The sequence below is a fragment of the Haemaphysalis longicornis genome, unplaced genomic scaffold, assembly GCF_048455015.1.
Source record: "Haemaphysalis longicornis isolate Haplotype H1 unplaced genomic scaffold, Haemaphysalis longicornis Haplotype H1 scaffold_4, whole genome shotgun sequence".
In the NCBI taxonomy this organism is placed as follows: domain Eukaryota; kingdom Metazoa; phylum Arthropoda; class Arachnida; order Ixodida; family Ixodidae; genus Haemaphysalis; species Haemaphysalis longicornis.
The window spans coordinates 93,592,223-93,660,765 of NW_027526361.1; the positions used below are offsets into that span (position 1 = coordinate 93,592,223).

Below are 68,543 nucleotides of genomic sequence, written 5' to 3' on the forward strand. Positions count from 1 at the left end.
AAAAAAAGATTGTAGAGAAGGGTGCAGTACAACAAAACAGCGTACAATTACAGTGCTGACTGGAAAAAAAAAGCAACTGCCACATACAACCAATGCGTATCTATTAAACAATATAAGATGATGCCGAAGCAACTGAATATGGAGTTTAAACATTAAAAATGTACAAGTAAAACTGCGGGAATGCCTTCATTCTCATACACGAATGCCCATACACAAAGCTATACAATGACGATTTGAATGTTCACACAGAGGACTGAGTGCACCAAAAAGGCAATTGTGGCAATGTTTCGTTTAAGCCTGATGTCGTGGATTTGAATTTTTTAATAAGGAAGAATTCTCTGACTTCTCTACCAGGGTGTGAACGGAAACCGGATTCAAGAATTGTCCCTTTCATTTTATGAAATTACTGGTCAGCTACGTTTATATGTCTCGATAATGGCAGATATGGAAGGGCCTTAGTTTGTTACTCATGATTGTTAAAGCGTAGTCTGAAAGACTTGGTGGTCTGGCCAATATTCTGAGGTCGGCATTCTGTGAATTCGAGCCGATGAATAGCATTTTCGGTGTCACAAGTGAAATGTCCTGTGATATTAAGCTTAAAATTGGAAGCTGTACTAGTGGCTGCCATGGGTTCAAGTACCATGGGTTCAACAGCACGCCACCTTCGCAAGAGAGAGAGAGAGAGAGAGAGAGAGAGAGAGAGAGAGAGAGAGAGAGAGAGAGAGAGAGAGAGAGAGAGAGAGAGAGAGAGAGAGAGAGAGAGAGAGAGAGGAGCTGTTTGGCGCACTTTGTAGCTCGGGCTATGATCATCATGTCTCTCCGGCTCCCTCTCAGAGCACGTAGGACTTTACTTGGAAGAGGGGCTCATCTGGACAGGCCCACAGCTGATGTGCCGTGGCCTTGTCTCCACATAGTGGGCAGAATGGAGAGGGAAATACTGAGATATGCAATTGATGGAGAGCCCCGTTGGGAAGGGGTTACGTTTTCGTGAGCCTCCACAGTCGTTCTGCGTGTAAGTCAGTGAGGGCCACGTGTCCCACGTGGAGGGGCGGCAAAGCGCCGCTCGTGTTCCGGCCCCACAGATGCACGCCCTGCTGCATCTATCCGCGACTCCGAAGAAAACCCTAAGTCCCCATTTGAACATATTCTCGATGTCCCCGCCCTTGTGTGTCGTCTCTGCGCACGGATAATTGGCTCCACCAAGGCCGCTCTTATACGGCTACCGAAGCATCTGCCTGAGAGACCAACCAGCCGCGGTGACCCCGTGGTTAAGGCGTAGTGCTGATGAGACCAAGGATGCGGGTTCGGTTCCCGGCCACGACGGTGGTTTTTCAGATGGAGGCGAAAAGCAAAAACGTCCGTGTGTGGAGATTTAGGCGCACTTGAAAGGTTCCCAGTTGGTCAAAGTTGACCCGGAGCCCTCCACTACGGTGCGCCTTAAAGGGACCCAGAAAAGCCTTTTGTAAAAGTTACAAAAGGCCTGTATTGTCGCGTACACTCTAAGCTGGGAACCCTTAATAGAGATGCACATTTGCGAACTTTTGTAAAGTATAATTTACAAGGTACAAAATGTTGCTCACAAGGTGTGGCTCTTATCGGTTCCCTTGTGATCGCTTCCATGTCATAGAGGTAACATGCGCGGCCCCAATACCCTTACCGCATTCTAATAATGGTGAACAATCACGTGATCAGTTATGTCATCGGATTTTCGAGCACGCACTTTCCGAATACGCGCCACTTGCAGCGAAAGGGGGCTACACGTGGGCGGAAAAGGACGCGCCTACATGCGTGCGTGTCCCGCTGCGAAAACCGGTTTGGCTGCCGGAAGACCCCGTATTGGCTGCTGCTAGCGTCACTAAATAATCTAAGCTTAAAGGCCAACCGCACTCAAATTTTCGACAACGTAAACTAATGTCACCTTATAGTACATATAAAAAAAACTCCCACCACCCCTCGCGGGAACCCCTGTGTAGATGCGACGCATAGGGGGTTCACGTTGCAGCGTTGGACAGCCGAGGAACGGCGCTGGAACGACGGAGCGGAGCGGCGCAGGCACCGCGTTTTATAGCGCGCATAAAGCGGTAACCACATGCACGCGCCTGCGCGCTAGATTCCACGCGCTCACGCGCCTATGCGCTACCACGTGACGGCCGGAGACGGCGCGCCTGGCGAAGCGCGTCGCGTTCGGCAAGATCTGGCTGTGCCAGATATTTTTCCGCGCGCCGGAAGTTGCGACATCGGCAGCAGCCAACCAAACGCCGCTGTCTCGCAACTTCCGCCATCCGGTCCTTCTGTCTGTCATCCGCAATGGCCGCCTACGGGACCGCGTCCGCTATGCCCACGGCAATTGACAGCGAAAGACTGATTTCTTGCGTGGCCAGCCGAACGTCTTTGTGGCTGGCCACGCATAAAGACCACAAGAACCGGCAGCTCAAAGCCGCCTTGTGGATGGAAATCTGCGCTGCAATGTTTGCGGGAAAAGTCAGCAAAGGTACGTACGGCGTGTCTCCGTCGGCATGGCAGTTGAAAGCAGCAGCTGATCATTTCATTTTGTCTACGCAGAGTGCATCACAGCATTGCAAAAGCGGTGGAAGTTTCTGCGGGACAAGTTTCGCCGCTGCTACGTCGCAGCCCAGAAAAAAAAAAAAAGTGGCATGGGCACCGACTGCGCCGACGAATCCGCCGACTCCGCCGACGACTCCGCCGAAAGAGACGCCGAAAGAGACGCCGACGACGAAGAGACGCCGGCTCCCTGGCGGTACTACAAGCTGCTCCTCTTCCTGCGCGACACCATGAAAACCCGCGAGTAAGTTTATTGACGCTTTTAGTGTCATTACAAACTAGCGAAAAAAAAAGCTACCGTGGTTTTCGCGTCGTAGCTTGCGAATGTGAGCCTTGCGGCAGTGTTGGTGGAAGTTGATAATACGCTACAGAATTTTACACGATATGCGACCAGTCAAGGCAAGGACGCAGACGGAGTGCTTGTTACTGATAAGTATTTGCCCTGCACTCATTCACTTTGCGTACACTTTTGTCCGTGCCCCGCGCTCCCGCACTAGAATAGAGTCGCGATTGAAAGCTGAAAATCGCTTGGAACAGTATCAAAGCCTCAGCTGCAATGTGCAACTTGCAAGTGCTCCAAAAGTAGAAACCTATGGTAATTAAAACTTGCCTGATTATACGGGTAGAGTCAACAGAGGTGAGAATTTTGTTGCCTTCACTGATTGGTGGGGTCACTCATTGGAGAACCTATATGAAGAAAGGACACAAACTTGCAGTGATGAAGGTTTTAATCAAGCAAACAGCAGTTTTTTTCTACATGCAGCAGTGACCCCCTTGCAATTCTGAACCATGTAGGAAATATATACATGACATATCAGCCAGAAGTGAGTGGTGCCAAAGGTGATGACCTCATAACTCAACAGCGCGAGAAATACCTTGTTTCTTTAAACGTTCGTCCTTTATTGTGCAAAGAAAACGTGAGATACTTTACCATTCATGAATACCTGAGAACCTACTCTGCACCCCAGGTCCAGACAGCATTACTAACAAAATATTACAAATTGTAAACCCGGACGACAGTTCTCTCATAGTCCTCACCCAGGACATGAATGTGTGCTGGGAACATGGGACGAATAAATGTACTTTCCCTCTCCCCCCTTATAATGAAAAACAAAACAATTATAACTGTGTTCGCACACACTATGCTGTAGTGTAACAAGCATGCATTTATTAACAATGGGAGTGTTGGCATGTTTGACGTTGCATTAACGATCGCCTGCGTAAACACACTAACTTGCTCAAAGCGTATGCCGGCAGCCGGAAGTTAAAAAAGGAACTCAGAATGGCATGCGAGATCCATGAGGCTTTCTGTATAACACAGTGCAGCAACGAGTGTGCTAGTACACATACACTATGGTAGTGTAAGATGCATACATTTATTAACAGTGGGAATGTTTTTGTTGCTGTCTGCTGGAATATTTTGCCGTGTTTCAGGGCAAACATTGACACTTTTTTACACACCTATACACCAATACCTACACCTTCATTTTTGCTGTGCAGGACTTCTGGCAATTTCGAGCCACAGAAGAAACAGAAAAAGCAGGATGCCCGGCAGGTGGGAAGTCAGGACACGCCAGAAAGTCTTTTCAGAGAAATGTGTCGCAGTCAATTTGACAGCATTGAATTTGATGAGACTGACGACCACGATGATTTGTATCCAGCGCCGGCGGTGTCAGTTGAGTGTACCCCGTCGCTACTGGAACCAGCGTTGTCATCACTTGAGTCAACGCAGTCAAGTGAGTCGGCACCATCAGCGCTGGGAACTGCATCACCGCTTGGGTTGGCGGCAACGTCACTGGAAAGCCAGGGGTCCAGCCTTGCCAGCATGCAGCCACCCAAAAAAAGAAAAAAGAAAGATGACGACGACAGCTTGCTCATAGAGCATCTGGGAAAACTGACAAACAGCCTAGAGGAGCAAGACGACCACCATCATTTTGCGTTGTCGCTCGTGAGGTCTATGAGGGAAGTCAAAGAGGAGCACCACCTGGACATGCGCGTGAAGATCATGGAAGTGATCAAGCAATTTAAGAGTAGCTAAGTGTGGTGCCTCTTGACCTTCTTAGAGCTGACAAAACGTGGGCATACCGAATGAGGCATGTTGACTTGCATGGTGCAATATGAGTACCGTATTTTCCGGTGTATAAGTCGCGTTTTTTTTTCTGAAATTTTCGTTGGTGCGTCTTATCCACCGGTGGGACTTATGTATCACTTGCTGCCATGCGCAGTAACTACATTTCAGAATAAATTCAAAGTAACATCAAACTGGGTTGCAAAAACAACATGCAGCTTATAAATTATTACAAAGTTACTCTGAAGGAGGTAAACGTGCTGCTAATTTTTAAAATGACAGCTTGCCGATAAGTTTCGAATTTCGGGCCGCTTCCGTTCGTGTCACTTCCATTCGCCATGACACCTTTATTGCGCGGATTTACGACAGCACGCAAGACACGCGCGACGTTTGGAGATAAAGGCCAGAGTAACCCGGTCCGCGAGTGGTGACGATGTTGGCGAAGAAGGCATCAGTGAGTTGGAGGGCGATAGCGATACGCCGGCGAATTCCCACTTGAAGTTGCTGAATTATTTGTTAGCGAGTCTGCGGAAGAAGGCTTCGATGGTTTTGTCTAAACACTCTCTAAGTACACGCCATCTGTGTGTATCAATAAACCATTTTTGAGAAGTTAGTTCTGGCTAGACTTTGGACGGTATATGCACATCTAGCCCTCCTTACCGAGGGGTGCGTTCACAGGCGGCGGCTGCAGCAACCATGTACTTTCGCCGCACTTTCTAACGATCTGATTCACTATGAGTTTACCTAATTAACAAGTGCGTCTTGTATACCGGTGCGTCTTATACACCGGTGCGACTTATATACGTTTTTTTCAGAAAAACTGTCATTTTGAGGGGGGTGCGACTTATACAAAGGTGCGACTTATAGACCGGAAAATACAGTAGGCCAATATTAGATGGGTAAGCATGATTCAGGGTGTCTTTGCTATTAAAGGAGCAGTTTACCTTCAGCAAAGTGGGTGCAGCCCCTGCTCTTGCAAGCGCTTGAGAGCCCCTTGTTTGGAGACCCCTGGCTGGTGCCACTGCCAAGGGACCTCTCCAGCGCTGCTGCAGAAGTAGGCTGAGAAGAGGGCCCTGGCATCTGCAGCATCCGCACCGAAGTTTCTGGACTGCGTCCCTTGAAGTGGGAAATAGCAGGGGTCCCCGTGCTCCCGTCCCGACGCCTGCTGAACACCTTGCCTCCACTGCCCTGCGACCACATTCCCGAAGTTGTCCTCGTGGTCCAAGAACTGTTGGCACTGTTCGTTGTGGATTGACAGGAAATTGTGGAGAACACACGCCGCCTTCACCACAAAATCCACGTTCTTGGGCAGGAGCTGGATGGTTCTAAGCAGAATGCGCCACCTCGCTGCCGTGATGCCAAAGGCATTCTCTGCGCACCTCCTGGTAGAACGAAATAACAAGTGCGAAATAGGTTTCAGAAGAAGCGACCTTTTAAAACCGATTTAAAAGTATGGTGGGCTGTACCGAGAGTTTGAACTAAGTATTGTGAGCTGTACGTTGTGCACTTTTTCTGGCTGTTCTGTTTTTACCTGTTTTCCCTCTGAATTGTTTTTGCCCAGCAGCCATGTACTGAAATTAAGAACTGCTTCATTAGAGCTGTGGCTGACTGTACGCCTTTGAATGTTGTTTCTGGTACCTTTTAAAAGCTGTCTCCTTTTCGTGTTCATTGTTTTTATTTCCCTTCATTAATGTCACGTCAAGTGTGTATTAAATTTTATTTCAAATGTCTTTTGTCTTTGTTTGAAATTAAGTACGGCAAGCATGGTGGGCTGTACCGAGAGTTTGAACTGAGTATTGTGAGCTGTACGTTGTGCACTTTTTCTGCCTCTTCTGTTTTTACGTTTTCTCTCTGAATTGTTTTTGCCCAGCAGCCATGTACTGAAATTAAGAACTGCTGCATTAGAGCTGTGGCTGACTGTACGCCTCTGAATGTTGTTTCTGGTACCTTTTAAAAGCTGTCTCCTTTTCGTGTTCATTGTTTTTATTTCCCTTCATTAATGTCACGTCAAGTGTGTATTAAATTTTATTTCAAATGTCTTTTGTCTTTGTTTGAAATTAAGTACGGCAAGCATGGTGGGCCGTACCGAGAGTTTGAACTGAGTATTGTGAGCTGTACGTTGTGCACTTTTTCTGCCTCTTCTGTTTTTACGTTTTCTCTCTGAATTGTTTTTGCCCAGCAGCCATGTACTGAAATTAAGAACTGCTGCATTAGAGCTGTGGCTGACTGTACGCCTCTGAATGTTGTTTCTGGTACCTTTTAAAAGCTGTCTCCTTTTCGTGTTCATTGTTTTTATTTCCCTTCATTAATGTCACGTCAAGTGTGTATTAAATTTTATTTCAAATGTCTTTTGTCTTTGTTTGAAATTAAGTACGGCAAGCTCAGCATACCCAAAGAAATGGCCTGATATCATACCTTGCTCGGCTGAGTCTGTAATTGAAGACTCTCCGTTCGTCTTCCAGGTGCTTAGCTGGGAAGGGGCGCATAAAATCTCGCCGCAGCTGAAACGCCTCATCCCCAACGAAGGCGTAAGGCGCAACTTTGGTCGTGCCTGGGAGCTGCCCAAGTGAGGGGATGTCCAGCTGCCCCTCGGCGAGGGCCTTCCCGAACTCTGCGTTCTTAAAAATGCCGCCGTCGCTCTGGCGGCCCTCAGCACCCACGTCCACCAACACGAACTTGCAGGTGCTGTCCACCACAGCCATCAGGACTATCGAGAAAGTGCCCTGCAACAAAAGGCATAAGACACAACATTAGCACATGCAAACAGTACGTATAGGTGGGATCTACAGTAATAAGTGATTACAGTAAAACCTCATTAATTTACACCACAAGGGGACGCCGTCTCAGTTCGAATCTATGAAAGTTCAAACTAACAAAGGTGAATTACAACTGTACACAATGATAGGGAAGCAGTAAGACACGTCAATAATTTATTTCTTGAAAAAAAAACAAAAAAAACACCAATTACTGCCTACGTGTTGCCCTATATGCCGACGGCGATCACTTTTGGCTGTCTACGCAGCTACCACACATCCTCTGGGAGACATGGGCACACTACTTCTCCCGCACCACTGCTGCCTGTTTCAGTATACGGCCATTTTTAAGGTGAAAGAAAGGTCAAAAGGTGCATAAATGGCCAGACTGACTTACCTTGTAATTGAAGTAGGCACTTCCAGATTTTGGGGGACAAGTTATGGCGACGTGTTTTCCATCAACTGCCCCCAAACAGTTTGGGAACTGCCAACGCGTGGTGAAGTCCCGAGCGATCTTGGCCCACTCAGCCTTGGTTGGTGTCTGGAATACATTGCAAAGCAACGAGCGACAAACTTGTTGGCTGAACAGCACCCATTTTTACCTCAATATGTTTGCACGATGCAGTGCGAAAAAAAAACGACTCATTCTCTTTTCTTTGCATACATCCATTGAATGCTGCAACAAATTCTATTACGGGAAGGCCTCCAATTATGCTGAACGCATGCTATCACTTGCTGCTGAGTTACACTGTTTGCTGCACCATTTTTTATTTGGACAATGCACAGCTGTGATTACTGCATTTTGAAAGCCAGAGTATGCAAATAAATTACATACTGCCACAAAAGGCAAACAGACTGGTTCGCAGACTTTTATTCGGACACCCTCACGGCACGGCCACTTGTCCCATTGAAGTACATGCATATCCACGACCGATAGTTAAGACGCCTCACAGCACACCGTTCCATTTTTCGGACTGCAGCTTCGGTGCTCTTTGAATTTTTGCCGCCGAATGCCACCAGTGGACCAAGGTACCATCAAGAACTCGAAGCTGCATTACCTATCGTGCCTCCCGAATTGCACACTGTTGTGTGTGGACAGTGACAATACCTATGTTGTGGATGTGCTGTCGGCTATCAGTATCCTGTGTGATGCTTGGAGGCCAATGACACAGGACACAATCCACAACTGCTTTCGGCGTGCGGGATTTGTGGTTGGCAGTGAGGACGAGGATAGTGACACAGTCCAGAACCCCACAGCTAGGATGCCACCTGCCGCAGCATCCGACATTTTCGATGACCTCCGTGCTAGCAGTGTGGGATGTTGGAGCGGCTACGTTTGAAGATTTCACCCACATCGATAGTGCGTCCTGTGGTGTGCTGAGTTGGATGATATCGAAATCGTATGCCAGGTACTTAAACCAGCGCAGAATGACAGCAACTCCAATGATCAAGCCTTTTAAGGAATTGTTTGCACCGCATATATATATATATGAAGTGTCGCATTCATTGAAAGGAAAAATTGCTGCAGGGCTCTGATGCTCCTTACCTTCATAAAGTGGTCCTTGAGACGAGCCCAAATGGCTCTGCAGGTCAGGTGGATGCTGGTTCGGGCAGTTTCAACACCGACACGGTAGGCCAATGCCACACTGCAAATGTCCTGCCCTGAAGCCAGGTAGCTGAAGCACAGAGAAAAAGTAATTTCTCATACAATTCACCATGCATGGCCAACACAACTGCAACAAAAGTGTTTTATAACATTCAACAATGTTTTAATTGCCTTGTTTAAGCTGAGGTATGCATCCATGGCGTTTACAATGAAATGTTTATGCTGTCGCATCAGCATCAAAAAGCAGCTTGTACCAACCTCAAGGTTATGGCAAGCCTTTCGCCTGGCTCCAGGGGCTCTCGGATGAAGTTCTGCCGCGTTAAATCCGCGGCAACAAAGCCCAGAAGCTTGTCGAACAGCTGGGGCGTCATGCGGTAAAACTTATAAAAAAATTGGTGGTCGCCCTCGCGCATTCGACGCATCTGCAGGGAGAAAGAAAGTACACTGGTGAAGTTGAACATAACCATTCCATTTACCTGTACACTGCGTAATCTCGAAAGAGCCGTGAAAAGGGTGGATAATTGAAATTGAGTAGTGCCAGAATGACTCCCTCCCCGCTCAAGGAAACTTGAAAAGCACACACTTGTCAACAGAGTTGTCAACAGTGGGATGCTTCGTTTACGCAACCAATGCGCGGACAGCGAAGGACAAGCGAGCGCTTATTATAACGCGGGCTCCCGTGCACACCCTGTGCTTAGAAAACAAACAACAATCTCTTCGTTGTGACTACCGTGCACACGCTGTGCTTAAAAAGAAAACAACAATATCCGTTGTTACTAGCCCACTTAGCTAACCATACCTACAATAACAGGGCACAGCATTAATTCACTGCGAAAGAGCAACAAGTTACTCACGGCTGTGTGGTACAGGCCTTCCTGTTTGCGCGCCAAGAAGACAGGCCGCACCCAGCAACGCCGCTCTCGTTTTCGCTGCCGTCTTCGGATGACTGTCTTAGCTACTCGCGTAGCCAGCAGCAGCAGATGGCTGCGAGTTAGCGTAGCGACCATTTCTCCAAGACAAATCAGGATAAACGGCAGCAGACGATGGAAGAGCGGCACACGAAACTAGCGAGCGAATCCGACCGCGTACATACCAGTACCACCATACCACCAGATCGGCTAGTGGGCTCGGCTCGTGGCTAGGTTCGGCTGCTGTGTGTACTTGGTGTCGCGTCGACTCAGCTGCGGCGGCTGCGTATATCGGCTGGGTAAAAAAACAGTAGCTTTTTCTACATCTCGGAATAAAAAGAAAGCTTTTATTCGTTTTAATATCAATTTTGCGAGCTGTAAGTAGTGCACATTTGTGTCCGCAGTCAGGCGATTCCGCCCAGTGTGGTCTAGAGACATTGGGCTGCGCTAGTGAAGCGCGGAACGGTGGGCGTTCGCGCGCCCTTCGTGTAGTTGCTCGCCCTCCTCCTTCACACGCGCCTCGGGACGCGTGAGCGTGCGAGCGCGTAAAATCTAGCGCGCAGGCGCGTGCATGTGGTTACCGCTTAACGGTGAGGGGACGCGCCGGCGCCAGTGCGCCTGCCGCGGCTCTGACGCAACACAATTCAACACAATCCACATTAATCCAATCCAATTCAAATCCAATCCAATCCAATCCAATCCAATCCAAGTCAAGCCAAGCCAAGCAATGTCAAGTCAAGCTAATCCGTTCGAATCCAATCCAATGCCCCTCGCGAGAGAGCGTTCGCTATCGTAGAGGAGGGGGTGAGCGGCGGAGAGCGCAGCTCACGCGGCGAGGAGAATAGGGGAGGGGCGGACGCCGGCAACAACGCCGACGCCGGATGCAGGGACAAGGCGAGTGAATGAGATGCAGTCGCATCTAAAAAACTCCCACCTCCCCTCGCGGGAACCCCTGTGTAGATGCGACGCATAGGGGGTTCACGGCACGTTTCCATTGAAGGCAGCCTAGGACAGCGGAGGAACGGCGCTGGAACGATGGAGCGGAGTGGCGCAGGCACCGCGTTTTATAGCGCGCATAACGGTGAGGGGACGCGCCGGCACCAGTGCGTCTGCCGGGGCTCTGACGCACCACAATCCAACACAATCCACTTTAATCCAATCCAATCCAAATCCAAATCCAATCCAATCCAACCGAATCCAATCCAATGCCCCTCGCTATCGGAGAGGAGAGGGGGTGAGCGGCGGAGAGCGAAGCTGGCGCGGCGAGGAGAATGGGGGAGGGGTGGACGCCGACAACAACGACGACGACGCCTACGCCGGATGCAGGGACAAGGCGGGTGAATGAGATGCCTTCGCATCTAAAAGGGTGCGAAATGCAAAATACTGCGCTTCTAACATCAACGCGCGCGGCGCAAACGGCTCGCGAGAGTGGCATTTTAGATGCAGAGCATCTGATTCACTCGCCTTGTCCCTCCGGCGTCGTCGTCGTTGTCGTCGGCGTTGTCCACCCCTCCCCCATTCTCCTCGCCGCGCCAGCTGCGCTCTCCGCCGCTCACCCCCTCTCCTCTCCGATAGCGAACACTCTCTCGCGAGGGGCATTTGGTTGGATTCGATTGGCTTGGATTGGATTGGATTAAAGTGGATTGTGTTGGATTGTGTTGCGTCATAGCCGCGGCACGTTGCGTCATAGCCGCGGCAGACGCGCTGGGGCCGGCGCATGTGCAGTACTTTCTCTTCCGCGGTTTCCTCTCCTTCGGGCGCGCTGCGCATATAACCGGTGTGCCGTTCTCCGGCGAAGCAGCATCCACGCTTGGCTCAAACACCTAGAGTCCACGCCGCTTTACAAGTACGCCAACGTCGTCATCGACTGGGACCGGCTTACGCAGTCCCCTCAACGTTATGCGCGCTATAAAACGCGGTCGCTTCGCCGCTCCGCCTATGCGTCGCATCTACACAGGGGTTCCCGCAAGGGGAGGTGGGAGTTTTTTGGAATCGGAACCGCATTGAAAAGGCGGCCGGCGGCCGTGACGTACGTGATGGAACGGAAGCGGCCGCGCCACAACCGGCGGCCGCTCAGAGCCGCCTTGAAATGCGCGTGGTAGCACCGCGTTTCGCTCTGTTATTTCCACAGAAGAACTTCCACTAACGTTTGCCCATGGTAATGGAGTTAGGTGTAATTCCGGCATCGCGTTGCTATCAAACGAGATGTAGAAGACCACCCGGCAGTAATTTTTTTCAATCATAATAACTGCCGGAGTAGCAATTTCTGGCATTGCAAGTAAAAATTCCCCCGCATTTCCCCGAGGGGGAGAATGTGAAAGTGCGAATGCACGGTTGTCGGCCCGCTTGCGGCGCTTGCGCTCGGCCCCCGCAGCCCACCGCCTCGCCGCCTTCTCTTCCATCTCTTCCATCGGGTTTGTAGTATCACGTGTACACCACGCAGTTATCAAGCCGCTATAACGCCGCTGAGTCGCCAACGCACGCCGCTGACGACGTAGTTTGAATGCGTTAAAGATATAAGGCGCGTCTAACACTCATATCACCGTCGCGTCCGTAGCTTGGTCGGTAGAGCGTCGCGCTGCGGCCGCAAAGTTCTCGGATCGAAACCTGGCGCCGGATGCTGTTTCTTCTTTGAAGAGCACTGCGGACGCCGCCGACGCCGCCGCCGCCGCCGGCGGTGGATGGTTTGGGGTCACTTATAAAGTGATTCGCACTTAAAAAATCGGACCCTAATTTACAAAGCTACTTGCTCGTACGATATCGAAAAGCTGCTTTGGTTAGCCGGCGCTTCGGCTGTCACATCGCTCTCTTTGAAAGGAACAAACCGCACCCGGGAAGAGATCAATCACTGTTTTTCGTGATTATCGGCCCAGTATTTTTCGCCTTGCTGCACATCCAGAAGCGAATGATAAAAGTGGTCCGAAACAATAAGCCAGTTTCTACAGCGAAATGATGCACGAAAATACGAAAACATATATTTACAACTAATTTCTACTTTAACCAAAGACATGTGCTGTTAAAAACATTTGAATTTCAAATAAGCTAAGTAAATACTTCCCTTAGTAATTAAAAAATCTAGTCTATTGTTTAGGAAAGGGGCTGTTTCGTTAGTTTTCGCACTTCGCGAAGACGACGGCCGATATTTGTGCGGATGTATTTGTTACTGCGAGAAAGGCTGATTTTGGTTGACTTAGCGAGTGAGGCAAAATTCGGACAAATGTTTATAGCCGCGTGTACAAGAAGTATATTTAGGTTGTCAAACTTTTGGAAAGGTCTAAAGGATGGAGGTGGCGTTGGGCCAGCCCAAACATGGCCAATATTGGACATTGAAGTGCAAGTGGTCAAGAATTTATAAAATGTATGTTTTTTTCTGTGGTAAATGCAATTGGAATGGCAAATGTAAGGCAAGTGCTAATTTCGCGCTAGTTTTTTTTTTTCTTAGCGTAAAAATATTATTTTCAAGTAAAAAGACTTTCGCTAACTCCAAGATGCTCGCAAGCGCGTGAATGGTTTGTAGGCTTGTAAACATTTTTTTTTTGCATTGAAAAAAAAAAAAAAAGTCGGATATTACTGCCTATGCCGTTAGTTTAAACATGGTATGGCGACGGCGGTACAGCGCGTTGGTGTAGCAGAGAAACCCCGGGCGAACGCATCCCTGCGCCCGTTGGAGCGCCATGCACGTCGCCGGAGAAGCGCGAACTTCACGGCACAGGTTCCCCAACCTCCGTCACAGGCCGCTCCGAACTTGTTTCGGCGACGCCACGCCAGGTGCAAACGTCGTCTGCTCGGAGGTACTTTGAACGGCGGTAGCTCGCGCTCTCTGTGATTACGAATCTAAGGATTTCGCCATGGTGATTTTAAGAGCATATATTACTTATTTGGCCAAAGAAAAATTTAAGTGCAGTTGGCCTTTATGAGTACCGCCACTTCGTGCACCGAGAAGCGTCTTAGGGCCATTTTGTTTATGGCTTGCTGCCATCTCTCCCAACGAAACCGCCGCTGGTGGTGACGGGCAGAGTGCTACCGGCCGCTCTAGCGTCCGCGCAGCAGAGAGAGAGAGAGAGAGAGAGAGAGAGAGAGAGAGAGAGAGAGAGAGAGAGAGAGAGAGAGAAGAGGCGCCCAGAAGCAAAACGGCTAAGCCCATATGTAAGCAAAAAATCACGTGGTGCCGACCGACCAATGAAAATCCTGGCTGCACATAACAATGAGAGAAAAGAGTGCCGACACTCTAAAAGCCTTTATTTAGTGACGCTAGCTGCTCCCGCGCGCGTCCTACCTGGCCTGCTAGATATTTTGCCGCGGCGCGTTAGAAATGCGATTTCTAGGACACGCATGTGTGCCGCTGAACGCTGCAGCGACGAGTGCACATTCTTACTACTTTTGGTTCACGCTACGTTCGGCCGAAGCCTCCGAAGCCTCCGTCGGCTCCAGCAGGTCCATCAAAACGCCTCACCACATGATGGCGAAAAGTAAGGACTGATTCCTATCCCACTTTTACTTTCTTAGATGAGGGCGAGTACAACGGCGGGAAAGGCAACGGCGGTATCCAGAAAGTTCTTCCCAGCGTCGGCGTCGTTACCAATATCGAGGAGAAGGCAGGTAAGACAGCCATCCTTTCTGGGCGTAGGAGCGGCAGTGGGAGGGTTGCTGCGATCTCACTTGTATTCGCACGGGTTTGTTCCAAAGTAGCAGCAGCAGGAAATGTTCCCGCCTCGAACATTCGCATGTGAGCGATTTTATGGAATGTGGGAAGTAGTACAGTGGTTGCAGTACCCGTGTCTCGAAACAAATTATTCCGGGTTTTACCGGTAGGACCAGTTCGTGATCCAGTCTGCGTGATCAGAAGCTATAATAAACTATCGCTTCAACCGAAAGACAAGACATTTATTCGCCTTTTTTATTTTTTCATGACCAGAGGCGCCTGGTATAACGTCAGATGAAGCTGAAGTTCTAATCTCCCGTTTCCACTCCATTTTTTTACGGAGTTACACAGCGCATAGTCCGCAATAAACCGAACGCATATCTGGCCACCCATGGCGCTGTTACCAGAAAAACTGTCGAAAATACCCGCGCAATCGACCAGCGCCCCCCTCGCGGTGGAGTGTTGAAGTCAACGCATGACTTTTAGGGCTGCCATAATAGCGTCCCTGGATCTTCTCCTTCACAGTGAACCTGAATGAGCAATCGCGGCGTCCGAGGGAAAAAAATCGTCAAATGAAGATGCCCGACATAAGAGTTGACCCCAAAAATTCAGCGCCCTTCCACTGTCTGTAGGCGGATGACCAGAAAAGCTGTTTGTGGGTTACTGGTAAAGGAATAAGGTCACCGGGAAACCGCAAACGATCACATAGTACTCAAACTACGCCGAATTTTTTGCCGCACACCTCCGCTAGAATCTCATCGTTAGGCGTGTTTGGTAGCCACACCGACGTGTTGCAGTTTTTGCCTTGCAGTATTTGGGGCCTCAATGGGCATCCTGCTTACGCTTGGCGTCGTGGCCCGATCGTCGAGAGAAAACACGTTGAGAGCATTACGGACACGTTCTGGTATAATTCCTCTTCAGAAGAATCCATGAGCCGACTTAGCACCCACTGCTCTCCCGGTGAGCAGCAGCTGATTACATCAGTGGCAGGAACTGGACACCACTGTCCTCCACTTCTCTTGGCTGCAGGCGAGGGGGAGGGGGGGGAGAGGGGGGAAGCACGGGGTAGGTGGGTGTTTTTTCTATGCTCTATAACGATGTATCAACTACGCCTGGATGTTTACATGGCGGCTCGTGGCGGCAACGGCGGCATCACACCAGGCCTTCGCAGCGTCGGCGGCGTTACCAAAGTCGAGGAGGAGCCAGGTAAGCCGGCCAGCAATTCTTTCTGAGCATAGGAGCGGGAGGGGGGGGGGGGGGGTTGTTACTATTCCACTTATATTCGCACTGGTTTGTTCCAAAGTAGCAGCAGCAGAAATGTTCCCGCCTCGAACATTCGCATGTGAGCGATTTTCTGGAATGTGGGAAGTAGTGCAGTGGTTGCAGTATCCGTATCTCGAAACAAATTATTCCGGGTTTTACCGGTAGGACCACTCTGTAATCTCATGTGAGGGATCAGAATCTGGAATACACTATCGTATGAACCGACAGACAAAGCATTTTGTTCGCCGTTTGTCACGACCTTTAGCGCTTCGTATAAAGCCAGATGAAGCTGAATTTCTAATAACCCATTTCCACTCCAAGTTTTTACGGAGTTACATAGCACATAGTGCGCAATAAACCCAACGCATGTCTGGCCGACCCTTGGTGTGTTACCCAAGAAAACCCGCCAAAAATACCCGCGAAATCGATCAGCGCCCACCTTACGGTCGACTGTTGAAGTCAACGCATGACATTTAGGGCTGCCTAATTACTAACATACATGTCCCTGGATCTTCTTTTTCACAGTGAGCCTTAATGACCAATCGCAGCGTCCGAGAGAGAGAGAGAGAACAACTTTTATTAGGAGCTGTGATCAGAAGATCATGCGGGAGTGGTTCCCTATTCACGGGAATCCATTGGGCGTCTTGACCGCGGCTGCCCTCTCGACGAGGATGAGCTGATCCGGGAGGGAGGGGCTAGACAGCAGTGTCTCCCACTGCTCTTGGGGGTGGGGGGAAGGGAATGTCAGGGGTGGCAATCCTGGCGTAACTTTACATTCCACAATAATGTGCCTGAGTGTCCGTGTCTGCTGGCAGGTAATTTTCATCCGGCTGAAAATTCGCTTGGGTACTCCCCATACCCATCCCCAAACTCCCCATCCAGCTTGTTTTCATTTACTGTGCGGCTTCCATGAAGTGGCTTTCGATGTAATGGTGTTTGAACTGTCTGCAAAACATTGTAACCGAGGGGGAGAAGAGCGAAAAAGTGAAGAATGATAACAATGAGAAGACGTGTTCGGGTGTTGGACATCATAAGGAGTGGTTAGGCTTTTGGCGGCAACCAATACACGGATCCTGCGCCCGGGGCAATGCCGCCGCAGCCTCCGTACGTCGTCGATGAAGGCTGTGCAGTACACCAGGGGACCGTGGCTTACGTTTCTCGGAAAATTCAACTACCGCTAAATATATTTCCAGGAAGTCATGTCGGCTGAGAGTGGCAGCAGACGTCCCAGGTCGCGCACAGCGTGTGCAGCGACCTCCTTATTGAGGTTTCCCTCCGATGATTTTTCCTGCATACACAATTAGACGGTAGGCTTGCGTATCTGTACAGCTCCTACGCTCGCACCTGGTTTTGGAGATCGGTGATTACGCGTATCTCGTCAAGGCGGAATTTTAAGTCTACTAATGTGTAGGCATTTTTACACCGCTTCTCTTTAGAATGCGTGTTTTTTTCCTTCATAGCGGAACCGGCCGCCAAATTTCTGTATGCTATTGGCTATATTTGGTGGCTTTCGTCTCACATAATGATATAGTTATTTCTTTGATTTTATTGCGAATGAAATATTCTGCTAACTTCGCAGATTATGCATTTTTATGCAAATAGAAAGCATTACAGGGTTGGGACTTTGTTACTTTATTTTTTTGTGTATGTGTTTGCTTTTGAATATCAGTTTGTATTCATTGCGTGTGGGCGATATGTAAAATGCAGTTTGGAAAAGATTGAAGAAATGTTTTTACAGTAATTAGAACTTAAAAATCTGCTCACTCTGCCCAATTATGCATATTTGTGCAAAGCGAAAAGCAGACGTTAAAGGTTTAGTACTTCTTGCTATTTTGTTTGTTTTTATTTTCTTTTTGTTGTCTTTATCACGTGAACGCGGTGTATAATAGACCATTTTTGTAGGTTCGAAGCCCCTTAGTGGCTAGGGCTCTTGGCATCTCGTGTCCTCGCCGTGATCGTCGTATCAGGTAGTCACGGCACTAAACACCGGGGAACTCGTTTCCGCCTGGCGCTAGAACGTAACACGTCCTTAGAAACACCAAGACACTGGTTTACGCGTCGCGCTGGAGCGCTTCGTAACGCGTAGTAAAAAACACCGGGACAATCGTTTATGCCTCGCTCTAGAGAGGTTTGTGTTTCAAAGACAAGCGACTTTTACTGCAAGGCTGTATACCTCTACGCCCCGACAGTTTCATCTCCATTGGCAAAAACGCGAAGGCGCCAAGAATACCCTCAAACGCTGCATGCTTCGCCCTTCGGCAGGTTTTACGTTAGGGGAGGTGACTCCGGATTTTCTTTTCATTATTTTTCCACCAATATGTTGTTTTGGATCCGTATTTTTGTTTTTAGAAGTTTCTTTGAATAGTAATAACGACCATATGCTTCTCTGAATATTAGAACGACCATATGCTCAACACGTGAGGCATTGCATGGTTGGGGCTCTGGGGTAATTGGCCAAAAACTCTTCCGAAAAAAAAAGAAAGAAAACTTGTCTCAATGTTCGGCGAAGTAGGTATGCCACTTGGTATACTGGCATGGACCAATCGTAACGTGTTTTTTCTAGACCGTATTCCGTGAATGCTCCTGTGTAACCATTTTACACCACCAAAAGCGACGCCGTCCATGTTCATTGAAATTTACGCCGTTAAGATAAGCTAAGCTAAGTTAGGCTAAGAAAACTTCCCCCGTATTTCACTGCGGCCGCTCGCTTTCCTATAGCTATTACTGCACAGCCGACGAAAGCCAGAGTAGTACGGCCGGGCAAGCTGGTCTGCGTCCTTGGCTCAAACTTTGCTCACGGGGGCACCATCACCGAATTTTGCGACTACCTTATCTACCCGGACCTCATGGCGTCACAAAGAAAGTTCATACCGCTGTACGGAAACACGTCGTGGGAAGCCTTCAAGCAGGTCAGTTGCACTGCATGCGCCTTGAGCCGCAGAGCGCCTCTTGGGCCGCGCCTAATTTCATCCTGAGTTCCCATTGGGCTTCAGCGCTGCGGGAGGAAGCTATTGTGACGCGCAGAGCGGCATTTTATGCGCAAAAATCTGAAGACGCAGTACGCTTTTTTTACCGAGACCACAGTTCGCTCCGGGCCATCAATACGTGCGTAAGGGATGCAGGTTCTTCGACCTCAAGGCTGAGTTACAAAACTGGGCAAGGTGTGACAACAAAAGAAATGGCTGAGGGCTAACACTTGTAAACATAGACATCTCGAACGAAAGCTCAAGCGCACGCTACAGACAGTCCACCGTTCATGGCGAGTGTTACGCGCACGGATGGTGGGGTTGTCTCTACCAGCTCAGAGAGATGCACGCAGGAAAGCCGTTGACGTGTTTAACAAAACGCACATTTAATGCATACACGAAAAACTCTAAACCAAAGCCCTCAACAAATAAACTACACCGAAACGATAAACACTCACACCTATAACTAACAATCCCAAAATATAATTCATATCTACACCCAGTAGTCTCAAGAACAAAGTTCTACACAATTAGTTCGAATCAACTCATTCCATCACCCTCTAAGTGGTCTCTCTAACCCCCAACTCCCTAGTTGTGTCCTACGACTGCGTCCTTTATGGACTGGCCTACCCCGCTGACGTCGGCTCTAACGTGTCGCACCCGCTGCGTGACCGCGACTCGGTGGTAGCCGTCCTCGTCTCGCTTCGGTGCCGGTGTTCGATGCGCGCGGTCACTCCTTGGACGGCGTGGGCTACGCGCGTCCCGACTGGTTCCCTTGGTGGCTACCCCCTGGTAGCCGCTGCCGCTGGAGTTCCTTGATGCCGGCGCTCGATGCGCGCGGCCGTTCCTTGGACGGCGTGGGCTCCGCGCGTCCTGAAGTTTCCTTGGTGGCTACCCCCTGGTAGCCTGCTGCCGCCGGAGGTCCCAGGAAGGCTCGGCACGAACGAAGCCTTTCGGTGCCGTCGAAATAAAGGTCGACAGAGCGTGGACGTTGGCCGCATGTGCCCGACCGCCGCCGCTGGGGCCACGAATACGCAGGTTCGGGGTGCGCCTAGAATGCTGCAGACGATGCGAAGTCGGCCCGCTCCCGCCCAAGGTTGGTAGGCATAGTCGGAGGCCTGGCCACGTCCCCCTGGCTTGTTCCTTGAAGGTCACGTGCTCCTACCGCCTCCTGGTTTCTGGCTTCCCCGGTTTGTTGCCTCCGTTCTGTTTATGCGACCGGCCCCTCTGTTCTCTCCCGTGGCGCTCTCTCATTGGCTTCTTGCCTTTCCATGTTCATATATGGTCGTCACGCCACTGGTCTCCTGAGCGGCGTTCTCTAATGAGCCGACCAGCACGCTGCCATATTTGAACATGATGCTTTGGGGTTTAGGCGCTGCGTTCTCTCATTGGTGCGCTCCTGGCACGTACTTCAAATGGCCGTTTCCTTGTCCTTTTTTCCCTTTTCGAGGGGTTTTGATGTATCCCCTCTCCGGTGGTGCCCTTGACACATGGCAGCGAGACTAAGCGTCCAAGCGCTGCCGAAGAAGCCATTCAACCCGACCTAGAGACGTAGTACCGCAGCAGCGAGGCTCCGAAGGAGCTTGGCTGCGACGCCCCACGCAGCGGAACACGTGGCGCGTCGTCACACCTGTTGTACGTGTGCCCCGGCGGCTCAAGGTTATGGCGACGTGATGAATGACCTTTCGCTCGAAAAAACAAAAAAAAACATTGGGGCACAAGGCAGAACAGTCTTTCAGTAGCACTAATTACGCTTACAGTGGAATGCAGTGTTAGAACCGGCCGGAACTCTTCTCGTCCTTTGCGGGCCATGAGTGCGGCGGCATTGACGCTGGTGCAGGTAACCCTAGTGAGCCAGGTCGACTGCGTGGCCGGTGTCAGCTTTTCCCTCAACCAGCTGGGCCAGGCTGGCAACACTGTGCACCGGATACCGAGCATGGCCCCCGAGCTCGCCAACCTGGTCCAGATGCGGATCCAGGCCATGGGCTTGCTCAACTTTATGCGCCACAAGAAAGATAACACCGCCTCCTTGCTCAATCGTGCACTCCAGGTTAGTTTGCTACCACTTTGGATCAGCGATAATATGCTGCGGCAGAGGTGTTACCAATTAGAAATAGTTCGGGAGCGGTGAATTTGATTCGGTTTAATCGGCTATCACGCGGTGATGGACAGTTTCAGCTTTCGCGCTCAGTCGAGTAAGTTCGTCGCCTGTATTTTGAACGGTTTGAAGAACCAACTCGTTTAAAAGCTGAGGTTTACTTGTGAACCTTCCACGGGCGTGGTACACCGCCTACGTCAAATAATTGTTGGAAAATAACAAATGCTTGGAGATTTCGCTTAGGCCTGGAAGCGTTACGAAAGCAGCAGCTATTGCCAGCCCAGAATAGTAGTTCGCATCTAGCTCGCTACATCGTTACGATTTTTGTCTTGTTTTATTGTGATTTGTTCTCTAAAGCCGATAAAATGCTTCATTTGCCGCAACTGAAAGAAATCTGGACGGTAGCGGCGTTGCTTCTGGGGAGTGACATAAGTTCACAAAGGCTGCTCCGACCCGTGCTCTGGACTTTGAAGAGCGTGAGAAAGTAAAAGAATTACATTGAACGAGTATCTAAGTTATCTCCTGTGCTTATACGAAATATCCGAGGTAATATTACTCCACTATTTAGCAGTAATATTTAACTCTTGTCACGAAGTACTCTACAGACCACACGTGCCTATTGATGATGTCATAAGAGCACTTCGGCCATACAAAAAGTTTTTTAGGCCCTCCTTCAGGTTGCATAAGCAGTGGATGCGACTACATACCCCCGCAGGTTCTCTCATCACTCTTACTTCTGTGGGTACAGGTTAACAGCAACACGAGCTTACCCACGCAGTCGATTACGCCCTTACGATAACGTTATCGATTATGCCCTGCTTGCAATCGCCTTCGTTGACCTTAGTTTGGCCTAGTCGTGGCGTGCTATGACTTTCTTGGTTTAACCTACGTAATCTCTACACCAGAGTGACTTCACAAAGGTTGACAAAGGATCACGTTAGCATCGAACTCAGCTGAAACGCAGATCAGTGCTCCCGATTCGAACCTCAACATTAGCATTTAGGCTTCGATTCGAACGGCGGCGGCCGCTTTCCAGATGAAGGCAAAAATCACTAACGCCCATGTGTCGAGCTTTGGACGCACGAAAGAGATTGTCAGTTAGTCTGGATTAATTCGTAGCCCTCCAACGTTCTCGCCTCATGTCCGAGGTGTGGATTCGGCGCGCTAAACCCCAGAATTACAACATCATCGGGCTCGGGGTGCCGTTAGCCTGAGGCAGCTCAACATGCGTTAATTAAGCACTAGTCTCACTGCAACATTACTTCACCTATAGCTTTACCACCAACTCGACCTGATTATTAATTGTTCTGTTTACCTAGATTTCATTCGGGACCTACCCCGAAGACACAAAGGACAGACACGTGGAATCCCACCCACTTGGAGTTAAGTGAATGGGGAAACTCTTGTTTCATATAATGGTAGAAAATTTCTTTCATTCAGTTGATGCAACAATCATTCAGCCCATTATAGTAGCGCCTCTATACGCCGTACAAACTGGTCTTGGTACGCTTCGTCACCACTGTAATTTGTTTTCACACTTTTCCCTCCACTGTTGTCTGCGTACTAGGACACAAAAGTAATAATCACCTAGAAAAAATGGCCGCGTATCTGCTCCTTTCGTTGTAAATGTCGACGAAAGTGATAGCCGCCTGGGGCCCCTGCCATGTTAAATGCCTCCCTCCTCTTTCCCGCTCCCCTGTCATGCTGTTCCTCTCGATTTCGTTCCTTCCACAAAAAACACGCTAAATATTTGCTCAAGTCAATTCAAAGTTACTGCGTCCTACTGCTCCAGGCCGGGTGCCTCGATTGCAGCACTGCCGTAAGGCGGAGACGCGCGTGATTCGAGGCACCATACAACAATGTTTACAAAACCACGTTGCCCCGCTCCACGTACATTCCAAGTGGAACGTAGAACATGTCTAGTGGAAACTTTTGTTACTCTTGCTGTTTGATTTCTCAAAATTCCGCCAGAAGCTATAGGGGCGCGGGTAACAGGACGCGACGATTTTCTGCAGTTTAAGAAGTACTTCATTTGATATCGCAAAAACCAAGCATCCATGAAGGAACACTGCAAATATCACTCATGTATTGATTTTCTGCCTCCCAGTTGCATAATGTTTTGTTGTTGTTCAACAATGTTGACAAGTAGGAAGATTGCCACAGTACGCAAACGTTTATATTGGCTGTGAGTATATAAGACCATTGCGCAGATTCTGCTTCACTTTGGCCGGGTGGCTGAATCGAGTCACAGACAGACAGATCATAATTACATACTGAGCTCCTTTTAAGTTACTCCCGATACATCAGATGAATTATTGGTTGGATTGAGTGATTGATTGGAAAATATTTTTCCATGGTCAATATAGGAAGTCTGATATCCAAGTGTGGTGACCCCGAGGTTCTCGTTTTACAGCTCAATAAACGTTTCATTGATCGGCTTCTTTCGTACTAGCTTGTTACGATCCCTCCTGAAATCTAGCCTAATTCGAGATCTTACCATACGGTGGTTACTACACCTTACCCTTCCGAGCACATCCACATCCTGCACGACACCAGGGTTATCGGATAATATATGGTCCATTTCATTTTTATGCTTCCCATTCGGGCTCCTCCACGTCTACTCACGGCTATCCCGTTTGCAGATGAAGGTTTTTATGATGCGTAGATTATTCCGTTCTTCGAACTCCACTAGTAGGTCCCCCAGGTATTTCTACAGCCCAGACCATTGTTCCCAACGGTCTTGTCCCCTTCAGCTAACAGTAAGACGTAAAGTTGAAGAAATCAGAATCGCGCTGCAGAGCCGACATGCCGACATTCAGGTCTTACCGAGGAAGCAGAGTTTACAATACAGGAAGCCAGCGTCAATCTTACGCGCACTATCACGAAGTTTGCAGTAGAAGTCGGGGGCACGATGGCTAGACAGGATACTGGTAAACTTTCCCGTAAGACGAAATATTTAAGTAGGAAGCGGAAAAGCATGACAATCTCTACCGCAGTTGACAGAATGGAACTAGCGGAGCTTTCGAAGTTAATCAATAATCGTAAGACAGCAGACATACGGAAGTATAATATGGAGAGGATCGAATATGCTGTAATGAACGGAGGCCGCCCGAAAGCAGTGAAGAAACGTCTAGGCGTTGGGAGAAATCATATCTATGCACTTAAAGACAAGCAAGGCAATTTTATCAAAAATAGGAATAAAATAGTCACAGTAGCCCAGGAGTTCTATAGAGACATGTACAGTAGCCGCGACACGCAGGATAATGCCGAAAGAGAAAGTAGTTGAGAGGACATAGACATCCCACCAGTAAAGACAGGAGTAAGGAAGGCTTTGAAAGGAATGCAAGGGGCAAAGCACCTGGTGAAGGTCATATAACAGCAGACCTATTAAACTGGCAAACCTCAATACGCAATGCCTAATGACTACAAGTGTACCAGAATCTTGGAAGAACGCGGAGCTCATCCTAATCCATAAGAAAGGTGACATGAAGGACTTGAAAAATTACAGGCCAATCAACCTACATTCGTCCACAAGGTACGCACCAAGGTAATCGCTAATAGAATTTCTGCCACCTTAAATTTTAGTCAACCTAAAGAACAAGCAGGGTTTCGTAAAGGATATTCAACAATGAAGCATATTCACACGATCAGTCATGTGATAGAGAAGTGTGGGGAGTATTCTGAACCCCTATATATAGTCTTCATAGATTATGAGAAAGCATTTGACTCGGTCGAAACCCTAGCAGTCATTCAGGCATTACGGAACGAGGTTGTAGACGAGCATTATGTGAGAATACTAGAGGATATCTACAGTGGGTCCACAGCTATCATCATACTCCATAAGGAGAGCAGTAAAATAACTATAGGGAAGTGCGTCAGACAAGGAGGCACAATTTCTCCGATGTTATTCACAGCATGTATACAAGAAGTATTGAGAACGTTGGATTTGGAACAGGTGGGAGTAAGGGTTAATGGAGAATACCTTAGTAACCCCAGATTTCCTGATGACGTTGCCTTGCTAAGTAACTCGGGGGACGAATTGCAAAGCATTCTTACCCGCACTGTACAAACAGAGTAGAGCGGTGTGCCTGAAAATTAAATTCCGCGACAGCACAGCGATTTGAGATAGGTGGCGGGGCAGTGGGAGAAGTAAGCGAATAGGCCAAGTTGTGACCCCGGCTCCCAACCATGAGGCAGAGGTAATTCGAAGGATAGGAATGGGGTGGAGTGCATTCGCCAGGTATTCTCAGATAATGAATAGCAGCCTACCATTGTCCCTGAAGAAGAAAGTGTATAACAGCTGCATCTTACCGGTACCCACCTACGGGACAGCAACTTGGAGGTTCACTAAGAGGGTTCAACTTAATTTTAGGACAACTCAGCGCGCAATGGAACGGAAAATGATAGGTGTAACATTAAGGGACAAGAAGAGAGCGGAGTAGGTCAGAGAACAAACGCGTGTTAAGGACATATTAGTAGAAATTCAGAAGAAGAAATAGTCGTGGGCAGGGCATGTAATGCGAAGGCAAGATAACCGTTGGTCATGAAGGGTAACAGAGTGATTCCTAGAGACGGCAAGTGCGGCAGGGGGCGGCAGAAAGTTCTTGGGCAGATGAGATCAAGGAGTTTGCGGGGAAATAAATTGGTCGCAGTTAGCGCAGGACCGGGATTTTTGGAGAATTATTCAATCCATCCGTTCGTCCGTCCGTCCGTCCGTTCGTCCGTCCGTCCGTCCATCCGCCTGCCTGCCTGCCTGCCTGCCTGCCTGTCTGTCTGTCTGTCTGTCTGTCTGTCTGTCTGTCTGTCTGTCTGGTTTAATCTAATCTCAAGACCTTATGTACCTTTATGTAGTGCTATAGTCCAAGACCCGTTATACTCGGCATTATTACGTGAGTTTCCAGGTCAATATAGCAAGTCTGATATTAAAGTATGATGCCCAAGTGCCTGTCATTAAAAATGGCTGCGTACCTGCTCCTTTCGTTACAAATGTCGACGGAAGACGATAGTCGACTGGCGCCCCTGCCATGTAACCACCTCCCTTCTCTTTCCCGCTCACCTCTCATGCTGTTCCTCTCCCATCTCGTTCAAGATAACACGCTAGAGGTTTGCTCAATTTAAATTTTCCTCGTTATATTGCTGCAGGCCGGGTGCCTCGATGCCAGCGCTGTCGTACCGCGGAGACGCACGTGATTCAAGGCACCCTACTATGTTTACAGAACCACGTTGCCCTGCTCTACGTGCATTCCAAGCGGAACGTGGAACCTATATAGTGGAACCTTTCGTTACTGTTGCCGTTTGATTTTTTAAAATTACGCCAGAAGCTATGGTAGCGCGGGCAACAGCAGGCGACCATTTTTTGCAGCTTAAGAAGCATTTCATTTGACATCGCAAAAACAAAGCATCTATGATTTTTTAAAAATGGAACACTGCAATATCACTGATGTACTGATGTTCTGCTTCTCATTTGTGCAAAGTTTTGTTCTTGTTCAACAATGTTGACAAACATGAGGAATGCCACCGGACCTAGACGTTTAGATTCAGCTGGGGGTATATCAGTCTATTGCGCAAATTCTGTTTTATTTTGGCCGAGGGGCTGAATTGAGTCGGACAGACAGACAGACAGACAGACAAGCAGATATACAGACAGACCAAATTTTCTCGTTTAAGTAGCCGAAGAAAGACTATCGCTTTAATACCTTTTAGAATCTCATGCCATTTAAAACTGGCCTGGGTGCGCTTCGGCACCACTGTAATTCGTTACTACGATGTTCACTCGGTCGTTTTCAGCGTACTGGGTTACGAAACTAATCTTCAGAGAGTTTTATAAAGTGAGCAGCCTAAATATCGACTTCACTACTATACACGAATGCGTTAGCAGGAGTTCATCAATAAAGGGACAATATACACACACTGCCTTTCGTATAAAAATGCTAAGGCACTAGCGCCTGCCATTAATAGCATTTTCTTATGCGGGGATAGTGGAACACTGGAAGCTCTACAGCCGGACAGGCGGGATTCCTCGTCTAGTCGGCGTAGAAATTGCGCGTTCTTATAAAGTATCGCCTTCGCCAATAGCACGTTCAGCGCCTAGTCACAAGGGGGCTCACAGTACGCTGCCGCCGCCAAAACACTTTCGGGGAACTTCGATGAGCCCTCAATTCGATGGTGTTTTGCTACCTTGAGCTGGGGAAATGTTGTAGCTGTCGGTGCCATGTCGTTCGGATTGGTGCGCGCTGTGTTGCCTTCGGCCGCCTTGTCGGAGCACCCATTGCCCGACCGGTAGCCGCAGCCGAATACTAAAACCTCGCCTGAGCGCCGCTTCCCCCTTCGCAGGCCTTGGCTGATGCTGTTAAAGGGCAGCAGCACGCAATGACCTTCCTCGGCGTGTGGCTGTACAACGAAAAGGCGGTGAGCGACTTTGTCGCGGAAGTGATGGAAATGGAGTGAGTATGCCCGCTTCCTGACGTAGCTTTGCCCTTTACTGTATCCGAGTTGTGTAATGGGCGGCAAACGTACCTCTATAGTGGGACCGATTGTTAACGGTTAGCCTACAGTAGAGAAGAGACGGTTTTCTACGGGCGTAGTTTTTTCAGCCTAAATTTCAATTCACCATACAATGCATCATAACAAAATAACGCTGATTGAATGGTTTTGGACTGTGTCTATATATATGTCTAGAAAGACCTTCAAGAGAGTCTGCAGTATTGTAAAGCAAAATAAAAATATAAACAGGGGTAAAGAGCGCCAGAATTACGGTTTGCAGACATATTCTAACGATACTTCTTCGAAAAATAATTTCGTGGGGATCAGTTCTGAGAACACGCAAATAAAACGGCAGCGATACGTTATCCTCGCTTCTCGTTTGCCTAGCCTCGACAAGGCATGCTATCTCCCCATTCAGCAGTTGTATCATCGTACTTGCAAACAAATCCATGATACATGAAATTGGGTGCGGACAGGTTTTAATAAATACTGGCAGGTATTCTCTGTGGAATGGTCTGTCGGACAAAATTGTTTGATAGGTGGGCAGTATCGCCACAAGCTTTCGCCGCGGGAATAAAACCACCCCTGCACACATGGTGAAACTTTATTTGCTTAAGTGCTGTCCCTAGATCTTAGAGATTTCATAGCTAGTTGAAGGGGTTTGTTCAATCATTCTTATTTTGATTTACTTCAAAACATTGGTTGGTACAATGGTGAAAATTTCGTCTGCACCCTTAGCAACAATGCTAGTACCGGGCAAATGCAGCTGCAGCTAGTACACTTTAAAGGAGCCATAAAGACAAAATACAAGTTGGTTTTATTCGAAATATTTCGTGTTTTATAGTGTCCCCAGCGGATGTCCGGATGCAAATGGTGTTTTATCGACTGAACAATTAATCCATTCAAGATAGAATTTTCATTTCCCCGCTAAATCGTGTGTTTTCGTGGTGTGCAATGACATCACAGGACCCGACCGCTCTGCAGACGATTGCGAACTCTCGTTTACCGTTAGTGAGCCTAGATGGCGCCATCATACCGTGGCAAGCCGTTTTCTGCCTCTGGTTTGTTTTGGGGGCGATGCACCTTAAGGCCGAGGCTGGTCCGGCGTCAGTGCTCACGGCACACCACCGTGTAAATCGAAACATCTGTGAACAAAATGGTAACAAGAACAAAATAAAATGTTCACGACAGGTTAGAGAGAGAGAGAGACAGAGAGAGAATCTAGGGAGGCATCTACGGTTGATTTTGTCACGTGGGATCTTATCCTTACTTCTATAACAACGAATCTTTCAGGACCGATTTCATCGTCCTCCTTATCAAGCTTTACGTGGAGGGTCGAACCAATTTTTCTACAGCAGGGGCGAAAATACGCCGTAACTTTTCACGCCTTAGAATGACATCCTTAACTGCAGAAGCGACCCCTAGTTGATCTGCGGAGATAATTTCCCGCGCTTAAAAAAGAGTGTAATGGATCTGCTGCATATTCCTTTGCCGCTGCCGTAGCTATAAGCATGTTGGGGGCCAGAGCGTTGTGGGAGCGCATCGTTTGGCTAGAGAGCTGCCGCTTTTGGGAGATGCCACTGTTAAATAGATGGCACTATGCTTTTTAGCATTTCTTAGTGAAACGAGAAGTCACTCATCAACAGAAATTTCGAATTTAGTGAGTCCCTCGTCTTTTTTTCTCCATACGAGATAAACGCTACTCTCACATCTTTAAACCCACCTCTAAACATTGCTGAGTCTGAATGTTTGTAATGCAGCTTTTCTGCCATCTGTGGTACATGAATCCCCTCGTGCCACGTAGAAGTAACACTGCCACATAGAAGGCGTATCTTGTGCCAAAAGAAGTAATAACGGCATGATTAGTTTCTCTGAGATAGCCGACTTTTAATTTCTTTTCACAAGGACTTTAGACGCAGGATGTGATTAATCTGGTAGCCCTACTTAAAATTGTGTATATGGGGCATTTGCGTGTATAACTGTGGTATAAGCCGGATAAATCAGGTACATGTTCCGCAGCAGAAGACATCAGTGTTATATGACTTTTGACCTTGGCCAGTGCACTATGGAGGAAGCTATATCGAGAGGAAATTATAACGATGAGGGTATATCATTACATAAGAGTTCCATCTCAATGGGGTATATCAGCAGACTTCACTTCGTGACTATACGTATGAATGGCCCACACAGCAACCGCTAACAAAAACCTGAATTCTAGCATTTCGAACGTTCTCGTAAGCACACTAAGTTTTTCACAGTGACGCATAGTAACTTTTGAACCCCTTGTAAATTTTTACCCTGTCTGTGGGCTCCCATTTCACTCTGAAGCGGTCGGTAAGCATGCTTTTCGTTCTTTTCCCAGGTCGGTGGACACGATCATTCTGCAGACCCATATGTCCGAGCCTTACTTCTCGAACGGTCCCTGCGTCGCTCGACCAGTGTCTCTAATGTCGTCATCCGACGACCTGCCTACCTTCGTGAGTGAATCTACCTGTCACGACACTTAACGCAACGTTGCTGCCGCGTGGGCTACGATTAGAATTGTTAAAGGCCAGGGGAAAAACATGCAGTACAGGGTCAACGACATTAATTGCGGAAATGACGCCAACCGATTGTTTTTTTTTCTCCTTTTTGTTTCTTTGTATCTTTCTGAGGACGGTACGAGGTTTGTTCGGAACGTGTGCAACTTTGCCTTCGTTGATGAAGGACCAGCAACTAAGGGGCATAATGCTCGACGCCTTAATTAGATGCACTGAACCCAGTGTTACATCCGGGTCTAGAAGCATGGTGTAAGACTTCTTTCTACCAAAGTGTTCATTGTTTCGAGGGGATGTTAGGGCAGTTAGGGTTGCGCAGTAATGACAGATGTTAACTGGTAGCAATGGGGAGCCAGATGATCAGCAGATGAACAGCAACACTGAATAGCAACAGCAACACTGAACGAGCCAGATGAACAGCAACACTGAAGACGACGAACACCAAGCAACTGATAGTCTGTCGAGCGCTTAGCCTAACAGCGTGGCGCAAGGTTGCCCGACATGCGGCCTTCCGGGGATGTCTCGTGTTGCCTGATCACTGCTTGCGGGTCTGAAAAGCTTATACTCGTTCTTGCGAATAAGCAAAACGGTTTTTCAGGCGAAAGTCTGATGTCTCTTTAGAAGGTGACATTGGATGACCTCGGCGTCGGCACGAACGGTACAATAACCCAGCGAAGGCGAGAAGTGAACCAACAAACTCATGCCATCTGTGTGCATGAGATAAATAATGATTACGAATGTTAAGGATTAATTGGTCAGTGAGGTAACGATAATTAAGTTGTATTAAGATGAATTGTTTTTAAGATGAATGAATTAGTAATTAGTGATTGACAGTGATAATTACTGAGGTTGATTAACACAGATAAAGGTGCATTACAATGAATTAGCTAGATTCAAGGAAGATTAAGAGGATGGTGATGATGATGATGAAGGAAGATTAAGATAAATTTGGGTGCATTAGGTTGAACTAACGTTACTTACGACATATTAAGATGGATTAAAACGGATTGAGGTCGCTAAAATAGCGTGGGTGTTGTAAAGACGGGTGGACGTGCATACGAAAGGTAACCGTCAAAACAGCACGCCATGCTTTCTCCTTTAAGGCACATAAGCAGACTTATAGCAAGGCGAAGCTCAAATTTGCCGGGAGAGGGCAGCGCATATTTTATGGCGAAGCGGCGTGCTTTTCGTTTCAAGGGAGTCAGGGTGTTTCCCCCATGCTTTTCACTGCTGGGTTAAGTGGCTCGGGCAGCCGGCGGCCGCTTTTTTCGCATTCGTGAGTATGGGGGAGACAGATTCCTCAACCCGCCGCAGTGGATCAATGGCTAAGGCGCTGTGCTGCTGAGCACGAAGTCGCGGGTTCGATTCCAGGCCGCGGCGGCCGTTTTTCTGGTGGAGGCGAAAAGCAAAAACGCCCATGTGTACGAGATTTCGGCGGACGTTAAAGATCCCTATGTGGTCAAAATTAATCCGGAGCCCTTCCGTGCTTTTGGGGTTCCTCTCGGACGATCGACCTCACAAACTCCCGGAGGCCGCAGTTTCCTAGCTCCACTAAAGGGGCGTCGCTCGACATAAAAGTTATGTCCCGGCTGTACTGCCTCGCTCTTTAGAGTAGTGCTCTGTCAATTGCTGTGGCCTCAGACAGAAATGCGCCGACGGGCAGCGGCGGATTGCGCACCAGCCCAGCAAATATATCCTGCTTTAAAACTTGCTCAAGGTGTCTCAACGTCTTTTCCTCAGACATAGCCGGGTTTACGCACCCGAAGAGTCGAGCGATGTCTTCTATGTACATGGTAACACTTTCATTTGGCTGTTGGTTTCTGGCTTGAAGCGCCGACTCAGCTCATTCGATCCATGCAGGCTTACGTGGCCAAAAACTGCCGCCGAAACTCGCTTCACGGCGTCAACGTAGTCTCGTGGTTTTCAAACCACGTGTGAGCTGACTCTTCTAAGGCATAGTAAACGTTGTGCAGGTTGCCTTCCTCGTTCCCTCCATTGAATTTCGCTACGCGTGCGAATTAGTAGAGCCAATTTACCGCTTCCTCGAAGGAATCCCCATGGACAGCTTCTGGTATGCGGGGCTGGTGTACCACGAAGTAGGAATGTGCCGTACCGGTACCGGAGGTCACAGTGCTGGCGTAGAGATGTAGAGCTCGGTTTATTGTTCCCCGCACCACTACCAGTTTTGTAGCAACAAGATGTTGCCCGATTGGATTAAAATTAGTTTATTGAGGTGAACTTGTGTCCACAACGTGAACACAGACCACTTCGAACGTCTCCCCGCGAGCGTGTGCCTCAACTGGCCCCGCCACACCCGTGCGCATTCCGCGTGACTTCGTGTAACGGTGGCACGAGAGCGCTCTCCCAATACCAGGGGACGCGCCTTGAGGGAAAGCTTTCTTCGCAGGAATATCGTTGGAGGTGGTGGTGTTGTTTTGGTTGACGTTGTTATTGTGCTTGTAAGAGGCGATGGGGGTTATCGTTGCAAACTGCCGCAGACGCTCGCCGAGGAGGCCGCCCGAGCACTGTGGTCGGGTACGGAACGATTCCGGATCTTGCTGTCCTCGGTTCTGGGTGTGTTTCTCTACGCATCTAAGAAGAATGCATCAGTCAATATGGAGTGCAAGGAGGCCAGTGTCGTCGACCTGGACGTGGTGTGCAGCACCAACTTAGCCGGGGCCACCACTCATATTGACTCGACCCACATGTACCAGTACCTGACGTACACGCACGGTGGTCTCAGCTACGTGGCCTTTCACGAGACGGTCTCGTCTCTTAATGACAAGGTACGCTATCTTTTGAAACTTGTAGTTGACGCAACGGTGGGGCTATCAGGCTGGCGATTGGAGGATTGCCGCAATTACGTTACTTACAAAAGATTCTGCATTAACAAGGCTATACTTTTTTCGAACTGGGGACGCACGGTGTGCGAAACCGCTCCAGGGTGCGCGCATGCACCTATCGGGTGTGTTCGGCGCCACTTTTGCGTGTTTCCTCGCTTTTTTTTTTTCTTGCGCCACCTTTGTGAGCGGCGCGGCTTACTCCCTCTAAAGAGGATCATCGCTCGCTAGCAGCCGCGGATGCATGTTCGAACCTGGGGCCCTATTGTCAACTGCACGAATTTCCCGGAAAACTGGGAATTGGAGGGAAGTTTTTCTGATTGGCTGTCAATTTTGTTGACGTGCTTCCGATTGACAAAACGGTTGTCAGTGCTTTCGTGATTTTGACGCTATCGGTCGTAAATATGTTAATTCTTTTTTCGCATTTTTTGTCGTCAAATGTTATTGCGAGATATGTACCTTTCAGTTGATAAGTTTGCGTGCTGTGAACATTGTAGCACTTTTTGCTTTATTTTCCTGCAATGTAATTATCCGTTTTTCTTCTCTTGTTTTTCTGTTATTTTGCCATGTGTGTACTGAAGTTTTTAGTTCTTTACAATCTTTTCTGCCGAGTGTTGGCTGCTTGCACCTTCTGCAATTTTCATGTAACCCCCCTTACCCAATGCCCCCGGGCCTGTGGTATTTTAAATAAATAAAATAAAATAAATAAATATGACGTTTACGCACACCAGTTCTAAAGTTTGCCTTATTTCTCTTTACTGAAAGCGCATAATTCTTGTCCGGCAATGAAAACCTAGACTAAATGCACCGGACATGACAACGTAAGCCTGTTTTCGCTATTCAACAACAATACTGCTACACTACAATATCACCTATTGCAATACTGCAATAGGTGATACACGCTCTCTCTGTGATTGGCTGAGAAGGCGTGACGTAATTTAAACAGTTGGCGGGAACGATCACATCACACATTGGCAAATTCAGCCGCGTAAAAGTGACGTAATGTTACGCAATAGCTTGAAAATGGCAGCTGCTTTTGCCGCGAAATAGGGCGAAAATTTCTTGACCTTCGGCGCGCGAAATGTCCGTGAATTTGCAGCAGGCGCAGTTTCGCATGACGCGCGGCTTAAAGCATGTTTTCAACCGAAACAAATAATAGTTTCGACTGTTTCCAAGTCAGCGATCACAAAGCGTACAAATAACATGCAGTATTTTGCTTTTATGTTTGGCAATAAAATAACAATTATTTGTTTGGCGTAACCGCGACATAAGAGGGCAGTATAAGCCTCTTCATGACAAATAGAATTCAATTCATGGCAGTTGTCCACACTCCTCCTAGTAAGCTGCTGGGTCACATGATCGAAATCATGAGAAAAATAAAGAAAAGCGGCTCTTTTGTTCATTACAGCGCTGATTGAAGTCGAGCTTGATGAATAGTGAATCGGTGATATCCGTGCGCTCCGCGGTTATCAGGCGTAGCGCTTCACTGCTCTTAAGTGTCATTCAAGCGATGGCCAGGGCAGTCTTTTTCTGTGATCATGCCACAAACTTGTAACGTAGCAGCTGGCGGTGGCGGCCAAGAAGGTGATCACTCAACAAAGCTTGCATTGAAGCAGAGAGCCCAACTTTGTCACTAGAAGCGATTGAACGAGTGAAAGAAATAATTACGTATGTTAGAAAATACTGCGATTTGACATCCACTCGACATCCGCCGTTCGCTCGCTTTTGGATCAACGTTACTCGATCATCTTGTGGTGTTGACGCGAATTTCGACCTGCAGAAATGTGTTTCTCTTGCCAGCCTAAACTACCGTCTTAAATTTTATAAGACATGCCACGTGTTTTTATATCTTTTGTGCACAATACTTGATGCCTCGGTTGTGATTTTTATGAGTGAAGCGTCAAATTAAACTGCATGTCGTCATAGCTATAGGTGCATAACGTCGCTGATTGCTTGCGTCGTGCTTACACACACACACAAAAAAAAAACATTGCGAATTTCCCGGGATAATGTGCAGTTGAGAATAGGGCCCTGCAATCAGCTGCGTGGCCAATGGACACCCTTACGCATGCGCGCACCGCACGACGTAGCTGTCCGCGGTGTCGAACTTTAAAATGTAATATTAGTGGGAGTTGCGTTTACTTGTTTGTACTTTACTCTGCCTGAAGACTCGGCTCGGCGACGTGTGAAAACTGACGGTTACGGAGTGAAGGGCATGTCTGCTCCCTCTTGTGCGACCAGTGGCAGTGCTTGTTGGGTTCTGCTTGAGAAAGTCACTGCCCGCTCCATGCCGTGTTTTTGCTCCCCAGTGCACTGTATTTTCGATTTTTCTTTCTCACCCCGAATTAAACAGTTTAAGGTTGCCCTCCGGCTCTTCGGCCTCGCAACGGAGGCAAGTCTCTTCTGCAAGCCGCTTGTCACACGCGTTAAGCCCGCTTTACGTGATGCGATTTTCCCTGCAAATTCGCAGATGCGGCGCCGCTCGTGCGGCAAAACGACTTTATTTTCGTTGCTGCGGCGAAGTGCCGAATGCTTGGAATGGTCAAGCATCCCCAACGACCGCAGCCCGTGCGGAGGAGAAAGGCTGGACCTGCGGCCAATAGGAACGGAGCTAGGTGAACGCCACGGCATCACCATTTGCACTCTTAGCAACCAGATGGTGTTACTTGTATAAGCGCGGCTAAGCACGGGCGCACCGAAGCAAACGCATGTGCTTTAACAACACGATGTCGCGCGCCGTTTTCAGCAAATGCTTAATCGGTGCCCGCACAAGTGGTGTACATCACAACAGGGAAGTGCAGAAGAGCCCAAGAAGAACCATCCGAGTTACACCAAAACGCGCTGGGCACACACAATTAGCGAACCAAAGGTTGCTTAGTGTGTTTGTCTTCTCTGCTATGTGTGTGTACATTGATACATAATTGGGGATTGTTATGTTAAACCGCAAATGGACCCATGTTTACAGCAACAGTCTGAAACAACTTGCCCAGACAGTACAATAACACCTTTTTTTTTTTAATCACAATAAGCTTTCTTGTGGAAAACCTAATTGGGTCAGCAAACAATGTGACTCCGAAATGCGAAAATCCCGACGTTCGCTGTCCATGGAGACGATATTTCCAGGCATGGCGACCTTCGCAAGTGCAAATATTCGTTCCACCGAATTCGCATACAAAAAAAATTCACGCATCTCCACGAAGTGAGTCATGACGTGTGGGCGAAGCAGTGCGCATCGTTCTTACCCTAAATCACCCGTGGCATTGCCCACTCGCGCATGTAAATGAGTAACAACGAATGTGTACAGCATATACAATTCCAATGCAATCATATGCGATACAATTCAATTTAATGTAATCGATCCATTTCACTCTAATCCAATCCAAATTCAATCCAATCCAATCCAATATAATCCAATGCTCCTCGCGCATGCGCAACACTGTGTACACGGACGCCAAGCCCCGGAGAGAGCAGGGTCCAAAGGTGCTTCGCCTCTAAAACGCACCAGGTAGGACGGGATTTACCTCGACGACACGGGCCCTCGTTCTTTTCTTGGCACTGGGTTCCCACGTCATATTCTCGAGTGCTGGGCGGAAATGAATAGGCAGCGGGTGGACCAGGGCTGGACGTTTCGAGCCAAGTTTTCAAATGCGGTCAGCGGCGCAGGGCATACAACACAATGTGACCTAGCAACTGGCATCAAAATCTGACGCGGTGCCACCAGAGCATGTCACTGGAGTGAAACTTCATCTATGTGCTTGCTTGATAGCTATTTGGCATTTGTTTGCGTTCTCCACATTCTGTAGATACGTTCGAATCTAAATGCTAGTGCACTTCGTAAGTTACCGTAGCAATGGTTACTACAACCACTGTCATCTAGTGGCCGTGCAATAACGAATATTTATTTATTCATTTATTTATTTATTTACAGTGATGTGAGTAGTTAGCATAACACAACGCATTGCCATCGCCCTTAAATCCTCCCCATAACCTGGAGTTTTGTCAGCAATTTTGCGAAACTACAGCTGCGCCGCAAAGCCAGGCATAATTACAGCGTGTACAGGGTAGCGCGCATCAGTCTTCCGCCAGCAAAAGTACAGAGCATAGACTACATAGTAACACTCTTAAAAAACCCTTCAACTTTATTTTGGGATCCTACATCGCGTGTAAAAGTTAAGGAGGTCAATGTTGGCTTTCAGCGGGGAATTTGCCGGTACCCGCTAGCACAGGCGAGAGTCGTGGCATTAAAGGCAACTCGCGTTTAATCGAATATATACTCCCATGCGTTTCTCGTCTGATGAACCTTCGATGCAAAAAGACGTGGGGATAATTGTTGGAGCCATCTCTCTCGGACATCTAATCCGACCAAACGAGCATTTTAAATTGTTTGTGAAACAAGACGGTTCATATTTCCCCAGAAAAGATGTAATTCTCCGCAACACAATTGTGCTTAAAGTTGAAGGCGACTTGAAAGGTGTCGGTGAAAGCTTGGTTTTTGTAATATGGCTTTCCCACCTTTTCTGTTGCATAGTGCAGTATGACGATCTACGGAGGGAGTATGATTGCAGAAAACAGCTCGAACTGTTGTGTTATCAAAGTGTGAATATTAGCCGCGAAGACGACCCTGCCTTCACTCCCAGTTTCATTTACTTGCGTAATTAGATAGTCCACAGTCAAGTTGTAAACGCTACAGAAGTACCAACTGCTGTCAGTACATGGCCTTCTACGGCGCTAGTACGGTTACAGAACACGACTGTTACTGTTGCCTTCCTGTAACTATGCGGAGGCAAATTATATGATAATAATACTACTATAACATTAAGCCGCTATCGATAAATCCTGTTTCCACTCGAACAGGTTTATACCGGACCTGTTTGACGTCCTTACAGGTTAAACGGGTTGAAACCGGACCAGTTTGACGATAATGCAGGATCATACACGTCCGGTCGGACACACATGCAGGTCTCATCGGGTTAAATTTGGATCCGCTTGTATTTCCACTCATCACAGAGTGGAAGGGCACTGAACACGTATAGACTTCGTTTTTTGTGTATTTCCCCTCATCTTCCTCCTAATTCCAAAGTGCTAATCTTTTTCACATCTGTTACCTAATCACGAACGGGGGCTGCTCCTCCCCAAACTCCCTTATCTCCCCAAGCAGCACTGGCCTATTACCAATGACTGGAAACTCCATGGGGAGCCATTCGCTTACGAGCTATCGGCCACCCATGGGTACATCAGGTAAAAGATTGCTCGGGCGCCAAGCAAACGGTGACCAGACGCAGCGTCAGAGAGAAAGCGCATCGGGGGCCGAGGTTTATTCAAGTGGCAAAAGCCTGGGTGAACCAAGTGTGCCTGTCGTGTATCAACACGTCGGTCAGAGGTAAACAGGCAACAGTGCAGCAAAAAGTTGTTACTAAACTGCTGACGGTGGTGCGTTGCGAAACAAGGTATATTTCAACTAGAGAGCAGGGTATTTGAAATAACGTGTGAGATTTCATCACGTTCTTTAGGCATGGGACATCTGTGTTTCCTAACGCAATGCTGCCCGGCGGACTACCATCATTTGTACCCTTGCGATCTTGCTTTTTCTTCATGGCGTAGGTGTTAGACGTGTCGCTGTCTCGGGTGTCTGTTTTTTAGCATTTCAACTGCCGTTGTACTCCTGTTGGTGCCTGTGACGTGTGTTTTTGGGTCGGTGACGTGTGGTTGACGCACATCTGCCTGTGGAATAACCCCATTCTGTCTACTGCTGGTGAAAACGTAAGTAAGAGCTGGCGCTCGTTCCCGCCTATACTTGTGATGCCGTTTATAACGGTCCAACTCTTTGAATGCCACGTGTTGCTGTAGGTTTTTGCAAAGACGTAAGCTGTCGCATGCTGTCCTATTTGTGTGACACCAGTTCTAACTATCTTCGGCTGGCGCCTCGCAAGCGTCGTGAAACCCTACACCGCCCCCCGCCCGAGACTCGGATATTTCTTTGCTGTGCGCCTGGCAGCTATTGTGCTCGCGGGGGCGGCAGCGTCCGTCGCGACCGTCCGCTTCGCGGTACGAAGACGGACGTCGTGATTGCGTGCCCTATTCGTGTAGCTAGGCAACAGTCAAGCGTCGTGAAAGTGCCGTAGTCGCTCGCCAACACGCCTCCACAGCATACGCGTCTACCGAGTGCTGGCGGAGTGCTTCATTAGAGCGAGTTATGCAGGCAGAACGTTGTATTGCAGGCAGAACGTTGTATTGTATTGCAACGTTGCAGGCAAAACGTTGTACAAGAAGTATTCAGAACGTTGGATTAGGAACAGGCGGGAGTAAGGGTTAATGGAGAATACCTCAGTAACCTCAGATTTGCTGATGACGTTGCCTTGCTAAGTAACTCGGGGGACGAATTGCAAAGCATGCTTTCCGCACTCGACGAACAGAGTAGAACCGTAGGCCTGAAAATTAATATGCAGAAAACTAAAGTAATGATCAATAACCTCGAGACAGCACAGCGGTTTGAGATAGGTGGCGAGGCAGTGGAAGTGGTAAGCGAATATATCTACTTAGGCCAAGTTGTGACCCCAGATCCCAACCATGAGGCAGAGATAATTAGAAGGATAAGAATGGGGTGGGGTGCATATGGCAGACATTCTCAGATAATGAATAGCAGCCTACCATTGTCGCTGAAGAAGAAAGTGTATGACAGCTGCATCTTAACGGTACTCACCTACGGGGCACAAACCTGGAGGCTCACTAAGAGGGTTCAACTTAAATTGAGAACGACTCAGCGTACAATGGAGCGAAAAATGATAGCGGAGTGGGTCAGGGAACAAACACGTGTTAAGGACATATTAGTAGAGATTAAGAAAAATGAATGGACGTGGGCAGGGCATGTAATGCGAAGGCAAGATAACCGCTGGTCATTAAGGGTAACAGAGTGGATCTCTAGAGAAGGCAAGCGTTGCAGGGGGCGGCAGAAAGTTAGATGGGCAGATGAGATCAAGAAGTTTGCGGGGATAAATTGGTTACAGTTGGCACAGGACCGAGGTAATTGGAGAATAATGGGAGAGGCCTTTGCCCTGCAGTGGGCGTAGATAGGCTGATGATGATGATGATGATGCAGGCAGAAAAGTAGGCAATGGAAGAAAATAATATGCAATTTCAGGAAACGGGGCTGCAATGAAACCTAGAACCACGTTGGAAGAAGTGAGAGTTCGGGCCGCGAGACAGGGTGCGCGCCAGCGAGCGAATAGAGCAATTTCCTCACGCCTTACTTTGTTGTCGAGCTTCAAGAGTACGGCGTTGGGTTGTGGGGGAGGGGTGATTTCATCACTTAAACCTCCAGCCTTAAGTTATGCTACTCTGTGAAACAGATTTTTACTGAAATACAGTTCTGTTTTTTCCCGGAACGAATTAAGTGCAGCTGTCCTAAAACGTAACACTGAAAAATTAATGTCATATTTGAAGTCCGTTTCGTTTGGGAGCCAGTGTTTGCAAGCTGGAAGTGTAGGTTGAATATTTTCACAGGCACATGTGTTAAGGATGGTGCTAGGTACTACTGTAGTTAGTAATCAGCTTGCGTTTAGTGTACTCAATGTTTTTACGTGTTACAGGCGCTTCCCTGCAAGGGTGCTTCCCGTGGCCAAGGGGCGGATGCACCAAATGGAACATATCTCTCCCAAGCTCGAAATTCGAAGAATACTGCTGTAGAACGAGGCATTTCATTAAAGATGACCGGTCCACTATTGCAATAAAAGTTGTTTTCATATCTACCTGAATTTTCCGTTTTGTATGCATCTGAAGCTGCGAATGAGGAATTCACTGTATGAGTCTTTTTCCTGTCTATTTATGTGTTTTTCTTTCCTTTTCAAGTTTTTACTGAAGAACATTATTTTTCTATTCTTGCAATTGTTAGCCATGTGTCTTGCGGTAAATAATGTGTGATGTGCATGACAAGAGAGTATGCAAAGAGAGCTAGCTCGTTGTGGTGCTTCTTTTAACCGGATGCAATTTCTTCCGTGGGAATTTGCTTATTGTTCCCAGCGCCATTAGGCAATTGCTATAAGTATGTACACCGACACTCCAAGTAACTGTCACGCGGATTCATCTTAGCCAGTGAATTAGACCCTTTGAAATTAATTTATATTGAGCTATTTGGTGTAGCCTCATTAACAATAAATTTTGTCTGTTGCAACAAATTCAATTCATAATCAAATTTCTGTGAAATCTTTGTTGACTTTATAGAGAAAGAAATAACTTTTATTTGTCCAGTTTGTGGAGGAGATCTAGACCATAGTACAAATTTTTTTCAGTTGTTAAAATTGTCTTCACTTCAAATCAACCGAAATATTGTTCAGGAACTTGTTTAGTGTATGCCGTTGTAATTTTGGCCAGTGGCTATTCTACAAGTGGCTGGCGACGTGATTTTGTTTTATAAATGCCATTGCACAGAAAATTATTTATTGCGAGCATTAAATTATTTTATGTCATGCATTAAACAATTTTCTGCATAGTGGCATAAAGCGAAAATCAAGCCGCAAGATAACTCAGAATAGCATTGAAAATAATGATGGCACAGAAAGACAAACATGCGCATGAAAATGGGATGGCATTCAGTTATAGCATTTTTAGGGCTACATGTCATGTCATGTCATGTCTACATGTCATGTCTACAGGGCTACATGTCATGTCACCAAGCACTGTCCAATATTGGTCTTCCAGAGCTTGTCCAACGGCTGTCATGTCACCTATCTCAAATACCAGACAATAATGGCGGCCGAGGTATTGCCAAGCTCGGGCACATTGGCCACTAATGATTTCCCATGCTTGTGCCTGGCAATTTCTGCGGCTTGCGTCTTTCCTTTGGGCGAGGGGGGAGGCGGCTCACATTCTGTTTCAAAGTGCCCTCCCAGCCTACGAACGCTTTAAGTGAAACGTTTTCAGATGGTCGCGAAAAGTGTGCTGCGATTTCAGATAAGCTGTCGGAAATTTCGACTTACGCTGAGCGTTTGGACGGGGCTGCCAAGCGTTGCTGAACAGGGCAGCACATTCGGTGCTGTTTCCACACGCAGCGACAGTACACTTCGTCAGCGCGGGTGGCTTCCCACCTCTACCGCGCACTCTACTGCCTCGTGAATTCCTCCACAAACACACATTTTGCGTGTCATCACGGGGTTTCGGTCGTTTTACTTTTATTTCGCACTTACCACCTCTGCTCCCCTCCGCTGCTCTGAAACAGGGTCCGATGGAGCACTGAACAGCCAGTGCACTGAAACAGCCGATGGAGCCAGCTACCCTGTGGTCTTCTGACAATGCAGGGAGAATAGCTGATGCCGCTTAAAGTTTAGGCAATTAAAAACGGAAAGCTGCTCTTCTCGATGGCGTTCAAAGAAACTAATGAAGCGGCCCCATTATCGCAACGTAAGTTTTAAATGGTGGTGTGCTTACAAAAAGCACTGAGCTCACTAAATCCACACTGCGCCGTCATACAAGGTGAAGGCCACTTCGAGAAAACCTCGCATGCTATTGCCATTTTACCATTAAAGAATGTGAAGATCCCTTTAAAGACACACAAACAAACTGTGGTTATTATAACAGCGCATAAACACCAAATATTAGCAGCCCACCAGATTGCCCGTGACTGATTTCTAAAGCGTAAGCATTCTTCGGCGATTGGTTCCGTCATCCGGTTTGATAGTGGATTAAGCTACCGGGCGAAAAACTCAATTTTTCAACAAGACCCATACATCGGCAAGACCATTTTCAACTGCCAAAACCGGTGGCATGGGTCATTCATGTTCACTTCATGCACTGTCAAGCATATCTCAGGCGTATTAAGATGTCTGCGCGTAAAAGAAAAATGCAATGCTCTCTTCTGATTGGGAATGTGCGTCGCGTTGGCTCTTACGATAGAGTATGAAAAACGGCAAGGAGGCAAGTTGTGCATCCTGGCAACCAGATGGCGTGCGAGCCATGCTAACTCTAGGGTACCCGGATGTTACGTTGTAGGGGCGGTAGGCTACTATCGTCTTTTCGTTGCATTTGCAGGGGAACAACACTGGTCAGTTTTCCTACAAAACTATAAGGCAGATTTAGGCGGCAGCGACGGAAGCTGCGAACGCCGCCTTTGGCGGAGCCCGGTCCGATGAGTCGGAGAATGCGTTACCAAGCGGACGGAGTAGCTGTGGTCAAATGAAGGCCAACTTTACCAGGACGGCGAAATCGCTCTGCGAGATTGGCCAATGGCGCAGAGATGGCTCAGAGGTACAGCACTCGCCTCGTATGCGGGAGGTACTGGGTTCGAGTCCTGGTACCGCCGGACACCCACCGGTTTCTTTAATGGGTACAGGCGTCCCTGGTCGAGTGCGGACCCTTGAAAGGGGATTTCACGTCTGGAAAGCTGCCTTTACCCTATCGAGGGGCCCCTGACCCTTGTCCATCTGGCGGGGCCCCCAGCGATCGTGCCGCGTTGCACCATTGCCGGGGGTGAAAGAGTCTGGCGGCATGTCCTGCCACAGGCGGTTGCGAGATGAGCGTCCATCGTGGCTGTGGAAGGCACCATGGGAATTCGTGTTCCTTGGTGGCGCCGGGCACCTACCGGTAAAATAGGTATAAGTGACTTCCCGGCCTGGTGCTCGGCCCTAGTGTGGGACTACAACGCTTGGGAAATTCACCCGGCTTGCACGGGAAGTCCCCCCATGAAAAGGGGCGGCTGCAAAAAGCAGGAACTTTTTTTTCCCATGTTTCACTTCTTATTCAAGTCATGATGTCCCCGTACGCGAAATGTTGCATCGAGAAGGTAGTCCCAGCCTATTACGAAGTGCACCATGTGTTTAAGATTGCTCGCTATGACGCCATTGTTGCAGGTGGACATGTTCGTGAGCCGCCAGCTATCGGAGGGCTGGGCGGTCTTCGAGGTGCAGCGTGACCGGGCTGGTATGTGCGCAGGTTTCAGCGACTACCAACACCTCATGGCCATCGCCAACAAGGCCCGCGTCACACCGACGGTTCCCTAAAGGGTGTCTGCGAGGTCAGCGAGCCTTGGATACAGCGTTCGCCGGTTGCGTTGTAGGAACGCGTCGTCTCGCAGTGCAGCTGTTATTATCCCCACCGTTAAAATTAGGGAATGATGCGAAAACGTTGCGACGTGTTTCTTTTTTGCCCACTTCCCTCACTTGACATCACCTCGGGAATGAAAGAGGCTCAGCACCACGCCATTCCACAGTCACAGTGTAGGGCAACAGTGGTTTTCATTCCCTAACACACCCGAATATTTGTTCGCCAGTGTATTTCTTAGTGCAAAGCAAAACCAGAGAGCGAGGTCGCCAATCTGGGAACGTCAAGGCCTATCACTCGAGGCGGAGACAGTACCGACCTTCTCGAACGGCGTCAGGAGGCACTTTTTGCAGCGACGCTGGAGGCGGCTCACCCTCCGATATTTCTCCGGGTTGTGGTCGCCCAGAAAAGTACACTTTGCGGCCAAAGCCAGTTATTTTCGTGAGTGCTCTGGTTGCGAAAGCACAAAGTAAAGAAGTTTGATATATAAGAACAAAAATATCTATGTCAACTATATGGGCGAGGGTTTGAGTTTTTGTCTAGAGCAGGTTGCTCGAGAACGAAGAACTGGGTTAGGAGCCATACCCAAATGGTGGTGGATGCATGGTCTGCGGAAGGAAAACAAACGATTCTATGCATTTTTTAAAATGTGATTGTACCCATCCAAATTTATACGGGGAAAATATTCCCGTCCCCTAGCCCGTCATCTTAACACTAGCACAGAGATACCTAGACTGTAGACGTGGCAAAATAGATTTTTAATGCCGTGGAGAAAGAGGAGAGAAGGGAATGTAAAGCATAACAGCTACCGCCGGCTGTGAACCAAATTTAATTCGAGCCTGGCGCTAATATCACCGCTAACAAGCAGTTGCAGCTGCAACTGTTTGCAAGTCGTAAGAAGGGGTATGGTCACAGAAAACACATGCTTCATGTAACCATACTCCTTGTTACGATTCAGTGTGAATTGCTTCGTGACTAGTCTGTGCGCCCATGATATTCCGGTGTTGTGCGGTGAAACCCGGACATGAGACAGAGATCGAAATTACGCAGCCAGACCGCCCAGCCCAAATTCGCGGCACGGGGTGGAGCGCCGACAGCAGGGCCGATTCGCTCCTCGACCCAACCGCCCGCGGCAGAGAAGCCCAAACTTGAAGGCGATGCAGAGTCTCCTCCCATTTTCCCTCTCAACGGCTAGGCCGAACCGCGGCAGACGTGCAGCGACATGCCTTCCCTCTCCCTGTCGGGGCGGCGGGGCTGACGCAACCGCTTTGCTTTCATTCGTCGGATTCAAATTTCGGCCAGCGAGAGCCCTGATTGGAGCGATTCAAACCCCTTCCGGCTGACAGGACTGCTGTGGGTATAAAACCCCACCCGGAAGCGCAGCGAGCGCGGCACTTTTTCGAGGCACGGGATGAACACGCGCTGTCGCCTTTGTGCGAGCCATGTTACGCTTTTGGTATCCTTGTACATACTATGTAAATGTTGCTTCAACTTTTTGTCGGCTCGAGAACTTCATCGCTGTGCTCTGCGCCACGTCGATAGCGGACGAAGGAAAGCAACGTCGCAGCAGAGGTGACTGTACTCGGCTGTCCAGTCGCAACAGGGGCGGCTGCGTTGAGACGCAGCAGTCCCAACAGTGCTGAGAGCGCTGGGGTGGCCCATTTTCAACAAGCCCCTCGATCGCTCCAGCCCTCCACGCGGGGATTCGCTCCGCGGCGGTTGCGATCCGGCCGTATCCTGCTGCTGTCGCGAACATGGTTGAAGCCTTCCTTTCCTGCTCCCTCTCCATCACAGAGAGGATGTTTTGTCTTTGTACTTTCTTCGTGCCGTCGGCGAGTCTCGGACGACAGTTGGAAGAGTCCTCCTTTGCTCCCTCACGGGCACCGGTGCGCCGGCTGTCATAAGATCTTTGGAGGATGTTCTTGTGTGTGTTCATACTTTTAAAGCGAAGCTTCAGTGCCTTTACTGATGCCCTTGTACGGCAATGCGCTCACCAGAACAGCCAACTTTCACTGACGATGAGGAATTATCGTGGGTGAAGAAAAAAGGAAATGCTTCTCGTGGCTGGAATCGAACGTGGGTCCTACGCGTTATGAAGCCGGCGTCCATGCGATTGCTCCATTTCGACACGGTCGATGTGAACGCCCAGCAGCAGGTACAAATTCGCGCCGTATACCCCAAACCCACACCTTAGACCACGGTGCCTTAGACCAACTGAGTGCACACCCGAGAGTGGCTGTGGGTACTTCAGGAAACTGGTGCGTATCTCGAGAATAACATATACTCGCAGTGCAGGATTGGCCAACCAAATAATCCATTACGAGAAAGCTTCGTTCAACCATCGTCGTCGTTAGACGAAGGGGCGCATTATTTTTTAGGGCTGCGCACAATCGCGTTTGATGGTTGAGACTCTGGGTATCAATTTCACCGTTTCGAGTATCCAGATCGCTTCGAGCTCTCGTAATTAGCCTTGCAACGATCGAGCATTCTTGTAAGCTCGCGTGTGGGCTACTGTTACTACACTACACTTTCTACTGTTACTGTATCATCGCTACTCCCATATCGCCATGCCTTAGACAGTAAGGCTTTGTCGGCTCTTCGCCGTTCGGAACAGAGGCAGCTGTCCTGCTCGCCGCTCGTTCACCCCGCTACCAATACATGACGGAGTTGACGCATCTGGGTTTGAGGATGCCTTTGCCAACGTGACACCCTCCCATAGAAGACCTTGCATCGACGGTAGGCTGGAACTCCGAATGGTTTGCAGCTTTACAGGGTCCTAATTGTGAAAAGTTAAAAAACCCCGGCGTAATGACAGTGCTCCTAGCGGCTAACTGCACTGTTATCAAGAATTCTATCTACATTAAATTGGTAGCTGGAGAGCCTTAGTGATAAGGTAAGCTTTGCCGCAAAGTGTATTCTGCTGATGAACAATGCAAATTGAATGATCTTCATAGCATTGCGCGCGTATATCTTCCCGGAGTGCGCCGCTCGTTCGGCTTGTGCCGTCCCGGGAGAAATATCCCGCCGCTGCTGTGAAGGAAGTCCCGAATGGTGTTACAACATGGGCGCGTAACAACAGCCTATTCGGCATCGAGGTAGTTCGGCGTAAGCGCGCGGACAGGCGTACTCCGGAATACAGCAGATACATTGCTACACGTACGCTGATTGGGCCGAAGTGTGTTCCAACTGTGTCGTATGCGATGTACCTTGAATGTGCGGAAAATGATTGTAGCGGCTATAGATACGCATGTGCATTTGGAGAGCACTTGCCCCCTCTCCCGCTATCTGTATAAATAACCGACGCGCAATAAACTGCTGTTCTTTTCCGTCCTGCACCCGGCTGGTCATAAATCTGATACATGGTGTCAGAAGTGGGATGCGTTAACGCCTACATCTCGATGTTTTCCGTCGATGTTTTCCGTCGATGTTTTCCGCAAGTGTTCACTAGAAAAAGCAACCTTTTAAGTCCGCAAAAAAGATAATAAATTGAAGCCGCCGTATTTAAGTTCACCAGACTGCCTAAAAGGCATTTCACTGAAGAAAAATCGCACACATTATGTACAATATGTACACAATATAAAGGAAGTGCTGTTGAGAAAGTCCAACATTTTTCTAACGTGAAAATTCAACCCCATGATGTCGCATGATGTCATCAGAAAAATAAATGCACAGTAATAACGCTTGACCCATTAACAGAAACAGTGGGGCTCTAGAAAGAACGTGGCTTTTGTGTCAGGTGCACACAGAAGGTAACTTAAGACAAAAAAAAAACACAGATCTCTTGCAAAGCAATACTGCACAGATCACTGCCAAAGTGATGGGTTGCAAAAATGTTGCGCAAATCACACAGACGAAAGGCACAGACGAAAGGTCACTTGAACCAGACAAACGGCACACCTCGGGCATGAAATGTAACCGACGCGTTCGATTAAGATCTTGAAGGCTCTTGTGCATCATCTAAGACTCTTGTGCAGACCTAAGGCCCCTAAATGGCATAGCGTGCTGCTAGGCTAGTTCGTGTTGCATAGCTACACTAAAGCTGTACATAGTTGAATGGTCGGTGAAAAAATGACAAAACGGGCGCAGTCTTCCAGAGGCTCCAAAACAGCCTTTGGGGCATTAGTCAGAGCGGTATACCTGTACCACCTAGGAAACCCGACGGTAACGAAGGGCACTTGGCACAGCCTCATGTGGTTCCTGCTGTATTGCAGCGTTTGGATGCTGCATAGAGCCACCATGCTAACTTCGTTTGAGGTGCCACTTAGTGATAGATCACTGCTGACGTCACGAAACAAGTTGTACAGCGGGAGAATTGCAATTTCGGCTTTAATTGTTACATTTCTCAGCGAAAGTAGTATACCTGCCAACATAGGGACCTCAAAAATCGGGGGGTTGGTCGAAGGAGGGGCGGTGGAAAAGGGTTAAAGGCACTATTTTTTTGGCAGCGTATGTGACCTCAGGCTAGGAGTTCCGCTTTTGCTGCAGCCGTAGCGTTTCGCATCTTCACTATTCGGGAACAACTGGCGCAACAGTCGCCCAACATGATTGCTCACGCTCAGCGGCAAATTGTGCTGAACAAGCAGTCGACGCACAACGATATTTTCATTGCCTTTGATGAAATTATCCACGATCCACTGCTTTTAAGTGGTGCGAACAAAAGGTTCTGCGCTTGGTCGCTGCCAAATTCAGTTTTACATCACTTTTCCCACCGTGTGCCCTGCTCACGTCGTGTGCACAGCCAGAAAATCCGAACCACTCGCCTTTCCTCCGAGACGGCACAAAACACCGTAATTCTGAATGATAAGACCTTACAAAAAACTGCAAATGCTTATTCGGCAATTTCATGTTGTCAACAGCGCTATAAAAAAGGGCTACATGCTCACTCACTGAAATCGCTTGAGTACGACTTGTACTCACTCATGATGGCAATCGCAATGTGTAGGTGTTGCACGACGTTTTTTTTTTCTGTTGGGCTGGGGCACTTTTTTGGCAGATTTGTGGCAACGCCCGTCCATCCGGGAGGGTAGGTAAGAAATCCGGAGAGTTGGCAGGTATGATCTAGCGCCATTTGCTAACAGTACTATCAAAATCAAAATCTTTTTGATAAAACAAATTTGCCTGTTGTCTTTCTGGCCTCTTTATTGAGAACATATTTGGCACGCAAAATGAGACAATAATGCTTGCACTTAACAAAATGGGAAGGCTCCTAGTGGCAAAGCATTACATCTTCCGCCACACCACAATCCAGCAAAGTGAACACATTCTGTGAAGTGCTCACCAAGCACAAGATCTCACTGGCAGTGGCTTGCGTGCAAAAACGATTCCTGATTTGGCGCCTGAACTCGCCTTCGATACGCTCAAGCAAGCCCTCGTCGGCAGCGCTGATTTTCGCTAGCGAAATGAGCACCCCGCATATACCCGAAATTATGGCAACAAAGTCGTTTAGACGTATTAGTGTATTGTACAAGAAATGCAACGCCTACACGTCAAGCAAAAAGCAAACGCCAAGCGGATGCTTGCCGTTTGCTTTTGCAGATGCTTCTGCAAACGGGCAAGCTAAGCCGGTAGCATACCGGCAAAACACACGTTTTCGGAGACCTGAAATAGTCCAAGATGAAATAGCTCTCCAAGCAGGCGCCAGACGTCACTGCGCGCGCCCTACTCAGAATGTGGCGGCGCCCACGGAGCCCGCATAGGAAAGGTCTATAAGAAGGCCTCGCAAGAAGCCCCCGGGGTCGCCTTCTCCACCCGAAGCCAAGGGATTCCGCCGGAGGAAGCGGCCGTAGAAGTTACGCATTCCGGCCCGAGAATGAGACGGGGAAGCACGCCGCTCTCTGTACCTTGTACCAACACGGACCAGCGGGGTACGCGTTTCCCGGCTCGAAAGATCAAGCCCGCGGTCCAGCGGTGAGCGTGCGCTCCCGTTAACCTTGGTGCGAGAGCAAAGAATCCCGCCTCCACTACATGGAACCAGCCACCCGCCTGACACGCTTTTACCTGACCAGGAGCCGGACGAGCGTCAACGCTACCCCGTCCTCGAGACCGGTGAGGGAGCCGGCACCGTTGAAACACTTTTTGGTTAAGCTTAACGGTTATCTGTTGATACTGTTCGTGTCTGTGTCTCTTTTACTCAACTCTGCGCGGACCCACCCAAGTTAATTCGTGAGCTCACTGTTCGTTCCTCGCATGCACTCCTTCAGGAGCTTAACGGCCAAATTTGGCCAATGAGGTGCTGTACATATCTCCCCTAGTGGATTAGGGAGCATATTTTCACGTGCCAAACTGTGGGATGACCGCATTGTCAAGGAGAACGAATATGCTAATCCCCTGCGTGGGTACGTGCCGTGTGATGCGGCACAGCAGAGGACGACGAAGGAGCGGGTTAGCTAGCGGCTCGTGTGCTTGGTTATTGGTCGCCATATTGCTAACGACCAACCGGTGCTCTCCGTCTGCTTCACCTGGCAAGTTAGGCACCTCCCCTAATAAAGACTTTGCCCCTGCGTCTTCGTGAAGACAATTTCGTGAAGCCAAGTATGCCCACTTATGGAGATCGGCCAAGATTTGCGGCGCTCGTGTGTTCGTGCCTCGGGGCAACCACCCAGCGTTCCCTGAACGCGTTTGTCAAGCCAAGTATACCGAGTTATGGAGATTGGTCAAGATTTGAGGCGCTCGTGTGTGCGTGCTTCGCGGCTACCGCCCAGTGTCTGATGAGCGCGTTTGTCAAGCCAAGTATACCCACTTATGGAAATTAGCCATGATTTGCGGCGCTCGTGTGTGCGTGCCTCGCGGCTATCGCCCAGCGTCTGATGAATGACGGTTGGAAAGCCAAGATTGGCCAAGATTTGTGGAACTCGTGTGTTTGTGCCTCGAGGTCACCGCCCAACGTCACCTGAATGCTTTTGTCAAGCCACGTACACCCACATATGGTGATTGGCCAAGATTTGCCGCGCTCGGCCGCGTTCCTCGCGGCGACCGTCCAGTGTCCCTTGAACGGGTTTGCAAAGCCAGGTATATTCCCTTATGTAGATTGAACAAGATTTGCGGCGCTCGTGTGTGCGTGCCTCGAGGTGACCGCCCAGCCTACCCCGAACGCTTTTCTCAAGCCAAGTTTACCCACCTATGGAGATTGGACAATATTTCCTGCGCTCGTGTGCGTGCCTCGCGGCGACCGTCCAGCGTCCCTTGAACGGGTTTGTCAAGCCAAGTATAACCACTTATGAAGATTGACCAAGATTTGCTGCGCGAGTGTATGCGTGCCTCTCGGCAACCGCCCAGCATCCCCCGAACGCGTGGGCAAGCCAAGTATACCCACTTGTAGAGATTGGTTAAGATTGCCGGCGCTTATGTGTTCGTGCCTCGCCGAGACCCAAGCACCGTCGCAGCACCGTGCGGTCGAGGAGCCAAGCGGATGAGCAGCCGCGGCCCTAGGACCCAGTCGACCGACCGTGGGTAGGACTGGTGAGGCGAGACTACCGCTCATGGACCCCGCCTAGAAGAATGAGACCAGAGACAACAGGACCTGGGCCGACCCAGAAGCGGATTTGAGAGTGGAAAAGCCACCCAGAGACAGGAGGCGAAACAGTTACCGCGTGCGGCTTTGCCAGATCATGTAACAGCACATATATGAGGAATAGAGACAATGTTCCCAATGCTAATGAGACAAATTTAGAGGCTTAAGCAAGACAGCAGAGAAATTATAGCGGATATCGCAGAGATCAAACCTAAACAAACCGAAGGACGCAGAGATTACAGTAAAGACAGGAAAGTCGCTAGACGCCGATAAAATAATGTCTAGACAGAAGAGAAAGAGGATGAATCCTTCACGGAGACCTCAGCAACGATTACAGATGACTTGACAAGATTGAGGGTATAATTACGAAACAAGGGGACGAGATACCAGCACTTCGCAGACGTCAATCGGTAACAGAAGGCGCTGTGGCAAATTACAACCTCAGAATCAGAGAGGAATCTAAACATACCTAAAATAGGGGCATCGCCTATTGCACATACAATGGCGCCCAAAACTAAGGAGTTCATTATATAATTGTGCGAGCTTTCAGCAAAGAAGAGAGGTCATCAAGCAATACGTACAGGCACAGAAGAATAAATCGGAGGTGATCCTGCTCCAGGAAAAGTTAGCCTAAAAATGCGATTTCCCGAGATACAGAACAGCCAGCAGACGTGAGCAAGATCATCGAGGAATAGCTACGCTAATCACCAAGCAATGTTCCTACATTGAACATGAGATCATTCCAAATCATGAATGAAATGGCGGAATATACGTACTCAACATATACAGCCCACCCTCGAACTACCAACAGACCTTTGCAGAGGTCCTACATACGGTAGCGACAGTAGCCAAACAAGGCCCACTGATCGTCGCCGGCAACTTCAACGCGATGCACAGAGCTTGGGGCTGTTCGAGACAGGCCGACACGAGGAAGGAAACGGGACTACTACATGCCACGATCAACCACTCACTAACGCTAATCTCTGACCCCACTTCACCACTTGGCTAGGTAACTCGGTAGACTGAAACACGGCCACGGGCTTAACATTTGTCCGGAACAGCCGGAATGCCACATGGGTTAAGCTGCAGGAGAATCTGGGCAGTGATCACATAGTACTCCAAACAACCATAGAAGTAGAAACTACCAACCCGGGAACTAGGAAGGACAAAATCATAGACTTGGACGCCTTCAGAAAAAGACGCAAGGATGACAAGCAGGAGTTTTATACTCAGCACCAAACTCATCAGGATCATCTAAGGCGAGGTCAAAGCGGCCACTACAGAAATTGACGCACCGGCGGAGTACGAAGCGATGGAAGATAAATTAGCGCACCTTCTAGAAGCCAAAGACGCGCTCAGCAATATGTGGGAAACCTAAAAGCTCAACAGGAGACTGCTAAAAAAAATCGCGCTTCCCAACAAACAAATACAAAGGTATGCCAGTGAACTTAACAAGCAGAAGTGGAATTAAATATGCGCATAATTATACGGTTATATGAGAACGGGGGAGATGGAATCTCCTCAAACTTCATATCGACGTGACGCAAACCCAGAGCAATCAACAGATATCGGTCGACAGGATCCTACATGAACAACGAGAGAAAGAACTAACAAACGACGACATCCTACAAGAACTAACAAATACCTACCTCCCCTTTTGAAAAAGTGGAGAAGAGGACTAACCGGAGTACATGGGTGAACCAAACCCCGGATTGGACGAGCCGATCTCGGAACAAGAGGTCTGGGAGGCCCTGAAGAACCTAAATTACAGATCGGCCCCGGGCCCCGACGGGATCACCAAAAAGCTCCTGACAACCTGCACGCTAAGTCAGAAAGAACGCTGAAAAAAGCGGCCACCCAGGCCGGGAAACAGGATACGCCCCTGATGAATCAAAAACGGCATCAGTTATACTGATCCCCAAACTGGGTTATACTGATTCCCAAACCTTTGGGACCCACAAACATGAGGCCCATATCGCTTACGTCCTGCATTGAAAACGTACTCGGGCACGTCTTACCAAGTCAGAGTATCAGGCTACACCGAGAAACAGCCTGGTGGGTTTCCGGCCGGGATTATCGACCCAAGACGCGATGCTAATGCTGCGCCACCAGATACTGAGCAACTACGCCAAAGACGTGAGAGGCGTCCTAGCAATCGACTCAACCAAGGCATTCACACTGTTAAGCTCAAATTCTTACTTGAAGCCACCTCCAAAGAGAACCTGGGTGCGAAATTCCACTCGTACATTACCTCGTTCCCCAGAGCGAGAAATGTAACGATCAAGATCAGACTTATCCAATCACGAGAATTCAAGCTGGGGCTTGGGAACACCGCGAGGAGCCGTTGTGTGTCCCTTGCTGTTTAACCTTGGCATGAAAGGACTGTAAGACTGTGAGACCAATAAAAGAATCCACCACTCCACCTATGCAGACGACATCATGGTATGAAGTCTTGGAGGATCTTGAGCAGAAACCGAACACGCTCTGCAGACTGCCCTGGAGGCAACGGAGAGCTACATCCGTGACTCGGGACTCAAGCTGTCACCGGCGAAATCGGAACTGATCCTGTACATGTATAACATGAAGGGGGGTAGAGGTCTACCACCCCCTAACAAAGTAAATATACGCAACGATACACATTACGGGCAAATTATCCCCATCGTAGACACATTAAGGGTCCTCGGAATAATGATACAATCCGGAGGACAGCACTAAAAAACGATTGAAAATCTTACGAAGAAATCGGAAGGCACAATCTGACTCGTCATACGAGTATCGAACACACGAGAAGGTCTAACGGAACACACCCTCTTAAGACGTAAATACGCCTTCCTAAGGAGTCCCGTAAACTACGCCGCAGCAACGGTAGACTGAGCCCAAACCGAGGAGGTCATCAGGAAATGCTTCAAAAGGGGGGTGCTGGGTCTCCCTATTAACAGCGGCACCGAAAAGCTTTGAAGACTGGCCGTACAGAACAAACTAGCAGAGACCATCGAAGCACAAAGGGAAGTCCGAGGCAAAGACTCCCAACTACGAGACCGGGGAGGGCCATACTCTTCACCACGGGACACATCCCCAAGATTTTGAAGCATATGAAGTCAACAACCTCGATGGGAAAACCAGGCAGACGTGCGAAACCAGGCCCATCCCTCGCAACGTGCACCCGCAATTCAACGAAGGCAGAAGGGAAGCCAGGGCCAAGGCGCTACTGAAAATTGCACGAGAAGGGTGGCAAACGTCGACGCTCGTGGATGCAGAACGATACGACAGCTGCAACAAATACTTGGCGGTCGTAACCGACCCAGCTGGCAAACTACTGAACGCAGTTAACTAAAAAACCCGCGATCACAGAACAGATGGTGATTGCTCTGTCTATGGGCGACCCGTCGAGACCGAACATCTACTCCGACTCAAGGGCAGCATCCTGTGCGTTCCTCAAAGGAGCGATAGCCAAGGAAGCCGTGAGAATCATTAACAACAGAAGTGAGGACGACTATCCCTACATAATGCGGTTCCCTGCCCACATGGGACGACACGAAATACACGAGAACATCCCCAACGCCAACTAGGAGGTCCAGGACTGTGCGCGCGAAATCACGTGCCGCGACAGCGTAGGACTCTCGACGACCAGTGACTGGGAAGAGTATAGAGATCCACTACAAACCTTCAACATGATTACTGCGCACTACAAGCTAGAGAGAAAGAAATACCCAGCCCCGCACAGATTGCTCCAGACGGATACATTCCCCTTGAGAAGTGTATTTAGCCACTTCACACACGACATGAAACCATACCGCACACAATGTACTGGCAGCACATGCTCCTTAAACCACATGCTCTGGCAATGTCGTGCGTTACCACGCAGTGTCTATTACCAAAGAAGAGTGGGAAGAAGCCCAACAAAATGAAGAGTACGTGACTCAACTGCGGGCTGTCTAGGTTGCTTGCGAGAGAGCGGTGGAACAAGAACAAGGACTTCCGCCCCCTGTGCAAGTGCGGCCCGCGTACGTAGGACGCAGTCACTAAGACTGTAACGGATTTTTTGGACCACAATAAAGTTCTTTGCCTGTCTGTCTGTATGCCTGTCTGTCTGTGTGTCGCCGCGACCGCCCTGCGTCATGGGCGCATATTTGCAAGCCACTTGGGAGATCGGCCAAGACTGCCCATCCCCTACCCCCCGAAAAAACTCCAGCGTTCGTCGGTATCGTGGCAAAACTTGCTAGGAACGAGAAAGACAGGTCATAACACATGCCCATCTACGGATTATCACTTCCAAAAAACGAAAAAATCTCAATAGGAACTATAATACCCTAAAGGTCGCTGCGACAGCAGCGAAGAAGCAAATCCTCTGCAATCGTGTACTTAAACCATCGTGATGATCTTGAAGGTTGCCTGCAGCTTCGCTACCTTCAGGTCTTACGCGTTAGTGTGACCTTCCTTCACGTTTCAATCTCTATAATATTGTCAGCATGTCAGAGTCTCACGGGTTCCCCAAAAGAAAGAAAAAACTGCAAATAAAGAATATAATTAGCGACATGGCCGCCCACGTCCCGTTTCATAGGTCACGTAGGACGACTTCTCATTGGACTACCACGTGAAGCCCACGTAAACATCTGAAACAAAGAAGCTTCAAGGGCACGCCATAGACAGGCGCACAGTCAGGTGTTCGCGTATTGCACGTGTTCGCAGATCACGTGGGCACTATCTTTTGGCGCGATATTCCGTTCCCGTATAGGTTCACCCCAGGCAGTTCTGGTGCATTACAGACCTTCCATGTGTTGGTATGCCGCGCTACACCCCTAAACCGGTCTAAAAGATATCAAGCCGCACTTAATTACTGGCATACTGCGTACGAATTGAGCCAAGAGAACATTTTCGACTGCTAAAAATCACAGGTCGTGCGAAAATTCTGGCCCCGTGGGGGCTCGAATCTGCACTTCAGCCTCTACTCTACTGAGGCCGAACAACGGGACTGTTGTAGCAGTTTTTCAGAAGAATAGAAGGAGTGTTCGAAGCGAATCAGTAGATGGTGCTGGGTACGTATAGGAGATTGGCCCTAGGGGCCCACAGAAAAACTACAAACGAAGCGGAACAAAGGCATGTCGGACTTCTGGTCTTTCAAGGCGAGGGAGGCACAGAGCAAGGTAAAGTTCGAGGACCGACTTCGTGACATGGAGGATAAAAAAAATTACACCATCTCCCCGAAGGGAACTATGTGGTGATGCAAAGCGTGCCGAAGCGGCTTCGCTTTCTCGCAGTGTGGGATCCGCTGCTCGACGCTGGCGTTTCGAAGCGGCTTCACTTCCTCGAAGTTTGGCATCCGCTGCTCGACGTCGACGTTTCAAAGCGGCGTCGCGTTGCCGAACGCCATCTGGATCCGCTGCTCGGCGTCGACGTTTGCGTTCTGCCTCCGAGCTCTCCTCTGCGCAGCCTTGTCTTTAGAGGTGCTCGCGGTTATAGGAGTTAGCTGGCTGGCGCTGGTTGAAGGTGTGCCAGCCAGTTCGCTGACAGAATTGTTGGCGTCCATTCAGTTCATCGGACAAGCAGCAACTGAGGGAGCGGCGCGCGGAGAGGAGGAGCAGCGCGCGCGCTATCGCACAGCTTGCGTGGAGAGAGGGACAGGAGGAGAGCGGCGTTATCGCACAGCTGGTGGGGAGAGGGGGAGAGGTGCGGACGGACGCCGACGGACATAGCCCCGAGCAAGAGATGCTTTGCATCTATCTTTGCAAATCGCGCACTCGCTTCCTTCAGTCCACACCCAAGAATTTTTCTGCGCTATGTGGACGACTGTTTCTGTGTGGTTCGACGCAGCGCCTTGGCTTCGTTCACTGCGCACCTGAACAGCCAAGAAAAGGCCAATCCATTCACAGTAGAGACTGAGGTCGACCATAGACTCCAATTTTTGGACGTGCTTGTCAGCCGATGCGATGGAACGGTCTCATTTAATGTATACAGAAAGGATACGCACACTGGCCGATACCTAAACTTTCTGTCCGTTCACCCTGACGCTCACAAAAGGTCTGTTGCTGCCTCGCTCTTCAGTCGTGCGAACCGCTTTTGTACGAAAGCAGAAGACCGTTTCACCGACCTCGACAGGGTACGAAACGATCTCTCGGCAAGCGGCTATCCCCGGGCGTTCTTGAATGGGGTAGAACGACGCCTGTCCAATCCTGCCGGACCGGCTGATCCCCGACCAAGAAAGCGTGCTGCCATTCCCTACGTCCCTGGTGTAAGCGAAGCCTTGTCCCGCGTGCTGCGTAGTTATGACGTTGAGGTGGCACACGTGCCTGCGTGTAAGCTGCGGAACGCACTCGTGGGCGGTAAGGACAGGCTTCCAAGAGAATCGTTTCCTGGCGTAGTCTACAAGATTGCCTGCGCAGATTGCGATTTCGCTTACATAGGTGAATCGGGTAACTTCAAACAGAGATTACGGCAGCACCAGAACGATGTAAAAAACAAGCGTGTGGCGTCGAATGCTCGTGCCGAGCACATGGGTGCAACGGGCCATGGGATTGATTGGGATAATTCCGCAATCATCGGCCAAGAAAGGAACTTAGATCGTGGCTCTATCTCAAGTCTCTGGAAATACAGACGACACGTCATACACTTAATCGAAATGAAGGATCCCTCCCCCCGTCATACACACGCTGCCTACGTCACGTGCTCAACAAAAATAAGCGTGCATGAACTTTTATTCGCCTCATTGTGAACAAGGCTTCAGTAACGAAGCCGAAACGTCTTGTTGTTGTTTTAAAGTTTTTAAGTTTCTTTTGGTCGGTGTCTCCGCTTCTACTCCAGAAAAGTAGTGTTCACTGAACCAGCGGGAGCACAGATAACACGCGAACTGACGGTGAGAGCCTAGCATCCAAAACCCCTGCGGGGCTAACACGTCGGCGTCCTCGTCTTCTCTGCCCCCGTTGTTCTGGTAGTGGGGCATGACCTGGCAAGGATAATGACTCTCCAGAACAGTTCCGGCGTAACTTGTTGCATTATTGGCTTACCGAGAGCACAGAACAAGCAGCTCGCCACCTCACAACTTCGCCACTTCACTGGGACAGAAAGGGTATTTATATCTTTTGTTTTTACATATCTCTTTTTTGCTTTTTAAGCATATACGCATATATTCCCGCTCTCGACTGGCCAATGCCGCTCGCTGCCTAGTACTTCCTTCATTTTTTTTTCATCTTTGGCCAACCGATTTGACCGCGGTTTGACAACTGTAACTGATAAAGAGTCAAGACATTTCTGCGAAATAATAATTACTCTGTCTACTAAGCAGTCGTTTCTGGAGCAATAATGTGTTTTTCTGACCTCAAGCGCTCACGCGATGTTTTTCACTGTGAGTAGACGAAGAAGTCGGCCTGCGTGTGCTCGCGGCATTCGCAATTGCGCTTCGTTGGCACTGGCGTCAGGTCAACCCGGGTTCCTTCGGTCGCGTTCGCTGTCAGGCTTTGCCCACCCAAACGTCGGCTCCCCGCACTCCACGAGCGAAGATGCCTCATCAACACCACCGTGAGTGACGTTTGCGTTTGAGCGGTATGCGATTACGATTTGATACTTTTCGAGACTAGTGCTGGTCACAGCAGGTGACGCAAACGAATGTCCCGCCCTTTCTGTTGCTGTGCCCTGTGATTTCTTCTAGTTAATTTAACTGTCGAGAATTTTAAATCCCCTGGCCGAGAAATATCTCCAAGGCAAATTCCTAGTGACTTTTCTTCGCGATAGATGAGCCAGATAACAAATTATGTTCGCCCAACTCGGTTTCGGTTTAACATCTACAATAATGAGAAAATGAAACGCGAACAACCAAACATGAATCGGAAGGCACAAATAGCGCGATTTCTTTCAGCGCGAGAGGAATTATCGCGTGTCTTTATTACACTAGCGAAAATTGAAAATGTCTATCCAAATATACCACTAGCGAATCATTGTTGCTTACACTATTGCTATGCTTTGATTTTGCGTGTTGTAGTTCATATTATCGTTTTTTTATTTGATTTATCCATGACAACGTACTGAACGTCGGTAACATAGTTTTCTGTATTGCGCTTTCATCGGGAGTGCGGCTATACAACGTATGCGGAATCGAAACCGAAACTTTGTGCAAGCGCTTCGGACATAAACCATTCTTGCTTCTCGGTGCCAGGCCTACAGTAGCGGTGTTGAAATACTGAAATTTCAATCGAATTCAATACGAATATTCGAATGAAAGAAAGAGCGGACGTAGAATGTCTAGTGGAATCCAATTTCGTAATCGCTATGTTCTCGTATTTCGCTTCACGCACGACGCCATTTAAACGTTTAGGGTATATTTTAGGTCACACTAAGCGCTAACCAAAGAAAAAAAAGAAAGCTAGAGCTCTTATTTGGAGTGCATTCTCTGGGGGTGAATTTGCGGGCTAAATTGTGCTGAGCAGGCGCGAACGCAGCGAATTCAGACATATCTATGGGAGCCTAAATATTCGTAGTAGGCCCAAATATTCGTTGAAAAAACGATCACTCGAACATATCAGATATAAAATTATCGAGAGAGAGAGAGAGAGAGAGAGAGAGAGAGAGAGAGAGAGAGAGAGAGAGAGAGAGAGAGAGAGAGAGAGAGAGAGAGAGAGAGAGAGAGAGAGAGAGAGAGAGAGAGAATAAACATGGAGAGCAAGCGTTGATGTTGGAGCGACCTGCGGGTAAGGGGCTCCTAGTCGAGGTATCGAGGTAGCCCTGGGCTTCACTGGCCTTCACAATCCTCTTGTACCTTTGCGTCCTCCGCGCTGCCGTCTGCTGTCGCTCCGCACTTGTGGATCCGCCACCAAGCGGGACTATGTTGTGATGCTCGGTTGAAGTCACATATCCTTCCGCCTCCAGGGGCATTCTCGTGCATCGTGTGAACCCCCCTTTAGCTTCCCTTGCGTGAACCGTGCGACTTGCGCGGCGACGGCGCTGCCATTCTCGTGCGAGCGCCCGTTGACGTTCACGCCGATACGAAAGAACTACAGCTCCTCTGTTGCATCAGATTTCAAACTGAGTGGGATAGGGTTTAGTTTTTTCGCGCTCGCGTATTTATCAGTGTCTGCCAAGGACAGTTGCTACCGAAATCTGCTCTTGCGATAAGTACAAGAAGAGGACAAACATTCTGACTAAACTCTTCTCAATTATTGAACTTGCTATCTAACTAGCTGTAGCATTAGTCTTTAGCAATGAAATAGTGCGTGCGCCAGTAAACTACAGTATTACGATCAAGTTAATTTTCTTACCACGACACTAAAAACTTGGATTAGACAGGATCTATCATACTCTCTGCATCAAATATTCACATTTTAACTTGCACTAAATTTAGTAACAATCTTTGAAACAGTCACCTATTCTGCCGCCTGTGTTTTGCGACAGGTTGGTGTATTAATCTACTCTATAATCATCGTAGAATGGCCTGAAATTAATGCAACACCCTCCTCTTCTTTGATCCCATGCGGGCTGCAGCATTATCGTCCTTCTTTTTTTCCCATCATGCGGAGGGGGTATACTACCACGCAGTGGCGTAGGCAGAAATATTTTTCCGGAGTGTTATACGCCACAGTAAAAACATAAAAAGAAATAGTGCCAGTGCCGAAAGAAAACCTATATAATGTTTTTATTTTAATCTTTGTCATTTTTGTATTCATCGTTACATTTCAAATATAAATGCGGTGTGTAGAAAGCATGGGCAAAAAGAATTCCGAAAGGCCGCGGATACAGCGTTTAGAAAATTTCGAGGCGTGTTCTGAAACCGAACCCTCTCCTCCCCTCCCGGCTGCGCCCCTGAGATGACGTTGCCACAAGACAGTATACTTCGTTGAATGAGAGTCAGCCCGATGGTGCGGTCTACCCGAATGTACATGTTGGAAACTACACAACGACTGCGTAAGGTGTGTCAGGGCACCCCCGGATTGGGGATGCACCAGAACCCCCAAAAAGTGAAAGAAAAGAACAAAGGAACGGAAAAGGAACGGAAGGGAAACGGAGCACCAATGAGCGAACGCCAGCGCCGAAACACCGAGGCATCATGTTGAAATATTGCGGTGCACTGGTCATCCAATCAGAGAACGCCGCGCAGGAGACCAGTGGCGTGATGGCCATATATGCACATGGCTAAGGCGATCAGCCAATGAGAGAGCGCCACGTGAGCCGAGAGGGGATAAAAGCGGGGCGCACAAAGAGAACGGAGAGGCAAGAACCGAGAGGCAAGAAACCAGGGGAGTAAGAGCACGTGCGCTTCAAGGAACGAGCCAGGGGGACGTCGCCATGCCATCGACCATGCCATCCGAGCCTCGGTGGGAGCGGACCGACTTCGCATCGGCACCGTCCTCCTAGGTGCACCACGAACCTGTGTCTCCGTGGCCCCAGCGGCATCGTTCGGGTACCTGCGGCCAACGTCCACGCTCCATCGACCTTCGTCTCGACGGCCCCGTAAAGGTACGTTCGTGCCGAGCCTACCTGGGACCTCCGGAGGCGGAGGCTACCGGGGGGTAGCCACCGAGGAAACATGCCGTCCAAGAAGTGACCGAGCACGTCCCGCGTCGGCATTGAGGACCTCCAGCGGCAGCGGCTACCATGGGGTAGCCACATGGCTACCATGGGGTAGCCATGGGGTAGCCGCGGAGCCAACGCCGTCCAAGGAGTGACCGCGCGCATCGAACGTCGGCAGCGAAGCGAGACGAGGACGGCTACCCCCGAGTCGCGGGCACGCAACGGGTGCGACACGTCAGCGCCTACGACAGCGGGGTAGGCCAGTCCATTAGGGTCACTTGTCGTAGGACGCAACTAGTAAGTAGTTGTGGTGGAGACTTGGCTGAGGACAGTGTTATTGTTTACTAATGAGGGTATTAAGACGAATTGTGTAGAACTTCATTATAGATACTTTTGGGTTTTGCTTGGAAATATATTTGGAGATATTTATTTAGAGGGTGGAGGGTTTTACGGGCGTGTGCAATTGATTTATTTGGTTTGCTTTAGGGTTTGCCAAGTGTGCAATAAATGTGTGTTATGTCAAACTCGTCAACGGCTTTCCTGCGCCCATCTCTCTGAGCTGGTTTAGACAACACCACCATCCGTTCACGTGACAGTGCACATATGTGGTGACCATGAATGCTTACGGCAGAACTTGGCAGCGCGTTGATGTGAATGAAACAAGTGCGTTGAACAGATGTATTTCGCTGCAGAACAGTGCATGCTTTAGCACTTATTTGGCCACGCTTTGAAATTATTGAATAACTGTCTCCTGAGGCGATTGAGTGAAATCGCCATAAGTCGTTTCTGCGCGGAACATGTTTCCGTAAACAAATGCAACCGTTGTCCTTCTTAATCTGCTGCCTTGTGTCCTTGAGAAGAATGTGTCTTGTACTCGGGTATTTCCACGGTTTAATCATGTACGTTAAACTCAGCAGTCAAGCATGACCACATTTCCAGTCCTGCGGCAGAATCACAAAATGTACTTGCATTCGGCTCTCTGGGCAAGGAAAAAAACCGCAATTTGCGCTTTATCTAGGCGGCTATCGCTATTTTTGACCCACATTTCTTCGTTTTTCTGACTCCAGACACGCACGCCCATGAAGAGCACTCTGAGTTCGGTGGTAAGTGGCCTAAATTTGCCTTTTATGAGAACAACAAGGCTGTTCACACTGTATTTACTACCATGACAGCGCACTTCTTAATTCTGATGTGTCCCGTGCGCGCTTCTAAATCAGAGCCCTGCTGAAACATATCATAGGCAGAAGGCGAAAAAATGGCTGCATGAGAAAAGGTTCCACGGCATCTCTGGCAGTAATACGCAAGAGAATGCTGCCACCCCAAGACAACACTAGTACGGCTCGCGTCGCATCAATTATGCGTTATCTTACTATATCAGCTTCCATATAGGTGCCCCGTAATATAGAGTTTCATACGGTGCGATCACCCACCGCCATAGGCGTGATGGGTAGTTTTGGATTCGGATGGGCGCTCGATGGCTTGCGGAAGTTATTATGAATTTATTCGTGAAGTCAGTTTCGTTATCCTTTTGGACTTGCATAAACGCATTTGCTTATGTTGGAAAAAGCGTTCAAAAATGCGTTTCTCCTTGAACTGAGTGCCGAATGCGCACTGACGCCTCCTTGAGTGGAAATGTTTTGTAGCGAATCTATTGGGTTATGATCTAAATGCCGGCACCGCAAGCATGAAAACACAAATGACGGGGCTGTGTGCGGCGAAGTTGCGTGCGAATTAGGAGGTTGGTGGTGCCCATTAGGAAATGCAATGTATTTATGGGAACGCAGCTTGATGAATGTCACTAATTCAACCAAGAACAATTTCTCCAAAGGTAACCAGTTTCTTTTTTTAGAAGCACAAAAGTTTTCTTGGTATTAAGAACTAATAGCGCCGGAACTTTTACAAATATTTTTAAAGAAGTCCGCGTCTCGTTGTAGTTGGCGGCAAAAGGCTAACCTTCTCCACAAAGCTCCTCTATCCGCGTCTGTTTTCTACTTAAACTCGCCGTTTTATTTCCTACAACACCAGTTTTTGGTCACTAGCTTTCTTGCTTGCCATGTAATTTGGAAACTACTTAGTTTGGAAACTACGAAACGGGCAATAGAATTTTTTTGTCAAAAAACTCCATGTGCGCAGCCATAGGCCTGTTTTGATCCTACGCAGTCCGGTTCCGGAACTACCCATCATTCCCATCGAAGCGTAAGCGGCTCCTGGGGGTTGGCGTTGACACTAGCGCCAGTTTCCCCTCTAGTTAATATTGTACGAAAGTCTATGCCCCCTAAGTTATTCGTCCAGTTTGTATGTCTATGTAATGATGCAGCAGTCTCATGCGCGCCAGGCAGGTTCCGCGGGAAGTTTGTTGGTTCGTTTGGTTCCCAGCGGTGTATATAACCACCCGGGTAACGAAGGTTCCAAAAGTGGTCCAAACAAATGGCTTTCTTTTTTAACGTTTGCTATGTCGCAGCTTTATCTAGTAAGCTCTAGCACTTCGATGTTTCTCGATGGTGGAGGGAGAGGTTGGCAAAGAATGTCGCCACGGGCCTCTTTCGTTTTCCTCAAAAACATCCTAAAGTCAGCAAGACATCTTCACTTCGTCTCGTGTGGTGTGCAGTCCCGCAGGTATATTTCTAAACACCGGGGTTAAAAATATAACCGGAAGGACTTGAACCTACAGATTAAATTTTATGAATATAACCTGCGACGATCCTAGTGTAAAGCTGCTACGATTGTAGTCCGAATAGGCCATAATATATTGCTCCAATGAACCCACTCCTGATACTGGCGGCTTGATAACATGGTCGCTTTAGCTGTAGTAAAGCAAAAGAAATAATCTGCGGCAAAATGCAGCCTTGTGGCTACAAATGAACCTGGAGGCGAACCACTGGTGTTGAGTTTGTAATCCAGACAATGAAGAATTATCTTTTACGAAGCGCGAAAGTTTTTCTTGCTCGTCTTTGTCTGTCACTGTAAGGGCGTTAGGTGGGCAGTATACTTCTTCGACCGCAGAAATAAAAAAAAAAACGATTGCACCCAGACTGACTCGCAGGAGATGTTACGCTCACGCCACGTTATACAAAAGAGAGCGTCATGTTAGATGTAGGATTCAGCACTTCGCGCTAATCTGGTTGTTCATCTTGCAGCTCCTGAAAATAGTTTAAAAGCCGGCGGAATACTCTTGTTACCGGGTTAGCCTGGATCCTGGCTGTAGCTTCAGGCTCCTAAAGGCACACCGAAGTGAATTTTTCAAGCTCCTGTTTTTGCTTGCACTGGGTAGTCCAGCTCAAATAAACACTTTTCATTGTTTATCCGAACGATAAGGCGGTATTTATTTGATAAAGCTTGAGAGGAGAAAAACTACCATGCGCCGTTTTCGGCGGCTTCACCAACTAACAGCAGTGACGTCAGTAGAAAGTGCTACGTGATCGGACTATGTCCAAGATAAGAATTCAAACCAGCTTCTGTATCGTTTCCGTGAAACAACACGCTTGACATCCGGAGTTATCGTTGGATGGGCATTCTCGGTACCTCAGTAACCGGCATAACGTACATCTGTCATTTTGTCGGCTGTAAAATCCGTCAGATAAGCCTACCAGCACGGCTTGGGATCGTAACAATCACTAGCCGAGGCGTACGCAGTGGACGAAGGCCCTCCGAGTTACTGCAGACGATCAAATGCGATACGCTTTTCTCCTATCTTTGGACCTCACCTGGCTCGGACACGTTTGGTAAGAAGTGTGTTCGCAGCAGCTAAAGGGTCGGCTGTTGGGGACTGGACACGCAAGCCATTGGTGCTTATGGCAACACCACCCCAACGAGAACTCGCCAGAGCGTCAGTGTCAGTCTGCACGCTATCTGCGACCTCGCGCATCGGGAAATGAAAGTTGCAGCACAAAAATTGTAAAATCAATATACACACCATTGCCCAAAAAGAAATAAATCAACTTCAAAAAAGAAAACATGCACTCGGGAATTCGAACTCGCGACTTGCAAAACAACATACCTACTATTCCACACCACTCGGCCATAAGCAAACCCACCTGATGACCAAAATATACAGCCAGTTTACAGTTTCATCTAGTTCTAGCATTTTGAGCAGCTTAGATTAATATTTCTTGTAAAGCGCTCGTGCAGTAAGCTTCCCCGAAATTCCCACATGTCTAGCGGCTGCATTCCCTAGAAGAAAAAGCGTTCGCAGATGTGTGGTCGTGCTGCTGACCGCTGTGCTAGTTCACCCTGCTCAAAAAGTGCTTCCGGAGCCCTGGTTTTACGTAGAGCGATCAAAATTTAGGTTGCTTTAAATTGCTTAGTACCTGTTTTAACTTCTCTGACCCTTATTCCGCCTTTAATTGGCCTTAGATTTTTCTACTTTCGTACCAGTCAGGGAAGCGTCGCATGTGCGCTCATGTGGAGCGACTTGGATTTATAACTTGATACAGTCTACAAACTAACAAACTAAAGGCGCATTCTTGCGGGCACAAACATGCCGTTTCTTAGTTTCAACTAAGCGAACGAGTTGCGACTAGCCGCGGGCGCTAGCTGACTAAACCCCGGGCCGACTGATTCTGTATGAGGGCATAGAGTTAGCAACCATACTAGTGATAAAAGAGCCCCTGGGAATCCATGTCGTTGTGGGGGGTTATGGGAAGACCGCTGTGACTGGATTAGGCTTGGCATAAGAATTGGATTGTTAAGCGGTTGTTTTTATTAGCTTTCTTTACTCAGCACGTCTACGAGCCAGGAGGTACCCTAAATCCTTTCTGTTCTGTGGTATCTGTGAGCCGTAAAAAATTACACCATCGTCCCGTGGGGAACCATGAGGAGGATGCGAAGCATCATAAGGGTTCCGTTTAGGTTCCATGGTGTTGCCGTTATGTTGTTTCATTTATCGGAGCACGAATGGGAACGTAGTGTGAACCCCCATGTAGAGACAGAGAAATGTAGAGAATTGAAGAGACAGTGAAGAGACCGACACCGGCGTTACCTGATCAAACCCCTCCTGGTTCTCGTCTTTCTTTATTGCGTGCTCACGCTCCTACTCCGCTGCCTGCCCTCTTCGTCCTCTTCTCTGGTTGAGCTGCAAGGCACGTGGCGCTTCCCGCCACAGCTTTCCCACGGGAAATTCAACATCCTCCAGTAAAGTTTTCAGTTCGTCGTTTCCGTTGACGTTCAGCTTCGGGTGTCTTCGTTGTGTCAGTAGCTTCTTGACGTAGTTTGAATGAGTCAAGGACACAAGGCGCGTTCGTAGCACTTGCTCCTGTCCCGGTTTTGTAGCGCCGTGGGAAGAGCACCGCGTACCTCTCGTTGCAGCCAGAGTGTCGTGGGATCGAACCGGGTGTTGCCAACTATTATTTCTTTTTTATATAGTGTAGGGGGAGAGGTGCGGATGGACGGACGACGGACGACGGACGACAGAGCCGAGAGCAAGAGATTCTTCGCATCTAAAACTTCGTGTTCCGTGAAAGTTAGAAGGCAGGGCGTCATTGTACCTATCATTGGTCATGCCGGATACGACGGAATATATGACGAGCGGATGATAGGCCGCCGCGAATGTTGTAGCTTATAATAAAAATGAAAGACCAAACACACCTCGACAAAGTCAAGATACAACAGATACCGGGGCCTGCACTCATTATATCCTGTCTCCGTCCACGACTGTTCAACGCCAGGTTTCCTTTTTTTCTTCAAGTAGGACGCAACTCGCACAGCAACGATTTTTGTTAAACTTCAGCAGAGGGTTGGTGCACCGGTTCACTACGAAGGCGACATTTTCGTAGGTACGCTCAAAAAAATTTCCGAGCTCTTTAAACAATTTATTTTTTGAAATATTTGTAAAATAATAAAATAAGGCCTTTTAATGAGTTTTCAACAAAATACTAACATTGCTGTTAACCACCACCTTGGCCTGCAGAAGAGTAGGCACAACCGTTCCGAAAAATACGGTTTGCTTCATTTTTTCTTAGCTTCAAAACAGCCTGTTTTTTTTTCACTTAAATAATGACACACCATTAATTGCATTTTTGTGGCACTGTGTTGGAATATGTGGCCCCTAAAACGTTTCTATCCGAGCCAATGACGAAACTAAGGCCAGCGTATGGTACAATGAATGCCATGACGACACAGACGGCATTGATATCAGGCGCATAGACGCTAGCGCCATATTCCTCTCCAGTGTTTATTGTAAGAAACTCTATTTTAGATCTTTGGCGAGCCGTACAGTAGCGCAGTCAAGCCAAGTCCTCTTGTTGAAACGAAACGTCGTAGGAAATCGGCAAGGAGGATATGCAGAGGGGAATGCATTTTCGAATTGATTTTTCAGCTGAGTAAATCGCGTAACGCAGCGCGAGTGGTCGAAGCATGGCCCAGAGGCGCAAGGCTAAAATTTGCGCTAGTAATCCCCCAGTGTTTACGAATCCCTTTAGTGTCCCCTTAAGGTTCACGTACCTTGTTTTGACAGTACATGATTGCGATGGTTATATTATGGTGATGACGATGATTATTATAATGATTATGATGATGATGTTCCTCAGTGAACCTTGTTCACTTAACTTATTTTTTTGCGCTGCTACAGATCACTCGGCCGTGGAGCGTAAGTTAAAACATTTCTGAAACTCTTATTTCACATTTTGGGTAACGCACGCACCGCTGGGCCCACGTAAATTTGTCACACTCTAGTGTGACAGTTTTAATTGTTAAATGTGCGAGCCCAACTTCTCGCAGGTATGGGTTCTTCCGCATGTAATGTCCGTAATCTGTCGAGGCTCCCCGGCCGGGCCCGCGCTTCAAGCGAC

General features: G+C 48.6%; 2 protein-coding genes across 2 annotated transcripts; both read left to right on the forward strand.

Annotated features, from left to right (window-relative positions):
- Positions 1–2,080: 2,080 nt before the first annotated feature.
- LOC144179097 (uncharacterized) lies at positions 2,081–5,102 on the forward strand. Its single transcript, XM_077707308.1, has 3 exons — positions 2,081–2,491; positions 2,563–2,806; positions 4,063–5,102. Exons 1-3 carry the CDS (start codon positions 2,308–2,310, stop codon positions 4,598–4,600), a joined length of 966 nt encoding a protein of 321 aa, XP_077563434.1. The 5' UTR covers positions 2,081–2,307; the 3' UTR covers positions 4,601–5,102.
- Positions 5,103–32,390: 27,288 nt separating this feature from the next.
- Positions 32,391–43,745, forward strand: LOC144180445 (uncharacterized). Its single transcript, XM_077708784.1, has 2 exons — positions 32,391–32,672; positions 43,565–43,745. Exons 1-2 carry the CDS (start codon positions 32,502–32,504, stop codon positions 43,712–43,714), a joined length of 321 nt encoding a protein of 106 aa, XP_077564910.1. The 5' UTR covers positions 32,391–32,501; the 3' UTR covers positions 43,715–43,745.
- The last annotated feature ends 24,798 nt before the right edge of the window (positions 43,746–68,543 follow it).

Coding starts and splice junctions, on each gene's coding strand:
- LOC144179097 (XM_077707308.1), top strand. CDS start 2,308: ATGGCCGCCTACGGGACCGCGTCCGCTATGCCCACGGCAATTGACAGC. Junction 2,492..2,562: donor TGCGGGAAAAGTCAGCAAAG/GTACGTACGGCG, acceptor TTGTCTACGCAG/AGTGCATCACAGCATTGCAA. Junction 2,807..4,062: donor GACACCATGAAAACCCGCGA/GTAAGTTTATTG, acceptor TTTGCTGTGCAG/GACTTCTGGCAATTTCGAGC.
- LOC144180445 (XM_077708784.1), top strand. CDS start 32,502: ATGGAGTGCAAGGAGGCCAGTGTCGTCGACCTGGACGTGGTGTGCAGC. Junction 32,673..43,564: donor TCTCGTCTCTTAATGACAAG/GTACGCTATCTT, acceptor CCATTGTTGCAG/GTGGACATGTTCGTGAGCCG.